This window comes from Bos taurus, chromosome 29 (genome assembly GCF_002263795.3).
Source record: "Bos taurus isolate L1 Dominette 01449 registration number 42190680 breed Hereford chromosome 29, ARS-UCD2.0, whole genome shotgun sequence".
NCBI classification, from domain to species: Eukaryota; Metazoa; Chordata; class Mammalia; order Artiodactyla; family Bovidae; genus Bos; species Bos taurus.
The window spans coordinates 37843637-37897478 of NC_037356.1; the positions used below are offsets into that span (position 1 = coordinate 37843637).

The following is a 53842-nucleotide window of genomic DNA, read 5'->3' on the forward strand; positions in this document are numbered from 1 at the left end:
TGCAAAATATAAAGGAAAGCATGCTTATAATCATAATTTTGAATTTATACAATTTAGGTATAATGGTTGATGAATCAATTTATAAAATAAAAAATTAGAGAAATGTAAAATATAAATATATTCACTAAACCCAACAAAATAATAAGGCTATATCACATTAAACACATAGTAGTATCAAGATTAAGTTTGGATGCACATTGCAAAAAACTAAAACAACCATAACTTTAGCATAATAAACTTGATTTTTCTCTCCCACTGAAACAAAGCTGGAGGTGGGCCAGCCAGAGCTTGGGTGGTATCCATCTCCAAGGTTACATGATTGTCCAATACAACTGCAGGAGGTCCAGCCATCACAACTAAAATCCAGACAACAGTTAGGAAGTAGGTGGGTAAAGGAAGAGTCCCATCTGTCAGCTAAATCAGCTCCTTGAAAGCAGTCTTCCAAGAAATCCCTCTTACAGATCTGCTTGCATCTCAGTCACTAGTCATGCCTAAGAGCACGGGTGGGCAGGAAATGCAGTCCTGTAGCTACTGGACTCATGGCTATATAACAAACTATTTTCAGTTTTGAAAGAGAAGCAGATAATAGATCATTTTGTAGGTAGCCTGCAGTGCCTGCCTTAAAGAACAAACCTATTCTGAATGGATTAGGCTGAACGGCTGGGCACAGTGTGGGAGCTCGGTGGAAGGAACAGCAATGAGAAACAGCTAGATGGATCTGAACTCTGCTCCAGAAAAAAGAGGCAGACTGGTCAGTAGAGATCTTCTAAGGACTGAAGTGAGGATTATACATACCACATGACCCAATTTGGTTTGAAAACTGCTTTTCCAATGCAGGTCCCAAATCTCTCAATTCTTCAGCTTCTAAATACCTTGTCTTTGTTACCTCACATTCTGACCTACCTGTCTCACCTTGCTTATTTCTGTTCACATCACTTCTCCATCTAGTCCACCAACATTGCAAGATCCAGTACTGAGGAGTTAGCAATACTTTCTAGAAGTGGGTAGAAACACAATGACAATTTCTACTTTAGTATTTGTCTTTATCAAGGTCTTCTGAAGGACTGAGATGGCTAGAATTATGGAGATCTCATGTTTAAGGCCTTTTAAAAAACATTTCTTGTTACATTGGTCTGTTGGTGGTGATGCAGTCTTATAGTTGTTGTATGTCTGAGATACTATTTTATCTTGTTTTTGATATGTATTTTTCTTGGGTATAGAATTCTGAGTCAATTATATTTCTCTCAGCATTTTAAGATGTGGTGTCAGTGTCCTCTGGCTAACATTGTTTCATATGCCTAATCTGCTGTCTTTCCCATTTTTTTGTTCTACTGTGTCTGTTTTTCCTTCTGGTTACATTTCTTTGGTTGATTGTTTTAAATAATGAATTATCATGCACCTTTGAATAGTTGTCCTATTTCTTGTCCTTGAATTAATTGAACTTCTGTGTTAATGGATTTAAAGCTTTCATCATATCTGGAAAATTTTCAGCCAGTAATTATGAAGTTCTTTTCTCTATTCTCCTTCTTTCACTTTCTGTAGGGTTCCATTTACATATATTTTAGTATTCTTAAAGTTGTTTCAAATCTCTGTGATGCATAATTATTTTTTTCCCACAGTCTTTCCATTCCTATTTTTCATGTCTCTATTTAACATACTCAGTATTCTTCAGCTTCATGAATATAAGGATTATTGATGTAGTAAACATTTTAATGTCCTTCCCTGCTAATTATGTAATGTATATTTTAACTGTGTTTTTACTAAATGATTTCCCCCCATTATGGATATTTTCTTGCTTCTTTATACATCGGAAATATTTTTCTTTTTAAATTTATGTATTTATCTTAATTAGAGGATAATTACTTTACAATATTGTGATTGACCTAGGACAAATATATTCACAATTCATATGGAAATTTTAAATCAGATATTGGATATGGTAAATTTTCCCTTTGGATGCTGGATATTTTTAAATTTTTATAGATTATTCCTGGTACTGTTTGCAAACACTGTTAATATCTTGGAAACGATTTTATTTTTTGAAAGCTTGCTGTTCAGGTTTTTTTTAGCTGATATGAGACCAGTCTTTAGACCAGGTTACTATTCCCCACTAGTTATGCAATATTGTCTTCAGGGCTATACTAATGTCATGGAAATTATGAGTAATTTCCATGCTGGTGAGTGGGGACACCATTAAACTTGGCTCAATTTGAGACTCAAGGATTGTTCCCTATAATTCTGACCAGTACTATAACTCTCTCCTGAGAACTGAAGGGGTATCACCTGTACACTCCCACAGTTCTCTGTGTGTAGCTCTCTCCTGTGAACCCTAACTATCTAGAGTCTCAAATATCTCTTCTTGAGGAGACCATTTGTCTCTGCCTAGATAGCCCTTCCATGTATGTGTTGGAAATTATTTCTAGAGTTGGGGCAATTGTAGAACTCTCCTTGCTTGCTCCCCACCTCAAGAATCCCTACTCTGCTGCCTGACATTTGATGTAAAAATCTGTTCTTTCATTTATCTCTTCTATTTTCAAGTTGTTTGAGACTGGAGGATAAATGTGGCCTTTGCTCCTCTATGTCTACCAAAATGGACATCCCCCTGCAATCAGAACTCTTTGAATGCCTTGTGGATTCTAGGCACTGTGCATGGGTGCAGACTTGACTAAGGATATGTGTTAATGCCTTGGGGAGCCCTGGTTTGCCGGAGAAACATGACAATTACAACTAGCATTTGCTATGGTGTATGTTCAGTTCAGTTCAGTCACTCAGTCATGTCCGACTCTTTGCAACCCCATGGACTGCAGCACACCAGGCTTCCCTGTCCTTCACCAGCTCCTGGATCTTGCTCAAATGCATGTCCATCGAGTCGGTGATGCCATCCAACCTTCTCATCCTCTATTGTCCTATTCTCCTCCTGTCTTCAACCTTTCCCAGTAATAGGGTCTTTTATAATGAATAAGTTCTTCACATCAGTTGGCCAGAGTATTGGAGGTTCAGCTTCAGCATTGGTCCTTCCAATGAATATTCAAGATTGATTTCCTTTAGCATGGACTTGTTGGATCTCCTTGTAGTCCAAGGGACTCTCAAGAGTCTTGTCCAACACCACAGTTAGTTGAAAACCATCAATTCTTCATCACTCACCATTCTTTATGGTCCAACTCTCATCCATACATGACAACTAGAAAAATCATAGCTTTGATTATACTGAACTATTTCTGTGAAGTTATATGTCTGTTTTTAAAAATGCTGCTAGGTTTGCCATAGCTTTTCTTCAAACAAGCAAGCATCTTTTAATTTCATGGATACAATCATCATCTGCAGTGATTTTGGAGGCCCCCAAATTAAAGTCTATCACTGTTTCCATTGTTTCCCCGTCTATTTGCCATGAAGTGATGGGAAAAAATGCCATGATCTTCATTTTCTGAATGTGGAATTTAACCAGATGTTTCACTCTCCTCTTTCACTTTCACCAAGAGTCTCTTTAGTTTCTCTTCACGTTCTGCCACGTGTTTTCTGCATATCTGAGGTTACTGAGATTTCTCTGAGCAACCGTGATTCCAGCTTGTGCTTCATCCAGTTGGGCATTTCGCATGATTTGCTCAGAATATAATTTAAATAATCAGGATTACAATATACAGCCTTTACGTACTCCTTTCCTGATTTGTAACCAGTCTGCTGTTCCAAGTTCAGTTCTAACTGTTGCTTCTTGACCCGCATACAGATTTCTCAGAAGGCAGGTAAGATGGTCTGGTATTCACATTCTGTAAGTTTTCCACAGTTTGTTGTGATCCACAGAGTCAAAGGCTTTCTCATGGTCAATAAAGCAGAAGTAGGTATATTTCTGGAATTCTCTTGCTTTTTCTATGATCTGGTGGATGATGGCAATTTGACTTCTGCTTCCTCTGCCTTTTCTAAATCCAGCTTGCACATATGGAATTTCACAGTTCATGTACTGTTGCAGACTTGCTTGGAGAAATTACTTTGGTAGCATGTGAGATGAGTGCAACTGTGTGGTAGTTGACATTCTTTAAAATCGCCTTTCTTTGTGATTGCAATGAAAACGACCTTTCCAGTTTTGTGGCCACTGCTGAGTTTTCCAAATTTGCTAGCATATTGAGTGTAGCACTTTAACAGCATCATCTTTTAGGATTTGAAATAGCTCAACTGCAATTCCATCACCCCCACTAGTTTTGCTCGTAGTTATGCTTCTTATGGCCCTCTTGTCTTCACATTTCAGGATGTCTAGTTCTAAATGAGTGATCACACCATCGTGGTTATCTGGGTCAAAAATCTTTTTTGTATATTCTTCTATATATTCTTTCAACCTCTTAATATATTCTGCTTCTTTTAGGTCCATGCCATTTCTGTCTTTTATTTGGCCCATCTTTGCATGAAATGATCCTTCCCTCACTCTAATTTTCTTGAGCAGATCTCTGGTCTTTTCCATTCTATTGTTTTCCTCTATTTCTTTCCACTGATCATGTAGGAATTTAGATTTTAAATTCACGTAGGAAAGAGATTTAAAAAATCTCTTCTTGCTATTCTTTGGAACTCTGCATTCAGATTGGTATGTCTTTCTTTTATGATCTGCCTTTTGCTTCTCTTCTTTTCTAAGTTATTTCTAAGGCATCCTCAGACAACCATTTTGCCTTTTGCCTTTCGTTTTCTTGGGGATGGTCTTGATGAGTTGTGTACAGATCAAAAAATGAAGATCACTGCATCCAGTTCCATTATTTCATGGCAAATACATGGAGAAACAATGAAAGCAGTGACAGACTTTATTTCCCTGGGCTCCAAAATCACTGCAGATAGTGACTGCAGCTGTGAAAAAAAAAAAAAAAAAAAAGACCCTTGCTCCTTGGAAGAAAAGCTATGGAAAACCTTGACAGCATACTAAAAGCAGAGACATTACTTTACCAGCAAAGGTCTATATAGTCAAAGCTATGGCTTTTCCAGAAGTCATGAGTGGATGTGAGAGTTGGCCCATAAAGAAAGCTGAGCATCAAAGAATTGATGCTTTTGAACTGTGGTGTTGGACAAGACTCTTGAGAGTCCCTTGGACTGCAAGGAGATCCAACCAGTCCATCCTAAAGGAAATCAGTCCTGAATATTCATTGGAAGGACCAATGCTGAAGCTGAACCTCCATTACTTTGGCCAATTGATGGGTAGAACTGACTCATTATAAAAGACCTTGATGCTGGGAAAGATTAAAGGCAGGAGGCAAAGGGGAAGACAGAAGACAAAATTCTGGGTGGCATCACCAACATGATGAACATGAGTTTGAGCAAGCTCTGGGAGTTAGTGATGGACAGCAAAGCCTGGCGTGCTGCAGCCCATGATATAGTAAAGAGTTGGACATGACTGAGAGACTGAACTGAACTGATGTACAGAGGACAATCAGGGAGCAGGCAGAAGTCTTTAAGGAAGGAGGAAAGAACAATTCCTAGATAGCTGACAATGATGCATTGGCAAGTGGTTTCAGGTTGGAGAAACCGTTGGGAAACAATTGTATGCCAGGTGGAGAGAATGGTAAGAGAAAGGCAGGGCGGCAGTGCTGGGATTTCCCAGAGGACAAGATCCCTGTTCTACTAAACTTTATCAATGCTCAATATTGTTAGGTGTTTGGAAACATGAGTTTTGTTTTGGAAGTGGTAGAGCAATATTCAGTGGAAGGACTGATGCTGAAGATGAAGCTCCAACACTTAGGCCATCTGATGTGAAGACCCAGCTCATTGGAAGAGACCCTGATGCTGGGAAAGACTGTGGGCAGAAGGAGAGGTAACAAAAGGATGAGATTCTGAGATGGCATCACAGACTCAAAGGACATGAGTTTGAGGAAACTCCATGAAATAGTGAAAGACAGGGAAGCCAGCTTTGTTGCCGAACATGTGATCACGAAGTGTCAGACATGACTTAGCAACTGAACAATACCAATGAGGACACAGGGTCCAATGAAGGCTCTTGTCCTGGTGGGAGTGCTGAAAGATTTAGGTGGAAGGGGAGGCTTCCCATCCTCTGGTGCAGGTCCTTGAATCCAAGGAAAGGAGCACAAGATTTTGAATGTGTTACCAAACATTATTTTCTAAAAAAACACACAAAAAAACTGTTTTCTGCAGGAGAGAGAGCTTTGACTGAGTTTGTTCTCTAAGTTTTGCTGAGGAATGTGAAAGGGATCGGGGGCGGGCTGAGTCTGCAAAAACTAGGTGACCTGCTGCTGGAGGGCAAGGCTTGTGGTAGACATTCTGCACTAGGTGGAAAACGAATCCAGAAAAAGTGTCCTTTCTGGCGTACTCATGCCAATGTATCACATTATTTCAGCAGATCACTTCAATGTTGTTTTGGGGAAAGCAAGAAATGTAGGATGGGTGGTTTGCTTTTGTCAATTCCTGTGGGTAGTTAGGTGACTAAATGTCTGATTACTTCATTGAATGCTTGGAATCATGCTTGGGAAAGAAAACTAGATCAGGTTCACACATATTTCATTCTTAAACAGCAAGCATAGGAAGGTTTCTAAGGCAACTGTAGATAATTTAAACATGAGGGGCCAAATGGGGAAAGATTCATTTAACAGGCTGAGATTGGACTGAACAGGTTGCCATAGTTGTTGCTATGACAAGAAGCCATAGCAGCTACTTCTTGCTACACTGGAGAAGTGGGAATCCGAAAAGAGACAAAAAGCCTTACAACTCTCCTTGCAGTATGATTTCAAGCTAGAAGTAGTTGATAAGGAAAGGCTGACTGGTAAGGCTGGGAAGGGAGTAATCTGAGCCAGTAATCAGTAGCTGTTTTGGGAGCCTGGAAAACAGACGCATCATCTCAGTCAGAGTTCTGTGTCATGGTTCAGAGATAGATGTCATTTGGCTTGAATCAATATTTAGCCTTGGGGATGGCATCCATAACCTCTAAACAGAAGATTTCCTTCTCCCCAAGTGGCAGAATAATTCATATTTGTTCCAGACTCAGGAACCCAGAAAGCCCTCTCAGGGCCACTTGTTCTTAGCAGACACACATGCAATCTATAACGTGGAACTATCATCATGGTGCCCATTTTCCAGATGAGGAAACTGAGGTTCAGGGACTTGATCAAGGTCACAGAGCTAAGCATGTGAAAAGCCAAGCAGAAACCCAGGGTAACAGTCCTCAATTTGTGTGTTTTTGCTCCACACCTATTGGGAGTTATGGATGGAGATCTGGCACCAATGGTTAGGCAGAAGCAAACAGTTTTCAGGCTTAGATTGAAGTAAGTAAGGAAAACCACTAGACCATTAAGCTATGACCTAAATCAAATCCCTTATGAATTTGTAGTGGAGATGAAAAATAGATTCAAGGGATTAGGGCTGGTAGCCTGAAGAACTATGGATGGAGGTTTGCAACATTGTACGGGAGGTGGTCACCAAAACCATCCCCAAGAAAAACAAATGTGAGAAGGAAAAGGGGTTGCCTGAGGAGGCCTTAAAAACAGCTGAGAAAATAGAGAAGTGAAAGACAAAGGAGACAGGGAAAGATTTACACAATGGAATGCAGAATTCCAGAGAATAGCAAGGAGAGATAAGAAAGTGCTTGTAAGTCAACAGTGAAAAATTAGAGGAAAATAGCAGAATTGTAAAGAACATAGATCTCTTCAAGAAAATTGGAGCTACCAGAGGAACACTTCATGCAAGGATGGGCACAATAAAGGACAGAAAATTCAAAGACCTAACAGAAGCAGATGAGATTAAGAAGAGGTAGGAAGAATGCACAGAAGAACTGTAAAAAAAGTCATAATGACTGGGATAGGAATGATGCTGGGGCCACTCATGTAAAGCCAGATATACTGGAGTATGAAGTCAAGTGGGCCTTAGGAAGCATCACTACAAACAGTGTTAGGAGAGGTGATGGAATTCCAGCTGAGTTATTTAAAAATCCTAAAGAATTAGGCTGTGAAAGTGCTTCATTCAATATGTCAGCAAATTCGGAAAACAGCAGTGTCCACAGTGCTGGAAAAGGTCAGTTTTTATTCCAATCCACAAGAAAGGCAATTCCAAAGAAAGTTCAACCTATCATGCAATGCGCTCATCTCACTTGCTAGCAAGGTAATATTCAAAATCCTCAAGCTAAGCTTCAACACCACATGAACTGAAAACTTCCAGATGTACATACTGGTTTGAGGAACCAGAGATCAAATTGCCAACATCCATTGGATCATAGAGAGCAAGGAAATCCCAGAAAACCTTTCTGTCTGCTTCACTGACTATGCTAAAGCCTTTCCTTGTGTGGACCACAACAAACTGTGGAAAATTCTTAAGGAATGGGAGTACCAGATCACCTTACCTGTCTCCTGAAAAGTCTGCATGTAGGTCAAAAAGTGGCAGTTAGAATCAGACACGGAACAACTGAAAGGTTTAAAACTGTGAAAGAAATGTGACAAGGTATACATTCTCACTCTAGTTATTTAACTTCTGTATAGGATACATCATTCGATATGCTGACTGCATAATTCCCAAACTGGAATACAGATTGCTGGGAGAAATATCAACATCCACAGAAATGAAGATGACACTGCCCTAATAGCAGAAAGCAAAAAAGAACTAAAGAGCCTCTTGATGAGGAGAGGAGATGCAAAAACTGGCTTAAAACTCAACATTTAAAAAACTATTTACAAAAATTTACTCAACATTCATGGCCTCATGTCACTCCACTTCATGGCATATAGATGAGGGAAAAGTGGATACAGTGGCAGATTTTATTTTCTTGGGCTCCAAAAGCACTACATACCTTCACTGCAGCCACAAAATTAAAAGACACTTGCTCCTTGGAAGGAAGAAAGGCTATGAAAAACCTGCACAGTGTATTAAAAAGCAGAGATTGACTTTGCTACAGAGGTCTGCAGTGACACAGCTATGATTTTGCCAGTAATCATGTACAGATGTGTGCTCTGGACCATAAGAAAGGGTGAATGGGAAAAAATTGGGCTTTTGAACTGTGGTGCTTGGGAAGATTCTTGAGAGTCCCTTATACAACAAGGAGATCAAACCAGTCAATCGGAAGGGAAATCAACCACTGATCTCTGCTGTCTCAGCTGAGGCATCTACTGAGGGCCTCCTGGTGGAAAGAACGGATGCTTCCACTGCAAAAGTGCCTAACCATGGCAGCTCCAAGCAAATAGTTTGTAGCTCCACCCCTGGAAGAATCTCAGAAAGGCTGAAGGCTCTGTGTACCCTGGGTTCACCGATACATGTGTTGCATTCTCCCCATCAGCATTGGAGGCCAAGGAAGTGGCATTCTGTGCCCTGGAGGCGGGGTATGGCTCAGGGATCCACTGGGGCCACCACTTACGAAGTAGGACTGGAAAGGACAGAGCAGGCATATGTGGCAGAGAGCTGGTGACTGATGTGTGGGAACAAGAGGGAATCAGCTCTGCATGAAGTACCTCACCCAAAATCCCCTGGAAGACAAGCCAAATGACAAGATCATATGAGATGGGACGAAGAGAGTCTATTTCATTTCCCCTTATAATTTTTCTGAATGAGGATGTGGTGGAGTTGTTGGGTCATGACAAACTCTTCCATGGCCTAGACCATCTGCCAGTCGCTATCCTTGGGGCTGCCTCTCCAGCTTCAGTCACGTAGTTCTGGAGGAAATTGACAATCATGTGTGCTGCTGGGTCAGGGCCAAAGACCATGTAAAGCCAGTCAGAAGACCCCTTGTCCCTGCCAGGATGGCTGATCTGGGCTGTACGTGTGAACTGAGGTGGGTCATTCAGAGAACACCCTTGAACTCTGATGTGTGCAATCTTCTTTCCTTACTAGGTGATGCCTTTGGGATTTAACACCCTAGGGCAAGTAGCTTGGACTCCCTCACTAGGTGTAGAAGTCTTAAGGAAGAAAGTTGCCAGGCTAAGACCATGAAAGAAGAGTGAAGGGAAAGTACGAGGGTGAGAGAGAATTGATGACTTCTGATTTCTTGGGTGCAGTCACTGAGATCTTTGTCTTTCCTCTGATTCTTGTGTCCTGGATTCCCAGAATCATTTCAGTGAGTCTACCTTTTTCTTGAAGCCAGTTGGAGTTGGACTCCTTTCAACTTTTATTCAGACTTGGTTCTAGATCCTTCCTGATCATTGTACACCTCCCAGACCCAAACAGAGGCACCCATTTGTTTCAGCACCATTAAGAGTGAAACCCTTTATTCTTTACTGAGAATAGGGTATGCAGACCACCAAATACAGTTCACCAGCATTTTGGGCAGGAGTGGTCAAAGTGTGAGTGAGTGTGTGTTAGGAGCGGCCTTACTGATTCCTGAACCACTCCCAGGATTTACACTGCCCGTGCCAGGCCAATCCTGTCATTTCCTCGATCAAAGACCGAGAAATACCGCCTCAGGAAGACGTCACCCAGGATCCAGGTCTCTGTAGATGGTGGACTCAATCTGTCCTCTTTAAAGGTGGTATAGCAGTGGCCTCTAGAATCCTGGGGGAGTCAGAGACACACACCAGTCAGCATGAGCCCTTACCGGTGACTCCCCTCAATATCCCAACCTAGAACAATTATTTGTTTTATTTCCCACTTTTGATAAGTATCAAGGGGTTTTCTCGGGAGCAGGGGATATGAGAGTTCATCCAAAACCAAAGAAGGCCAAGACATGAGGTTGCCATGCGGAAGTGTGTGGTGAGCAGAGGACTGGAAGTTGGGGAAACAGAGGAATGAAAAACAACAAAGTCCTTCTGTAGAGCGTAAGGAACTATATTCACTATCCAGTGATAAAACACATGAAAAAGAATAAGAAAATATATATTTTTCATGTGTATAACTGAGTCACATTGCTGTGCAGCAGAACTTAACGCCACCCTGAAGATTAGCCACACTTCAATATAATTACTTAGAAAAGAACAAGTGTGTCCATAGTTCCCCTCACTCCCTGTTTCCTTTCTTCTGACTCCTGCTCCTTGTTTTCTCTGCAGAGAATACTTGTTCTCCTCCTGCATCTCCACAATCTGTACTTTATTAAAAACAACTTTATTTTGTATTGGAGCATAGCTGATTAATAATATTCTGAGTTTCATGTGGACAGAAAAGGGACTTAACCATATGTATCCATGTATCCTGGTCCCCAAAATCCCCCTCCCATCCAGGCTGTCATATAACTGAGTGGAATTTCCCGTGCTACACAGCATCCTGTTGTTGGTTATCCATCTTAAATAGAGCAGTGCCCACAACACGTTCTTGAAAACTTAACTAAGGAACTCTGGGAAGTCTCCTTCGGCCCACACTCACCCTCTTTGGCCACTTCTGGCTTGGTTGGGTAACCTACTCTGGTTCCCCAACCCCACTGGTCAGTCCATAGCCCTCATCACCCCTAGTAAGTCCCTAGTGCCCCAGTGCAGACCACCTTGAGATGCCATTTGCATGGAATTCTGTGCAGTTTTGCCTAGAACCAAGCAACCCTCCATATGGCTCAATGTGTTTGTGGTTTCCTGCAATTCCCTCCCTTCTTCAAAGCCTTCTTTGAGCCCATCAGCCTGCTCTGAACTCCCACAGGGAGCTGACATGAAGCCTCCACACTGTGCCAGGGCTGAGCAATCACTGTGCATGCTTTATTCACCTTAGCATCCAGCCTCCCCTCAGAGGGGTCGGGTATCCCAACTCACAAAGGAGGCACCTGGCCAGAGCAAGGGGAAATGGCAGCTGAGAACTAGGGTGACCATGTAATTTATCATCAAAACCAGGAAAACTTTGAGAAAGGAAGGAAAACTGTTAACTTATGCTGGGCTATCAGACTGGGACTGTCCCCAGCCATTCTCTTTGTAACATGGTCTATTTCAGGGACTGCTAGAGCTGACTTCCATGTTCATGCACCTAAGGGTTCAGATTGAATTGACGCTCTTTGAGGACTGAGGACCTTAGTGTTCCCCTCTCCTTGTGACTCCCACCATGCCAGCATGGTGTGGCATCTCCACATTTATTTCAAGAAGATCAGTGTCCCAGACTGTCCTTTAATCTCAAGTGGTTGGTTTTCTGGCAGGCACTGGCCCAGCCACAGGGCTCAGCAGCATCTGCAATGGTGTGACATGGCCTGCAGACTCCACCCTCCTCCCAGCAGCAGCCCAAGTGTTCCTGCAAGCTCCAGTTAGAGAAATACCCCTGAGTATTGTCCCCTCACCTTGAGGATGTAGGCTTGAGCTGGCACTGGGTAGTTGATGCCTTTGATGGTGAAGATAATAGGGGGCAGGGTATTGACCGCAGAACATGAAACGTAGTACTGTTAGAGAGAGAGGGAGAGAGGTTGGCCTTGGTGATCCTTGTTGTATGTGAAACCTGAGAGTGACCCTGGGGCATGACCCTCTACCTCGGAACCCCGTGGCATGGCTCTGATGAGCTTCTGTATGTTATTGACCAGTCTTCTTGGGCCTTCAATCAGTGATGTCCCGGTGTCCACAACGGCCTTGCAGCCACCAGAGCAAGCAATAACCTTTCTTTTCATGGAGATGCTGAGAGACAACGGAAGAAAGCGGGCATCAAGGTCACTCTGAGTCTCCCCAGAGCTGCCCCCTTCCCAACTGTCTCCTAAACAGCCCTTCGTCTCTTGCCCTCTTTTCCTTTGCTCTCAACACAGCACCTTTCTTGACATCCTCGAATACAGTACTTGAATACACCAGGCTCTTTTGCACCTTGACACAGGATGGTCTTCCTTCCAAGAAGACTCCACTCCCCTTTGATTAGCAAATTTCTTCTCATTTTCCAGATTCCAGCTTAATTGTATCGTTTTCAGGGAAGTCTTTCTCCCGGTGTTTATCAGTCTCCTGTCTTGGTCACTCTCTGTAGACCCTCCTCATTTCTGCTGCTGCTGCTAACTCACTTCACTCGTGTCCTACTCTGTGTGACCCCATAGAAGGCAGCCCACCAGGCTCTGCCATCCATGGGATTTTCCAAGCAAGAGTACTGGAGTGGGTTGCCATTGCCTTCTCCTCCTCATGTCTAGCATGTACCAAAGTCACAATGCACTATGTGGGCAGGTCACTTCATGTACATCTGCCTTCTCAGATGTGAGGGCAAGTTTTATTCTCCTTGCCTCCCTAAAGTGCCTGGCACACAGTGGATGCCTAATGCTTGTCTGTTTAGTGAGTGAACGAAGACTGAGAAAACAATGAGAAACATCCAGAGAGCTGTAGCTGATGGTGAACAAATATGGGTCACACACAGAGTGAATATGGAGATTCACTGGGGCAGCAGATTCTCATAGTGGTGGGAGAGAGGGAGGGGCTCCTCTGGGAGAGGGTGTCTGCCAGCACTGCTCCTACAACCAGCTCAGACCCTGAGACCCTGGCCAGGAAATACATGACTAGCACACAGAAACCCCAAAGGAGAGGTCAGCTTTTGCCTGAGGGTATCACACAGAATCCTATCAATTATGCCTCTTGTCCTCAGGTCACTCCTGGATCCCACCTTCCTGATTCTGTTATAGCCCCTGTCCCACTTGTGCCCATGACGTGGGGTGTCCTTTTTATTAGTTGCTTTCACGTCTTAAGACTGCAGCCAACCTCTAACCACTTTAGGGTAGCTGCTTCCTAAGGAGACCTGTTCTCTCCATTTGCTCAGGACTTCCCTGTTTTTAAACAGACATTTATCTGTACTGATAACTTCCTATGTCCTAGGTAGCCCTCGATTGTTGGTCTTCTTATCATAACTCTGTTCAGGCTGGTGAAATTCTCCCTGATCCTCTGTCCACCACACTGTAGAGTCCTCTAACCCTGCTCCCCACCTCAAAGGGCAGTGGGTGCAGCCCTCTACCAGCAGCACAGACCTCTCGGTGCCTTTAGGACCCTGATCTGAGCCTGGCTCAGAAGGCCTGGGGATTATGAACCCATGGGTTGTTTGTGTATCCATGTGCTTGTGTGTTTGTTTGTATGTGTGTTTGTATGTGTCTCTGTGTGTGCTTGTGTGTCTCTGACTAGCTATACATGTTTTTATGTGTCTCTGTGTAGGTTTATATGTGTCTGCTTGTGTGTTTCCATGTGTCTGTGTGTCTGTCTGTGTCATTGTGGGTGGTGTATATGTCTGTGTGACTGTGTGTCTAGAATGCATTTGTGTGTGTCTGGCTGTGTCCATGTACAGTAGCAGGAGCATCACTTGGGCTGATCCTCAGAGGGAGAGGCTTACCTGTCCATGTGTACACTCCAGTCGCCTGCTTGGATCAGTGGTATCCAGTTGAGCTCTCCCTTGTAGTAGCGGTGGTCCACCCCACCAAACATCACCACACTGCCCTCCTGCTCGTCTCTGTATGGAGAAGAGGGGAGGGGTGCGGATCCTTGGAGGACAGTAACAACAGCACTGTGTGAGAGCTGTGCTTGTCCACTCATCAAGGCCCTAATAAGGGCCCCATGTACAGATGCAGAAATAGCATCTAGGAGAGAGTTAGATCCAGACTGAGGTCTGTTACTGGCTAGTGAGTGGCACAGAGGAGGTTAGAAGCTGAATCACTTGGCTGGGCTCCACCCGCTATGTCTTCTGAAGATGCCCTGGACCTCCTGCGACCTTAGTGCTCAGAAACCCTCAGAGTACAGGGTGCTGAAGCATTTTGGCTTTCTCTTTGTCCACCTTGTCATTTTTCAGGAAAATCAAGGCCTGGGAGTTCTTATGGTGTGTGTTCTGGTCACCCAGAGTTGCCTCCCCTGGCCTGTGACCTCTACTGTCCAAAAAGCTCCACCTCAGAGCTCAGAAGGGACCCCACCTCTGCTCTCCCTGTCTTGGAATGTTTAATATTTCTTGAACAAGGGGTCTCACACTTTTGTGTCCCACATTTTCAATTTTCACTTGCTCCTACAAACTGGGTAGCTGATCCTGGGCTCCCAGTGAAATGCTAATGAGGAAGGAAGGATATCCATGATCCTTCACCTTCTTTCCTTATCAAATTCATAAGCAAATCCTAATGCCTTTTCCTTCAATTGATTCCTGTTACCTTCCATTAGTCTTCCATCTCACTCACCCCACCCCAGACCAAGTTACTGGTCTTGAGCTCAGGAGTAGGGTTGTGTTCCAATACAAAGTTATTTATAAAAGCCAGTGGTGAAGCCAGGTAGGGCCCTGGGGCCATAGTAATCCTGGGTTAGATTATCTCACAGGATAATTCTTTATCAAGTGTTCTATAATTTCGTGCAACTGAAAGCATCTTACAGCTAATTTGGAGAAAGGGATTGTCCATCTCAGACTTACTTGCTCAAGTAGAAGGCAAAAACAGGCTCAGAAATGGCACCTTGATTCCTCAGGTTGTCAAAGATGGGAATGGCTCCAGAGAAGGATAGTTTGGGGTAGTTCAAGCCCATGACGCCATCAAAAGGTATACCATCAAACCCAAGTTCCACCACACTTAGACCAAATGGCTGGTCAGTACTTACAAGGTCCCCAATCTGTGGGAGAGAAGAGTGTTCCCACTACAGGTATGTGAAAAGGGGCTAGGACGGGGCTGGGGTGCATTGCCATAAAATCCTCAGAAAAGAATTGAGGATGGGCTCTGTCTTCGGTGGCCCACAGATGGTTAGACCAAGATGGGAGGGGAATTTGGGTTCCATTTGAGAGAAGCTGTGAATTTTAAAACATCTGCCCCTCTGAAAAACACCACCTGAGTGAGTCAAATTGGCCTCGTGGCTTCTGTACAGGTGGGGCAACCAAGAGTCAGGCCAGGTCCCATTGGTGCCACCTTATGGACAAAACAATCGAGAGCAAGATAGCCTTCTCTTTGGCATCACTATGACCTAATAACGAATGGACTGCATTCTCTGTAATGTACTGGGAATTCTGCATCTGTCCAGGAAGACAGAAGCCGAAAGCACAATCTTCCTTGCAGGGTTCTATGAAATTACTGCCTGGGAAATTCCCTTTTGGGGATACGTGTGTATTTGTGTGAGTGTGTATGAGAGAGAAAGAGAGAGAGCAGAACTACTCAAGTACTTTGGGCGAGGCAGGCCATAGGTTTATTAGACTCTCAAGGGTCGTCTAGAGTGAGAACTCATTTATCAGGCCCCTTGACTTCTCAGGCCTCCAGTTTCCCACTCTGGATACCTGAAGCCCTTGTCTGCCCTTAGGGTCCCCAGATCAGTTTTATCCTGTCCCCAAACGCCTTACAGCAACTTCAGTCCTGAAAAGCCAGCCTAACTCCACCATTTACCACATGTGTGCCCTCAGCAAGGCCCTTGCTGTCTGCACCTCAGTTTCTCATATGTCAGAGAAACTAATCAGAGTAACTGCTGTGTGGGGTTGTTGCAGAATTAAACCACTTATCACCTGAAAAAGCCTGGAACAGTCTGTGAAGATAAAAGTGGGTGCTTTTTTTTTTTTTCAAACAAGTCCATAGAAGCGAGACACCGAGCCAACTGTGACACCTCCTGAGTGGTCCGGGTTGTACTGGGCACTTTACTTCCCTGACTCAGGACCAGCTCAGTAGGTCAAAAGTGGGTGCTTTTATCCCCTCTTCCCACACCCAGAAAAATGAGCCTTGAACTGCTCATAGGTAGAGCAGCTGCAAGTCCACACCTCAAGCGACTCTCTGGGTTAGCTAATCTGTTTGCTCATGTGTCACCACAGGCACTGCCTCCCCAGGGACATGATCCTATGGATAAGATGGCCAATACCTATGTGAGATAGGCTAGGAAGTGTCCTGCCAGATAGTCCTGCCTCTGTTTTGCAAGAAGTGGTCACTCCACAGCCAGTCCTGACTCAGCATTTGTTACACTGTTACCCGAACTGTGTCATGAACAACAACTCCTTTCATCCTTCCAGAACCGTAGTTGATGCTGAAGGTCTTTTTGGTAGGCCGGAAGGTGGAAGAATCAAAATGTCTGAACATAACATGTGTAGCTGCAGACACAAGGGATGAGTGTCATCAGGTGTCAAGGGTGGAAACAGGGTGGCAGGGCAAGTGAAAGATGGTCCAAGAACGGGCTGTCTATACTCACAACAGGTTGGGCTGGTGCAAAAGACGGAGGTCACCCACAAGTCAGATGAGCCTGTGTCAAAGATAACCTGGAATTCTTGAGGGGGTGTTCCAATGGTGATGTTACCCACGTAGAGCCTCTATAGGGAAAAGGAGGGAGTGGGTTAGTGCTGAACTGGCTACCGACTGTTTCCACACTAATGCCTCCCTCTGGGTATCACATATCTCTTGAGATCACTTTCTAACCACTGTGCAGCTCACAGACTTTGGTCACAGAGGTATCTGCATTTGATATATTTTTCCTGTGCTACATTGTATGCAGGATATTGACTCTATGACCAGGCATTGAAGTGGTACCTCCTGCATGGGAAGCCCAGAGGCATAACCACTGGACATCCAGGAATGCTGGACACACAGGGTAGTCTGGGTGCCTTCACTTGAGAAGCTGTGTAGTCTCTTCAAACCCAGCCTTAGCAACCCCTTCTCCAGGAGGTCCTTTTTGATCAACCTCTGCCACTACCTCTAAACTCAGCCCACATGCAATCAACACCACACAGGTGACCCTTTCACTTGACATGTATTTACTCTTTGCCTATCTCTCAGGCTGTCATGGACATTCTTGAAGACAAAATAAGCCCTTTGGCTAATCTAAAAACAGTAACCAATGTGTTAGATTCTTATGGCCTTAAACAGACTACTGGTTCAATAAATTTTTACTGCTGTGTTTCTTGCATCTGTGGAAACTGAATTCCTCTACCTGAGGATTCACAATTGCTTTGCAGTTGGTTGTACCTTTTGATCGGTGATGGTTCACTCTTCATCTGTAACTGAGTGGCTTACTTAGTTCAGAAGGAACAATCGCCCTCAAACTAATGACACATCTTTGAAATAGAAATGGATATTTACCTGCCACCTGGTAATTGCCAGGCCCAGTCACAAAGACTGACAATTAAGGATAAGAGTGCCTTCTCCTCTGGGTGGGGTCCCTGTTTTCCAGTGTCTCTGCCTCCTGCAGGAACCCCAACTCCAACATCCCACTTGGCATCTCCAGATGAGCCCCGGTGCTAGGCTAGAGCACCAGGGGGTGCTGTGAAGCACTATTCTCCCAAAATACTCACATCCTTGATGTTTCTCAAGGGGTGAAAAGTTAGATTTGAGCCACAAGAAGAAATCTGGGACAGTCTGTAAGCATGTTCCTTCAGGAAATTGTTCAGGATGTTTTTTCCACTGAGGGTTTTTCTCATGGTCTTCACTCTCCTTAGAGGTATTCTTTCACCAAGCATGTGACAAAGAAAACAAAGAAGATGCTACAACAAGCTGTCAGTGTTAAGGTATAACTGTTATTGTAATGGCCATGTATACTTTCTAATCATTTTATGAGGCACAATATTATCAGAATTTTATGCATATACCATGGCAAGGACATAGATTTGAATACAGGTTCTGTTCTGCATTCTTGGGTAAGCCATTTGACAATGTGGTGTCTCAGTCTCCCCTTCAGTAAAATGGTGAAATGTAACAACAAACCCACAAATAGAATATCTTGGGGATAAGTGAAGTGATGGCTATAAGGTACTTGATAAATAGGAAGTCTCAACAATGACAGCCATTAGCATTGCTGTTGCCATCCTACTCTATCCATCTCATAGAACCTCAAGGAAGGAGGTAGAAGGGGGACTCTTATCCTCTTTTAAAAGGGAGCAATTTGAAATGCAAGAGGTTTCTGAGTTGGCTGTGGTCACAGTGCTTGTCAGATATAAATCAGTGTATATAAAACAGTGTATCTTTCTCCAAGTTGAAAGAGAAGAGAGAGTTGAAAGAAGAATCCAAGTTATAGTGAACAAGTAAGGGAAATTCAGAGGCTTGGGAAGGAAAGATGAGTCAAATGAAAAATTAAAAGAAAACAACTCAGAGAGAAATACACTCCCAGTGACTTCCAAAGAGATGGAGAGATAAATGACAGTGATACAGAGATGCAGACATAGACATATACACACTGAAGTAGACAGGAAAAAAAGAGGACATGTTGAATAAAATGCAGAAAAGTGCTATTCCACAGGACCACATCGACATCTGCATAGACTGTGCACTGAACAGTTGAAAGGAGTTGCATTTTCAATAGGTCACGACATGACTGGACCCCAAGAATTGTGCAGCCATGCATATCGACATAAGACCTTGGCATCTACAGTTCCTAGAGCAAGTTACAAAGAAAGAGTTGGACTTTAAGATTCTTAGGGAGATATTCCATTCCCTTCTAAACCTGATGGGTGGAAGAATAATCAGATGAAAACAAAAATCTGAGAAAGGAATATGATGTGGCTTACTGTCCCCATACTTACTTGACTATGCACTCTGAGAAGGCCACCAGCCCGAGGAGCACAAGCCACTTCATGCTTCCTTCCTGGCTCCAAGTACTTGGGGAAGTTTGGGTTCCTAGCGTGTAGTGGTGACCAAGAGCCCCTAGTTATATATGCTCTGACCTACCCTAGTTTTCCCGTTTAGGCCACTAAAAGATCTGAAATAAACACAAAGGTCTCGATAAAATCTTTACCTTCATCAGTGTCCTTGGCGAGTAGCCTTTGAAGCTTCTCAGAATAGAGAGAATTGAAGTGTAATCTCTTTGTTGAAGCTTGGCTAGAAAATCAAAGTGATCTGCATGGACATCTACAAAGATGGAGAACTTTGCCTACTTGGAGAAAAAAACTAAAAACATCATGAAAATGGATACTAGGGGCCATGCTCGACATCTGTGGCTTCATGTCATATTCCTAGCCACTTCATGAGATTTGCATTGCTGTCTTCATTGGAGAGGAGATTGCTAGGAGGGTAAGTTGTCAAATGGCAAAGTGAAGACCTCAGGGGCAGCCCAGGGACATACAACTGGCTTTAGTTAGTGGGTCTAATGTCAGATATCAGGGGCATCTGTGATGCCAGTCTGCATCAAAAATTTAGGGCAGAGTGGTACATCAATTGCATGGTTTCAGTATTGGAAGTAAGGTCATATGGACCCACAAGATATTTTATATCATTCAACAACTGTACAAGGTAGAACTGTGTGCTAGGTTCTGGGTTAAAGGTTTCAAAGTCAAAGTTGATCAAGACAAAAGTAGTCTTTACCTTAAGAGAGCTAGCAGTCTAGTTCTCACTAGACTCATGTCCCCAGGAGGCAGGAGATATGATACTAGGACTAGGTGACCCTGTTGGACTGTGGGCAGCACAGGCCTTACCACTGGGGGCAGCCTTACCTCCACTTCACCCATGCTGGAAAGCAGGCCAGTTGGCCACGTTTTCAAGAGAATCAGAAGTCTGGATATTTATGTACAATCTACTGCTTTTAATATTAGCAACTAATTTTTTTTTTCCTGAAAAAACAGTGGGAATGAAATCTCCCCAGCTATGTGCTAGAATTAGCTTTCAGTCTACGCAGGTTTTTATTTCTGGCCTAAAGTTGGGAGTGCAGTGGGGACAGAGAGGAATTTGATTCATGTTGGTTGATTTACAAAGAGAATGAATGCATACTAAACATGCTGACTCATTGGAAAAGACCTTGATATTAGGAAAGATTGAAGGCAGGAGGAGAAGCGGAAGACAGAGGATGAGATGGTTGGATGGTATCACCAAGTCGATGGACATGAGCTTGCACAAGCTCCGGGAGCTGGTGATGGATAGAGAAGTCTGGCATGCTGCAGTCTATGGCATTGCAAAGAGACAGACACAACTGAAAGACTGAACTGAATTGAACAAATTGATAACAAAGACTAATAAATCAAATTGCATCAAGTTGTTGACTAGCTACCTATAACAACACATTACTTAAATGGCTTTAAAATTCAGACTTATGACTCTACATTCAGAGTGGAATATCTTCTAAGGAAAAACAAAAATACTGCCCATCAAAAACAAAACCAAAGAAAACCAAAAGAAATAAGGAAAGAAATCTGAAACTATATTCAACAACTTCAGTTCAGTTCAGTTGCTCAGTCATGTCTAACTCTTTGTGAGCTCATGAACGGCAGCACACAAGGCCTCCCTGTCCATCACCAACTCCCGGAGTCCACACATACTCATGTTCATTGAGTTTGTGATGCCATCCCACCATCTCATCCTTTGTCATCCCCTTCTCCTCCTGCCCTCAATCTTTCCCAACATCAGGGTCTTTTCAAATGAGTCAGCTCTTCACATCAGGTGGCCAAAGTATTGGAGTTTCAGCTTCAGCATCAGTCTTTCCAGTGAACATTCAGGACTGATTTCCTTTAGGACGGACTGGTTGGATCTCCTTGCAGTCCAAGGGACGCTCAAGAGTCTTCTCCAACATCACAGTTCAAAAGCATCAATTCTTCGGGGCTCAGCTTTCCTTATAGTCCAACTCTCACATCCATACATGACCACTGGAAAAACCATAGCCTTGAGTACACGGACCTTTGTTGACATAGTAATATTTCTGCTTTTCAATATGCTGTCTAGGTTGGTCACAACTTTCCTTCCAAGGTGTAAGCGTGTTTTAATTTCATGGCTGCACTCAACATCTGCAGTGATTTTGGAGCCCAGAAAAATGAAGTCAACTACTGTCTCTACTGTTTCCCCATCTATTTGCCATGAAGTGATGGGACCAGATGCCATGATCTTAGTTTTCTAAATGTTGAGCTTTAAGCCATCTTTTTCACTCTCCTCTTTCACCTTCATCAAGATGTTCTTTCATTCTTCTTCACTTTCTGCCATAAGAGTGATGCCATCTGCATATCTGAGGTTATTGATATTTCTCCCAGCAATCTTGATTCCAGCCTGTGCTTCTTCCAGCCCAGTGTTTTCATGATGTACTCTGCATATAAGTTAAATAAGCAGGGTGACAATATACAGCCTTGATGTACTCCTTTCCTATTTTGAACCAGTCTGCTGTTCCATATCCAGTGCTAACTGCTGATTCCTGACCTGCATATAGATTTCTCAAGACGCAGGCCAGGTGGTCTGGTATTCCCATCTCTTTAAGAATTTTCCACATTTTATTGTGATCCACACAGTCAAAGGCTTTTGCATAGTCAGTGAAGCAAAAGTAGGTGTTTTTCTGGAATTCTCTTGCTGTTTCGATAATCCACTGGATGTTGGCAATACAATCTCTGGTTCCTCTGCCTTTTCTAAAACCAGCTTGGTCATCTGGAAATTCATGGTTCATGCATTGCTGAAGCCTGGCTTGGAAAATTTTAAGCATTACTTTACTAGCGTGTGAGATGAGTGCAATTTTGCTGTAGTTTGAGCATTCTTTGGCACTGCCTTTCTTTGGGATTGGAATGAAAACTGACCTTTTCCAGTCCTGTGGCCACTGCTGAGTTTTCCAAATTTGCTGGCATATTGAGTACAGCACTTTCACAGCATCATCTTTCAGGATTTGAAAGAGCTCAACTGGCATTCCATCAGCTCCACTAGCTTTGTTCGTAGTGATGCTTCCTAAGGCCCATTAGACTTCCCATTCCAGGATGTCTGGCTGTAGGTGACTGATTACACCATCGTGATTATCTGGGTGGTGAAGATCATTTTTGTACAGTTCTTCTGTGTATTCTTGCCACCTGTCTTAATATCTTCTGTTTCTGTTAGGTCCATATCATTTCTGTCCTTTACTGAGCTTATCTTTGCATGAAATATTCCTTTGGTATTTCTAATTTTCTTGAAGATATCTCTAGTCTTTCCCATTCTATTGTTTTCCTCTGTTTCTTGCGTTGATTGCTGAGGAAGGCTTTCTTTCGTATCTCTCCTTGCTATTCTTTGGAACTCTCCATTCAAATGGCTATATCTTTGTTTTTCTCCTTTGTTTTTTGCTTCCCTTATTTTCACAGCTATCTGTAAGGCCTTCTCAGACAGCCATTTGGCTTTTTTGCATTTATATTTCTTGGGGATTGTCTTGATTCCTGTCTCCTGTACAACGTCATGAACCTCCATCCATAGTTCATCAGGCACTCTGTCTATTAGATCTAGTCCCTTAAATCTACTTCTCACTTCCACTGAATACTCCTAAGGGATTTGATTTAGGTCATACATGAATGGTCTAGTGCTTTTCTCCACTTTCTTCAATTTCAGTCTGAATTTGGCAAAAGGAGTTCATGATCTGAGCCACCATCAACTCCAAGTCTTGTTTTTGCTGACTGTATACAGCTTCTCCATCTTTGGCTGCAAAGAATATAATCAGTCTAATTTTGGTGTCGACCATCTGGTGATGTCCATGTGTAGAGTCTTCTCTTGTGTTATTGGAAGAAGGTGTTTTCTATGACCAGTGCATTCTCTTGGCAGAACTCTATTAGCCTTTGCCCTGCTTCATTCTGTACTCCAAGACCAAATTTACGTGTTACTCCTGGTGTTTCTTGACTTCCTACTTTTGCATTCCAGTCCCCTATAATGAAAAGGACATCTTTTGGGGGGTGTTAGTTCTAGAAGGTCTTGTACGTCTTCATAGAATTGTTCAACTTCAGCGTTACTGATCGGGGCATAGATTTTGATTACTGTGATATTGAATTTTTTGACTTGGAAATGAACAGAGATCATGCTGTCATTATTGAGATTGCATCCAAGTACTGCATTTCAGACTCTTTTGTTGACTATGATGTCTACTCCGTTTCTTCAAAGGGATTCCTGCCCACACTAGTTGACATTTGGTCATCTGATTTGAATTCACCCATTCCAGTCCATCTTGGTTCGTTGATTCCTAGAATATCTATTTTCACTCTTGTCATCTCCTGTTTGACCACTTCCAATTTGCCTTGATTCATGGACCTAACAATCCAAGTTCCTATGCAATACCGCTCTCTACAGCATCGATCTCGCTTCTATCACCAGTCCCATCCACAACTGGATGTTGTCTTTGCTTTGGCTCCATCCTTTCATTCATTCTGGAGTTATTTCTCCACTGATCTCCAGTAGCATATTGGGCACCTACCGACCTGGGGAGTTCATCTTTCAGTGTCCTATCTTTTTGCCTTACCATATTGTTTATGGAGTTCTCAAGGTAAGAATATTGAAGTGGTTTGCCATTCCCTTTTCCAGTGGACCACATTTTGTCAGACGTCTCCACCATGACCCATCCATCTTGGGTGGCCCCACATGGCATGGCTTAGCTCATTGAGTTAGACAAGGCTGTGATCTGTGTGACAGATTGGCTAGTTGTCTGTGATTGTGGTTTCAGTCTGTCTGCCCTCAGATGCCCTCTCCCAGTTCCTACCATCTTACTTGGATTTGTTTTACCTTGGATGTGGGTTATCTCTTCACGGCTGCTCCAGCAAAATGCAGGCGCTACTCCTTACCTTGGGAGTAAGGTAGCTCCTCTTGGTTGCCACGCCTAATTTGGACATGGGGTAGTTCCTCTCCACCGTGCTTCTGCACTGCTGTTGCAGCTGCCACACATCTGCAGCGTCATCGCATCTGTGGGGAGCAATAATTCAACAACTTATTGTTCCTCATATTGTTTCTGTTATTGTGACAGAATCGTATGTATGTTAACAGGTAAAAGCAAGACAATAATTAAAACTAATGTTCTGAATTAAGTCTTTCAGTGGCTAGAAAATGAGGTTCACACATAACATAAAGAAATTTAATTCAAACCCTGCTCTCTTAAATCTTGAACTGAAAGCATAAGTTTGTACCAACTAATTATATTCCTTTTTATTTTAATTTTAAGGAAAATGTGTACTTCCTCCTCTGACCACTGTAAAGCTGAGAGGCAATGACAACTTGATAACAGTGACTATTCTGAGGTCTAACATGTAGCTTCTAAATACATTTCCCATCAGACGATCTTAAAGAGATGACTGATTTCAGAACTAGTTAAAGAAATGCACAAAATAATCTTGGGAATCTTGAAGAACCAGAAACCTGAGGGACTTCAGAGACCAATGGGGACTGGACAGAAAGTTTAGGAATCCAAATGAAAAGGCCAAACATCTACCAGTTTGTTGGGCAGAATGATGTTTCTGCTTCTCAACACACTGTTTACGTTTCTCATAGCTTTCCTGCAAAGAAGCAATCACCTTCTGATTTCATGGCTGCAGGCATCATCAGCAGTGGTTTTAGAGGCTAAGATGAAGAAATTTGTCTCTGCTGCCACCTTTCCTCCTTCTACTTGCCATGAAGGTTGGGGCTGGATCCCATGATCTTAGTTTTTTAATATTTAATTTTATGATGGCCAAAAGTGTCCAAATGTTATTAGACAACATTTAATTTGTCACTATGATAGATTGCTAGGGCACCAACTCACCATACTGAGCACTGAGAAAGGAAAATAATCATTAATATTTATGCTATTTTTGTTTCTATTAAGTATAGGTTATGTAACTACAAACGGTTCCAGGGAAACAAGCTAGACTGTCCCTTCTGGGGGTGATGAGAGAGTGTTGGGGAGCAGCTATAATACAGATGAAGCCTCACTCACTGGCCTGCAGCTCACCTCCTGCTGTGGAGGTCTGGTTCCTAATAGACCAAGGACTGGTACTGGTCCTGACTCACTGTGATGGTATTGTTGATGCCTGCTCTAAACTCAATAGTGGGACATTCTGTAAAACAAACCACCCTGCTTCCTCCCAGTTTCTGAACAAATGAATGCCATTAAAATTGGGAGAGGAACAGTTATTTCATCTTAAAGGAGAACAACCAAGTGCAACATATGACTACATTCTTTCAATAAACTGTGAAAAGACATCTGCTTTTTGAGAATCAGGGGGAAAATTCAACTAAATAACCTAAATAAATACATAAAGTCTAATAAATAAGCTAGCTCTACACCTAAAGCAACTAGAAAAGGAAGAAATGAAGAACCCCAGGGTTAGTAGAAGTAAAGAAATCTTCAAAATTAATGCAGAAATAAATGCAAAAGGAAAAAAAAAAAGAGGCCATAGCAAAAATTAAAAAGCAAAAATCTGGTTCTCTGAGAGGATAAATAAAATTGAAAAACCATTAGACAGACTCATCAAGAAAAAAAGGGAGAAAAATCAAATCAATAAAATTAGAAATGAAAATGGAGAGATCACAACAGACAACATAGATATACAAAGGATCATAAGAGACTACTATCAGCAGTTATATGCCAATAAAATGGACAACCTGGAAGAAATGGACAAATTCTTAGAAAAGTACAACTTTCCAAAACTGAACCTGGAGGAATTAGAAAATCATAACACATACATCACAAGCACGGATATTGAAACTGTAATCAGAAATCGTCCAGCAAACAAAAGCCCAGGACCTGATGGCTTCACAGATGAATTCTACCAAAATTTTAGAGAAGATCTAAACCTATCCTGCTCAAACTGTTCCAGAAAATTGCAGAGGAAGGTAAACTTTCAAACTCATTCTATGAGGCCACCATCACCCTAATAGCAAAACCTGACAAAGATGTTACAAAATGAAAATTACAAGCCAATATCACTGATGAACATAGATCATAGATCAAGTCGACACATATTTGGTCATTAAACAGCAAGCATAGAAAGGTTTCTAAGGCAACTGTAGGTAATTTAAACATGAGGGGCCAAATGGGGATAGTTTCATTTAACAGGCTGAGATTGGACTGTACAGGTTGCCATAGCAGTTGCTATGACAAGAAGGCATAACAGCTACTTGTTGCTACACTGGAGATGTGGGAAACTGAAAAGAGACCAAAAGCCTTACAACTCTCCTTGCAGTGTGATTTCAGGCTAGAAGTAGTTGATAAGGAAAGGCTGACTGATAAGGCTGGGAAGGGAGTAATCTGAGCCAGTAATCAGTAGCTCTTGTTGGAGGCCAAAAAACAGAAGCATCGGCTCAGTCAGAGTTCTGTGCCATGGTTCAGAGATAGATGTCATTTGGCTTGAATCAATATTTAGCCTTGGGGATGGCAGCCATAACCTCTAAACAGATTTCCTTCTTCCCAGGTGGCAGAATAATTCATATTTGTTCCAGAGTCAGGAACCCAGAAAGCAATCTCAGGGGCATTTTTTCTTAGCAGGCACAACATGCAATCTAGAAAGTGGAATTATAATCATGGTGCCCATTTTCCAGTTGAGAAAACTGAGGTTAAGAGACTTGATCAAGGTCACACAGCTAAGCATATGAAAAGCCAATCACAAGCCCAGGTTAACAGTCCTCAAACTCTGTGTTTTTGTTCAACATTCACTGGGAGTGGTGGGTGGTGATCTGGCAACAATATTTAGGCAGAAGCAAGCAGCATTCAGGCTTAAATTGTAGTAAGTAAGGAAAACCACTAGACCATTAAGCTATGACCTAAATCAAATACATTATGAATTCATAGTGGAGATGAATAATAGATGCCAGGGATTAGTTCTGTTTACCTGAAGAACTATGGATGAAGGTTTGTAACATTGTACAGAAGGTGGTCACCAAAACCATCCCCAAGAAAAACAAATGTGAGAAGGAAAAGGGGTTGCCTGAGGAGGCCTTAAAAACAGCTGAGAAAATAAGAGAAGTGAAAGGCAAAGGAGAAAGGGAAAGATATACTCAATGGAATGCAGACTTCCAGAAAATAGCAAGGAGAGATTTGAAAATCTTCATAAGTGAACAGTGCAAGAATTAGAGGAAAACAATAGAATTGTAAGGAGTATAGATTGCTTCAGGAAAATTGGAGCTACCAGAGGAACACTTCATGCAAGGATGGGCACAATAAAGGACAGAAAATTCAAAGATCTAACAGAAGCAGATAAGATTAAGAAGAAGTGGCAAAAATGTACAGAAGAACTGTAAAAAAACAATCATAATGACCGGGATGGAGATGACGTTTGGGTCACTCACGTAATGCCAGATATACTGGAGTATGAAGTCAAGTGGGCCTTAGGAAGCATCACTACAAACAATGATAGGGCAGGTGATGGAATTCCAGCTGAGCTATTTAAAAATCCTAAAGAATGAGGCTGCAAAAGTGCTGCATTCAGTATGTCACCAAATTTGGAAAACTCAGCAGTGTCCACAGTACTGGAAAAGGTCAGTTTTCATTCCAATCCAAATGAAAGGCAATTCCAAAGAATGTTGAAACTATCATGCAACTGCGCTCATCTCACTTGCTAGCAAGGTAATGCTCAAAATCCTTCAAGCTAAGCTTCAACTTTACATGAACTGAGAGCTTTCAGATATACAAGCTGATTTGAGGAACCAGAGATCAAAATGCCAATGTCCATTGGATCATAGAGAAAGCAAGGGAATCCCAAAAAGCATTTCTGTCTGCTTCACTGACTATGCTAAATTCTTTCACTATGTGGACCACAACAAACTGTGGAAAATTCTTAAGGAAATGGGAGTACCAGATCACCTTACCTGTCTCCTGAAAAGTCTGTATGTAGGTCAAAAATTGGCAGTTAGAATCAGACACGGAAAAACTGAAAGATTTAAAACTGGGAAAGAAGCAGGCCAAGGTGTAAATTCTCACTCTGGTTATTTAACTTCTATATAGGATACATCATTTGATATGCTGGACTGCATAATTACCAAGCTGGAATAAAGATTGCTGGGAGAAATATCAACATCCACAGATATGAAGATGACACTTCTCTAATGGCAGAAAGCAAAGAACTAAAGAGCCTCTTGATGAGGAGAGGAGATGCAAAAACTGGCTTAAAACTCAACATTCAAAAAACTATTCACAAGATATATTCAACATTCATGGCATCTGGTTAAACCACTTCATGTCAAATAGATGAGGGAAAAGTGGAAACAGTGGCAGATATTATTTTCTTGGGCTCCAAAACCACTATGGACCTTTACTTAAGCCACAAAATTAAAAGACACTTGCTCCTTGGAAGGAAGAAAGGATATGAAAAACCTGGACAGTGTATTAAAAAGCAGAGACTCACTTTGCTACCGAGGTGTCTATTGTCAAAGCTATCATTTTTCCAGTAATCATGTACAGATGTGTGATTTGGACCATAAGAAAGGGTGAATGGCAAAATTGAGCTTTCAAACTGCGGTGCTTGAGAAGATTCTTGATAGTCCCTTATAAAACAAGGAGATCAAACCAGTCAATTTGAAAGGAAATCAAACTCTGACCCCTGCTGACTCAGCTGAGACATCTTCTGAGGGCCTCCACGTGGAAAGAACGGATGCTTCCACTGCAAAAGTGCCTAACCATAGCAGCTCCAAGCAAATAGTTTGTAGCTCCACCCCTGGAGGAAGCTCAGAAAGGCTGAAGGCTCTGTGTACCCTGGGTTCACCGATACATGTGTTGCATTCTCCCCATCAGCATTGGAGGCCAAGGAAGTGGCATTCTGTGCCCTGGAGGCGGGGTATGGCTCAGGGATCCACTGGGGCCACCACTTACCAAGTAGGACTGGAAAGGACAGAGCAGGCATATGTGGCAGAGACCTGGTGACTGGGGTGTGGGGCAAAAGGGAACCCGCTCTGCATGAAGTACCTCAGCCAAAATCCTCTGGAGGAGAAGCCCAGTGATAAGATCATCTGAGATGGGACGAAGAGAGTCTATTTCATTATCCCTTATAATTCCTCTGAATGAGGAGGTGGTGGAGTTGGTGGGTCATTACAAACTCTTCCATGATCTAGACCATCTGTCAGTCGCTATCCTTGGGGCTGCCTCTTCCCAGCTTCAGTCATGTAGTTCTGGAGGAAACTAACAATCATGTGTGCTTCCTGGTCAGGGCCAAAGACCGTGTAAAGCCAGTCATAAGACCCCATGTCCCTGCCAGGATGGCTGATCTGGAGCTGTACATGTGATCTGAGGTGGGTCATTCAGAGAACACCCTTGAAATCTGATGTGTGCAGTCTTCTTTCCTTACTAGGGTGATGCCTTCGAGATTTGAAACCCTAGGGCAGGTAGCCTGGACTCTCTCACTAGGTGTAGAAGCCTTAAGGAAGAAAGTTGCCAGGCTAAGACCATCAAGGAAGAGGGAAGGGAAAGAGCAAGGGTGAGAGGGCGTTGATGACTTCTGATTTCTTGGGTCCCGTCACTGAGATCTTTGTATTTGCTCTGATTCTTGTGTCCTGGATTCCCAGAATCATTTCAATGAGTCTCCCTGTTCCTTGAAGCCAGTTGGATTAGGGCCTCTCTCAATTTTGATTCAGACATTGTTCTAGATCCTTCACTCCCAGACCCAAACAGAGGCACCCATTTGTTTCAGCACCATTAAGAGTGAAACCCTTTATTCTTTTCTGAGAATAGGGTGTGCAGACCACCAAATACAGTTCACCAGCATCCTGGGAAGTAGTGATCAAAGTGTGAGTGAGTGTGTGTTAGGAGCGGCCTTACTGATTCCTGAACCACTCCAAGCATTTACACTGCCCGTGCCAGTCCAATCCTGTCATTTCCTTGATAAAAGACTGAGAAATACCACCTCAGGAAGATGTCACCCAGGATCTAGTTCTCTGTAGATGGACTCGCTCTGTTCTCTTGAAAGGGGGAATGGCACTCGTCTTTAGAATCCTGAGGGGAGTCAGAGACACACCAGTCAGCATGAACTGTTACCGGTGACTCCCTCCAATATCCAGACCCTGCACACTTCTCATTATTTCCCTCTTTTGGTAAGTATCAAGGGGTTTTCTTACCAGAAGGGGATATGAGAGTTCATCCAAAAGAAAGAGGGTCAAGTCATGAGGTTGCCATGAGGAAGGGTGTGGGGGAGGGGAGGACTGGGAGTTGGGGAAACAGAGGAATGAAAAACAACAAAGTCTTACTGTAGAGCGTAAGGAACTATATTCAATATTCAGTGACAAACCACATGAAAAAGAGTGAAAAAAAGAAAAAATAATTTTTATGTGTATAACTGAGTCACATTGCTGTGCAGCAGAACTTAATGCAGCACTGAAGATTAGCCACACTTCAATATAATTTTTTAGAAAAGAACAAGTGTGTCCATAGTTCTCCTCACTCCCTGTTTCCTCTCTTCTGACTCCTGCTCCTTGATATTTTTTATGTTAGTTCAAACATTTTATTTCTTTTTTATTTTCTTACTCCTTCTCCCCTCCTTTCATTTATTTATTTTTAAATTTATTTATTTTAATTGGAGGCTAATTATTTTACAATATTATTGGTTCTGCCACACATCAACATGAATCCGCCATGGGCATACACGTGTTCCCCATCCTGAACCCCCCTCCCACCTCCCTCCCCAAACCATCCCTCTGGGTCATCCCAGTGCACCAGCCCCAAGCATCCTGTATCAAACATGGACTGGCGATTTGTTTCTTATATGATATTATACATGTTCTCTGCAGAGAATGCCAGTTCTCCTCCTGCATCCCCACAATCTGTACTTTATTAAAAAACTTTATTTTGTTTTGGAGTATAGCTGACTAACAATACTCTGAGTTTCAGGTGGACAGTAAAGGGACTCAACCATATGTTTCCGTGCATCCTGGTCCTAAGATACCCCTCCCATCCAGGCTGTCATATAACTGAGGGGAGTTCCCTGTGCTACACAGTAACTCGTTGTTGGTTATCCATCTTAAATAGAGCAGTGCCCACAACACGTTCCTGAAGACTTAACTCAGGAACTCTGCGAAGCCTCCTTCGGCCCACACTCACCCTCTTTGGCCATTCCAGGCTTGGTTGTTTAATGTACTCTGGGTCCCATCCCCACGGGTCAGTCCGTAGCCCTCATCACACCTAGTAAGTCCCCAGTGCCCCAGTGCAGACCACCTTGAGATGCCATTTGCATGGAATCCAGTGCAGTTTTGCCTAGAACCAAGCAACCCTCCACATGGCTCCATGAGTTTACAGTTTTAGAATTCCTGAAATTCCCTCTCTTCCTCAAAGCCTTCTTTGAGCCCATCAGCCTGCTCTGAACTCTTGCAGGGAGCTGACATGAAGCCTCCACCCTGTGCCAGGCCTGAGCAGTCACTGGGTACCCTTTATTCACCTTAGCATCCAATCTCCCCACAGAGGGGTCGGGTACCCCAACTCACAAAGGAGGCACCTGGACACAGCAGGGGGAAGATGCAGCTGAGAACTAGACTGACCATGTAATTTATCATCCAAACCAGGAAAACTTTGAGAAGGGAAAGGAGACTGTTAACTTACACTGGGACATCAGACCGGGACTGTCCCCAGCCATTCTCCTTGTAACATGGCCTATTTCAGGGACTGCTAAAGCTGACTTTCATGTTCATGCACCTAAAGGTTCAGATTGAATTGCAGCTCTTTGAGGACTGAGGACCTTAGTGTTCCCCTCTCCCTGACTCCCACCATGCCAGCATGGTGTGGCGTCTCCACATTTATTTCAGGAAGATCAGTGTCCCAGAGGACCCTTTACTCTCAAGTGATTGGTTTTCTGGCAGGCACTAGCCCAGCCACAGGGCTCAGCAGCATATGCAATGGTGTGACATGGCCTCCAGAGGGCGCCCTCCTTCCAGCAGCAGCCCAAGGGTTCCTGCAAGCTCCAGTTTGAGAACCAACCCTCAGTATTGTCCCCTCACCTTGAGGATGTAGCCTCGAGCTGGCACTGGGTAATTGATGCCATTGATGGTGAAGATAATAGGGGGCAGGGTATTGACCGCAGAATATGAAACAAAGTACTGTTAGAGAGAGAGGATGAGAGGTTGGCCCTGGAGATCCTTGTTTTGTGTGGAGACAGGGAGTGACCCTGGGGCATGACCCTTCACCTCGGCACACTGGCGTGGTGCCCATGAGCTTCTGTATGTTATCGACCACTGTTCTTGGGCCAAGGATCAGTGATGTCCCGGTGCCCACAAGGGCTTGCAGCCGCCAGAACAAGCAATAACCTTTCTTTTCATGGAGATGCTGAAAGCAATGGAAGAAAGCAGGTGTCAAGGTCACTCTGAGTCTCCCCAGAGCTGCCCCCTTCCCAACTGTCCCTAAACAGCCCTTCGTCTCTTGCCCTCTTTTCCTTTGCTCTCGACACAGCACCTTTCTTGACATCCTCGAATGCAGTACTTGAATACACCAGGATCTTTTGCACCTTGACACAAGCTGGACTTCCTTCCTAGAAGACTCCACTCCCCTTTGACAAGCAAATTTCTTCTCATCTTCCAGATTCCACCTTAATTGTATTGTTTTCGGGAAGTCTTTCCCCCAGTGTTTATCAGTCTCCTGTCTTGGTCACTCTCTGTAGACCCTTTCTCATGTCTACTCTGCTGCTGCTGCTAACTCACTTCAGTCGTGTCCGACTCTGTGCGACCTCATAGAAGGCAGCCCACCAGGCTCTGCGATCCCTGGGATTTTCTGGACAAGAGTACTGGAGTGGGTTGCCATTGCCTTCTCCTCCTCATGTCTAGCATGTACCAAAGTCACAATGCACTATGTGGGCAGGTCACTTCATGTACATCTGCCTTCTTAGATGTGAGGGCAAGTTTTATTCTCCTTGCCTCCCTAAAGAGCCTGGCACACAGTGGATGCCCAATGCTTGTCTTTTCAATGAGTGAATGAAGACTGAGAAAACAATGAGAAACATCCAGAGAGCTGTATCTGCTGAGGAACAAATAACAGGTCTCACACAGAGTGAAGGTGGAGATTCTCAGGCGCAGCAGATTTTCATAGTAAAGGGATAGAGGGGCTCCTCTGGGAGAGGGTGTTTCCCAGCACTGCTCCTACAACCAGCTCAGACCCTGAGACCCTGGCCAGGAAATACATGACTAGCCCACAGAAACTCCAAAGGATAGGTCACCTTTTGTCTGAGGGTATCACACAGAATCCTATCAGTTATGCCTCTTGTCCTCACGTCACTCCTGGATCCCACCTTCCTGATTCTCTGTTATAGCCCCTGTCCCACTGTGTGCCCAAGAATGTGGGGTGTTTTTTTTATTAGTTGCTTTCACATCTTAAGACTGCAGCCAAACTCCCTCCACTGCTGTGTAGCTGCTCCCAAAGAAGACTAGTTTTCCCCATTTTTGCAGGACTGTCCCTGTTTTTAAACTGACATTTATCTGTACTGAGAACTTCCTATGTCCTAGGAAGCTCTCGACACTTGGTCATCTTATCATAACTCTGTTCAGGCTGGTGAAATTCTCCTTGATCCTCTGTTCACCACACTGTAGAGTCCTCTAACCATGCTCCCCACCTCAAAGGGTGGTGTGTGCAGCCCTCTCCTAGCTGCACAGACCTCTTTAGACCCTTTTAGGACCCTGGTCTGAGCCTTGCTCAGAATACCTGGGGATTATGAACCCATGGGTTGTTTGTGTATCTATGTGCTTGTGTGTTTGTTTGTATGTGTTTGTATGTGTCTCTGTGTGTGCTTGTGTGTCTCTGACTAGCTATGCATGTTTTTATGTGTCTCTGTCTATGTTTATGTGTCTGCTTGTGTGTTTCCATGTGTCTATGTGTTTGTCTGTGTTGTTGTGGGTGATGTATATGTCTGTGTGACTGTGTGTCTGAGAATGCATTTGTGTGTTTCTGCCTGTGTTCATGTACAGTAGTGGGACCATCACTTGGGCTGACCCTTTGAGGGAGAGGCTTACTGGTCCAAGTGTACACTCCACTCGCCCAGGTGGATCAGTGGTACCCAGTTGAGCTCTCCCTTGTAGTAGCTGTGGTCCACCCCACAAAACATCACCACACTGCCCTCCCGCTTGTATCTGTAGAGAGAAGAGAGGTGGGGGATCCTTGGAAAACAGTAGCAATAGCACTGTCTGAGAGCTCTTCTTGTCCACCCATCAAGGCCCTAATAAGGTCCCCATGTACAGATGCAGAAATCGAGTCTAGGAGTGATTGAGATCCAGACTGAGGTCGGTTACTGGCTAATGAGTGGCACAGAGGAGGTTAGAAGCTGAATCACTAGGCTGGGCTCCTTCCACTAAGTCTTCTGAAGACCCCCTGGAACTCCAGCGACCGGAGTGCTCAGACACCCTCAGAGGACAGGTGCTGAAGCTTTTGGCTTTCCCCTTGTCCACTTTGTCATTTTTCAGGAAAATCAAGGCTGGGAGTTCTAAGGGTGTGGGTTCAGCTCACCCAGAGTTGGCTCCACTGGCCTGTGACATCTACTGTCCAAACGGCCCCACACTCAGAAGGGACCCCACCTCTGGTTTCTCTGTCTTGAAATGCCTAATATTTCTTGAACAAGGGGTCCCACACTTTTGTGTCCCACACTTTTGGTTTTCATTGGCTCATTCAAATTGGGTAACTGGTCCTGGGCTCCAAGTGAAATAAATGCTAATGAGGAAGGAAAGATATCCACCATCCTTCTCCTTCTTTACTGATAAAATTCATAAGAAAATCCTAATGTCTTTTCCTTCAACTTGTTTCCTGTTGCCTTCCATTAGCCTTCTTCCTCACTCACCTCCCCTAGACCAAGTTACTGGTTTTGAGCCCAGGATCGGGGTTGTCTTCCAATAAAATTTTATTTATAAATGCCAGGGGTGAAGCCAGGTAGGGCCCTGGGGTCATATTTATGGTGGGTTAGATTATCTCTCAGGATACCTCTTTATCAAATGTTCTAATTTTCTTGCAACTAAAAGCATATTACAGGTAATTTGGAGAAAGAGATTGTCCATCTCAGACATACTTGCTCAAGCAGAAGGCAAAAACAGGCTCAGAAATGGCACCTTCATTCTTCAGCTTGTCAAAGATGGGGATGGCTCCAGAGAAGGATATGTTGGGATAGTTCAAGCTCAAGACACCATCAAAAGGCATATCAAACCAGGTTTCCATAATGGTTAGACCAAACAGCTGGTCAGTACTTACAAGGTCCCCAATCTGTAGGAGAGGAGTGTTCCCACTTACAGATATGTGAAGTGGGGCTAGGACTGGGCTGGGGTGCATTGCCATTAGATCCTCAGAGAAGAATTGAGGCTGGGCTCTGTCTTTGGTGGCCCACAGATGGTTAGAGCAAGGTGGAAGGGGAATTTGGGTTCTATTTGAGAGAGGCTGAGAATTTTAAAACATCTGCCTCTCTGAAAAACACCACCGGAGTGAGTCAAAGCCTCATGGCTTTGTACAAGTGGGGCAACCAAGAGTCAGGCCAGGTCCCATTGGTGCCACCTTATGGACAAAACGATCAAGAGCAAGATTGCCTGCTCTTTGCCATCACTGTGACCTAATGACAGGAATGGACTGCATTCTCTGTAATGTACTGTGGATTCTGCATCTGTACAGGAAGACAGAAGCCAAAAACACAATCTTGCTTGCAGGGTTCTATGAAATTACTGCCTGGGGAATTCCCTTTTGGGAATATGTGTGTATTTCTGTGAGTGTGTATGAGAGAGAAAGAGAGAGAGGGGAACTACTCAAGTACTTTGGGGGACGCAGGCCATATGTTTATTAGACTCTCAAGGGTCGTCTAGAGTGAGAACTCATTTATCAGACCCCTTGACTTCTCAGGCTTCCAGTTTCCCACTCTGGATACCTGAAGTCCTTGGCTGCTCCCAGGGTCCCCAGATCAGTTTTATCCTGTCCCCAAACGCTTTACAGCAACCTCAGCCCTGAAAAGCCAGCCTAACTCCACCTTTTATCAATGTGTGACCTCAGCAAGGCCCTTGCTGTCTGTACCTCAGTTTCCTCATATGTCTCATGAGCTAATCAGAGTAACTGCTGTGTGGGATTGTTGCAGGATTAAACCAGTTATTACCTGAAAGTGCCTGGAACAGTCTGTGAATATAAAAGTGAGTGCTTTTATCCCCTCTTCTCACTCACAGCAAAATGAATCTTGAACTGCTCATGGGCAGAGGAACTGCAAGTCCACACCTCAGGCCACTCTCTGGGATAGTTAATCTGTTTGCTCATGTGTCACCATGCGCACTGCCTCCCCAGAGACATGATCCTGTGAATAAGATGGCCAATATCTATGGGAGTTAGGCTAGGAAGGGTCCTGCCAGATAGTCCTGCATCTGCTTTGCAAGCAGGGGCCACTCCATAGCCAGTCCTGACTCAGCATTTGTTACACTGTTACCCGGACTGTGTGATGAGCAACAACTCTTATCCTTCCAGAACCGAAGTAGATGTTGAAGGTGTCATTGGTAAACTGGAAGGTGGAAGACTAATGATGTTTGAACTTAACTTGTTTAGCTGCAGAAACAAGAGATGAATGTCATCAGGTGCCAAGGTTGGAAACAGGGTGGCAGGGCCAGTGAAGAATGGTCTGGGTACAGGGTGTCTGTACTCACAACAGGTTAGGCTGCTGCAATAGATGGAGGGCACCAACAAGTCAGATGAGCCTGTGCCAAAGACAACCTGGAATTCCTGAGGGGGTGTTCCAGTGGTGATGTCACCCACATAGAGCATCTACAGGGAGAAGGAGGGAGTGGGTTAGTGCAGAACTGGCTACCCTCTATTCCCACACTGATGCCTCCCTCTGGGTGTCACATATCTCTGGAGATCACTTTCTAACCACCATGCCGCTCACAAACTTTGGTCACAGAGGTATCTGCATTTGATATATTTTTCCTGTACTACATTGTATGCAGGATATTCACTCTACGACCAGGTGTTGAAGTGGTACCTCCTGCATGGGAAGCCCAAAGGCATAATCACTGCACGTCCAGGACCGCTGGGCACCCCGGGTAGTCCTGGTGCCTTCATTTGAGAAGCTCTGTAGTCTCTTCAAACCCAGCCTTAGCACCCGTTTCTCCAGGAGGTCCTTCTGGATCAACCCCAGCCACTCCTTCTAAACTCGGACCACATCCAATCAACACCACATAGGTGACCCTTTCATTTGACATATATTTATTCTTTGCCTATCTCTCAGGCTGGCATGGACATCCTTGAAGACCTTTTTAAGGCAAAATAAGCCCTTTTTCTAATCTAAAAACAGTACCCACAGTGATTCTTATGGCCATATATGGAAAACAGGTTCAGTAACTTTTTACTGTTTTCGTTCTTGCATCTGTGGAAACTGAATTCCTCTACCTGGGGTTTCACAGTTGCTTTGCAGTTGATTCTACCTTTTGATCAGTGACGGTTCACTCTTCATCTGTAACTGAGTGGCTCACTAAGTTCAGAAGGAACAATCTCCCTTAAACTAATGACACATCTTTGACATAGAAATGGATGTTTACCTGCCACCTGGTAATTTCCGGGCCCAGTCACAAAGACCAACAGTTGAGGATGAGAGTGCCTTATCCTCTGGTTGGGCTCCCGGTTTTCCAGGGTTTCTGCCTCCTGCAGGAACCCCAACTCCAACATTCCTACCTGCCACCTCCAGATGAGCCCTAGTACTAGGCTAGAGCACCAGGGGGCGCTGTGGAGCACCATCCTCCCAAAATACACCCCTGATGTTTCTCAGGGGGTAAATAGTTAGATTTGAGCCACGAGAAGAAATCTGGGACAGACTGTAAGCATGTTCCTTCAGGAAACTGTTCAGCATGTTTTTTCCACTGAGGGTTTTTCTCATGGTCTTCACTTTTGTTAGAGGTATTCTTTCACCGAGCATTTGACAAAGAAAACAAAGAAGATGCTACAATTATCTGTCAGTGTTAAGGTATAACTGTCATTTTAATGGCTCTGTGTATTTTCTAATCATTTTTATGAGACACATTATTATCAGAATTTTATGCATATGCCATGGCAAAGACATAGATTTGAATACAGGTTCTGTTCTGCAATCTTGGGTAAGCCATATGACCAAGTGGTGTCTCAGTCTCCCCATCAGTAAAATGGTGGAATGTAATAATACAAACCCTCCAAATAGCATATATTGGGGATAAGTGATGTGATGGATATAAGGTACCCAATAAATAGGAAGTCTCAACAATAACAGCCATTAGCATTGCTGTCGCCAATCCACGCTAACCTTCTCATAGAACCTCAAGGAAGGAGTTAGAAGGGGGACTCTTATCCTCTTTTACAAGGGAGCAATTTGAAATGCAAGAGGTTTCTGAGTTGGATGTGGTCACACTGCTTGTCAGATATAAAACACTGTTTATAAAACAGTGTGTATTTCTCCATGTTGAAAGAGAAGAGAGAGTTGAAAGAAGAATCCAAAATATAGGGAACAAATAAGGGAAACTCAGAGGCTGAAAAAGGAATGAAGAGTCAAATGAAAAATAAAAGAAAATAACACAGAGAGACATACACTCCCAGTGACTTCCAAAGATATGGAGAGATAAATGACAGTGATACAGAGATGCAGACATAGGCATATACACACTGAAGTAGACAGGGAAAAAAAGGACATGTTGAATAAAATGTAGAAAAGTGCTATTCCACAGGACCACATTTACATCTGTGTAGACTGTACACTGAACAGTTGCAAGGAGTTGCATTTTGAATAGGTCATGACATGACTGGACCCCAAGAATTGTGCAACCGAAATCTACAGCAAGACCTTGGGATGCACAGTTCCTATAGCAAGTTACTTATCAATAAGTAAGTGTTGAACTTTAAGACTCTTAGGGAAATATTCCATTCCCTTCTAAACCTGATGGGTGGAAAAATAATCAGATGAAAACAAAAATCCGAGAAAGGAATATGATGTGACTTACAGTCCCCATACTTACTTGACTATGCACTCTGAGAAGGTCACCAGCCCGAGGAGCACAAGCCACTTCATGTTTCTTTCCTGGCTCCAAGTACTCAGGGAAGTTTGGGTTTTTAGCATGTAGTGGTGACCCTAGTTATATATGCTCTGACCTACCCTAGTTTTCCCGTTTAGGCCACTAAAAGATCTGGAAAAAATCACAAAGTTCTCGATAAAATCTTTACCTTCATCAGTGTCCTTGGCGAGTGGACTTTGAAGCTTCTCAGAATACAGAGAATTGAACTGTAATCTCTTCCTTGAAGCTTGGCTGGAAAATCAAATTGATCTGCGTGGACATCTAGGAAGATGGAGAACCTTGCCTACTTGGAGAAAAAAACTGCTAAGACCATCACGAAAATGGATACTAGGGGCCATGCTCGACATTCGTGGTTTCATGTCATTTTCCTAGCCACTTCATGTGATGTCCATTGCTGTCTGTGTTGGAGAGGAGATTGCTAGGAGGATAAGTTGTCAAATGGCAAAGTGAAGACTTCAGGGGCAGCCCAGAGACAACAACTGGCTTTAGGTAGTAGGTCTAATGGCAGACATCAGGGGCACCTATGATGCCAGTCTGCATCAAAGATTTAGGGCAGAGCAGTACGCCAGTTACATGGTTTTAGTATTGAAGAAATGTCATATGCATCCACAAGATATTTTATAGCATCCAAAAAACCTACAAGGAAGAACTGTGTGCTAGGTTCTGGGTTAAAGGCTTCAAAGTCAAAGTTGATCAAGACAAAAGTAGTCTTTATCTTAAGAGGGCCATCAGTTTAGTTCTCACAAACTAATGTCCCCAGGAGGCAGGAGATATGATTCTAGGACTAGGTGGCTATGTTGAACCCTGGGCAGCACAGGCCTTACCACTGGGAGCAGCCTTTCCTTCACTTCGCCCATTCTGTAAAGCAGGCCAGTTGGCCATGTTTTCAAGAGAATCAGAAGTTTGGATATTTATGTACAATGTACTGCTTTTAATGTTAAAAACTAATTGTTTTTTTTTTTTTCCCCCCAGAAAAACCAGTGGGAATAAAATCTCCACAGCAATGTGCTGGAATCATCCTTCAGTGTTTGCAGGTTTTTGTTTCTGGCCTAGAGTTGGGAATGCAGTGGGGACAGAGAGGAATTTAATTCATATTAGTTGATTTGAAAAGAGACTGAATGCATACCAAACATGCTGACTGATTGGAAAAGACCCTGATATAGGGAAGATTGAAGGCTGGAGGAGAAGCGGAAGACAGAGGATGAGATGGTTGGACGGCATCACCAAGTCAGTGGACATGAGCATGAGCAAGCTTTGGGAGTTGGTAATGGATAGGGAAGCCTGGCATGCTGCAGCCTATGGCATTGCAAAGAGATGGATACAACTGAAGGACTGAGCTGAATTGAACAAATTGAGAACAAAGACTAATAAATCTAATTGTATCAGGTTGTTGACTAGCTACCTATAACAACACATTACTTAAGAGGCTTTAAAATTCAGACTTATGACTCTACATTCAGAGTGGAATATCTTCTAAGGAAAAACAAAAATACTGCCCATCAAAAACAAAACCAAAGAAAACCAAAAGAAATAAGGAAAAAAATCTGAAAGTATATTCAACAACTTCAGTTCAGTTCAGTTGCTCAGTCGTGTCCAACTCTTTGTGAGCCCATGAATGGCAGCATGCATGGCCTCCCTGTCCATCACCAACTCCTGGAGTCCACACATACTCATGTCCATTGAGTTGGTGATGCTATTGAACCATCTCATCCTCTCTCATCCCCTTCTCCTCCTGCCCTCAATCTTTCCCAATGTTAAGATCTTTTCATTTTTTAATTTTTATTTATTTTAATTGGAGGCTAATTACTTTACAATATTGTATTGGTTTTGCCATACATCAACATGAATCCACCATGGGTGTACCTGTGTTCCCCCTCCTGAACCCCCCTTCCACCTCCCTTCCTGTACCATCCCTCTGGATCATCCCAGTGCCAAGCATCCTGTATCATGCATCCACCCTCAACTGGCGATTCGTTTCATATATGATATTATACATGTTTCAATGCCATTCTCCCAAGTCATCCCACCCTCACCCATGGTAATGGTTATAATTACCATCTTTCTAAATTTCGTATATATGCATTAGTATACTGTATTGGTGTTTTTCTTTCTGGCTTACTTCACTCTGTATAATAAGCTCCAGTTTAATCCACCTCATTAGGATTGAGTCAAATGTAGTCTTTTTAGTGGCTGAGTAATACCTCATTGTGTATATGTACCACAGCGTTCTTATCCATTCATCTGTTGATGGACATCTAGGTTGCTTCCATGTCCTGGCCATTATAAACAGTGCTGCGATGAACATTGGGGTACACATGTCTCTTCCAGTTCTGGTTTCCTCAGTATGTATGCCCAGCAGTGGGATTGCTGGATCATAAGGCAGTTCTATTTCCAGTTTTTTAAGGAATCTACACACTATTCCATAATGGCTGTATTAGTTTGCATTCCCACCAACAGTGTAAGAGGGTTCCCTTTTCTCTACACTCTCTCCAGCATTTATTGCTAGTAGACTTTTGGATAGCAGCCATTTTGACTGGTGTGAAATGGTACCTCATTGTGGTTTTGATTTGCATTTCTCTGATAATGAATAATGTTGAGCATCTTTTCATGTGTTTGTTAGCCATCTGTATGTCTTCTTTGGAGAAATGTCTATTTAGTACTTTGGCCCATGTTTTGATTGGGCCGTTTCTTTTTCTGGAATTGAGCTGCAGGAGTTGCTTGTATATTTTTGAGAATAGTTCTTTGTCAGTTTCTTCATTTGCTATTATTTTCTCCCATTCTGAAGGCTGTCTTTTCACCTTGCTTATAGTTTCCCTTGTTGTGTAGAAACTTTGATTTTGATTAGGTCCTGTTTTTATTTTTCCTTTTATTTCCAATATTCTTGGAGGTGCGTCATAGAGGATCCTGCTGTAATTTATGTTGGAGAGTGTTTTGCCTATGTTCTCCTCTAGGAGTTTTATTGTTTCTGGTCTTACATTTAGATCTTTAGTCCATTTTGAGTTTATTTTTGTGTATGGTGTTAGAAAGTGTTCTAGTTTCATTCTTTTACAAGTGGTTGACCAGTTTCCCCAACACCACTTGTTAAAGAGATTGTCTTTTCTCCATTGTATATTCTTGCTTCCTTTGTCAAAGATAAGGTGTCCATAGATGGGCGGATATATCTCTAGGCTTTCTATTTTGTTCCATTGATCTATATTTCTGTCTTTGTGCCAGTACCACACTGTCTTGATGACTGTGGCTTTGTAGTAGAGCCTGAAGTCAGGCAGGTTGATTCCTCCAGTTCCATTCTTCTTTCTCAAGATTGCTTTGGCTATTTGAGTTTTTTTGTATTTCCATACAAACTGTGAAATTATTTGTTCTAGTTCTGTGAAAAATACTGTTGGTAGCTTGATAGGGATTGCATTGAATCTATAGATTGCTTTGGGTAATATAATCATTTTCACTCTATTGATTCTTCTGATCCACGAACATGGTATATATCTCCATCTATTAGTGTCCTCTTTGATTTCTTTCACCAGTGTTTTATTGTTTTCTATATATAAGTATTTTGTTTCTTTAAGTAGATGTAGCCCTAAATATTTTATTCTTTTCGTTGCAATGGTGAATGGAATTGTTTCCTTAATTTCTCTTTCTATTTTCTCATTATTAATGTATAGGAATGCAAGGGATTTCTTTGTGTTGATTTTATATCCTGCAACTTTACTATATTTATTGATTAGTTCCACTAATTTTCTGGTGGAGTCTTTAGGGTTTTCTATATAGAGGATCATGTCATCTGCAAACAGTGAGAGTTTTACTTCTTCTTTTTGAATTTGGATTCCTTTTATTTCTTTTTCTGCTCTGAATTCTGTAGCCAAACCTTGCAAAACTATGTTGAATAGTAGTGGTGAAAGTGGGCACCCTTGTCTTGTTCCTGACTTTAGGGGAAATGTTTTCAATTTTTCATCATTGAGGATAATGTTTGCTGTAGGTTTGTCATATATATTTTTTCTTATGTTGAGGTATATTCCTTCTATTCCTCCATTCTGGATAGTTTTTTATCATAAGTGGATGTTGAATTCTGTCACTGGCTTTCTCTGCATCTATTGAGATAATCATATGGCTTTTATTTTTCAATTTGTTAATGTGGTGTATTACATTGATTGATTTGCGGATATTGAAGCATCCTTGCATCCCTGGGATAAAGCCCACTTGGTCATGTGTATGATCTTTTTAATGTGTTGTTGGATTTTGATTGCTAGAATTTTGTTAAGGATTTTTGCATCTATGTTCATCAGTGTTATTGGCCTGTAGTTTTCTTTTTTTCTGTGGCATCTTTGTTAGGTTTTGGTTTTGGGTGGTGGTAGCCTCATAGAATGAGTTTGGAAGTTTACCTTCCCCTGCAATTTTCTGCAAGAGTTTAAGTAGAATAGGTGTTAGCTCTTCACTAAATTGTTGGTAGAATTCAGCTGTGAAGCTGTCTGGGTTTTGTTTGCTGGTAGATTTCTGATTACACTTTCAATTTCCATGCTTGTGATGGGCCTGTTAAGATTTTCTATTTCTTCCTGGTTCAGTTTTGGAAAGTTGTACTTTTCTAAGAATTTGTCCATTTCTTCCAAATTGTCCATTTTATTGGCATAAAGTTGCTCATAGTAGTCTCTTATGATCCTTTGTATTTCTGTGTTGTCTGTTGTGATCTCTCCTTTTTTATTTCTAATTTTATGATTTGATTTTTCTCCTTTTGTTTCTTGATGAGTCTGGCTAATGGTTTGTCAATTTTATTTATCCTCTCAAAGAACCAGTTTTTGGCTTTGTTGGTTTTTACTATGGTCTCTTTTGTTTCTTTTGCATTTATTTCTGCCCACATTTTGAAGATTTCTTTCCTTCTACTAACCCTGGGGTTCTTCATTTCTTCCTTTTCTAGTTGCTTTAGGTGTAGAGTTAGGTTATTTATTTGACTTTGTTCTTATTTCTTGAGGCATGCCTGTTTTGCTATGAACCTTCCCCTTAGCACTGCTTTTACAGTGTCCCACAGGTTTTGGATTGTTGTGTTTTCATTTTCATTTGTTTCTATGCATATTTTGATTTCTTTTTTGATTTCTTCTGTGATTTGTTGGTTATTCAGCAGCGTGCTGTTCAGCCTCCATATGTTGGACCTTTTAATAGTTTTCCTCCTGTAATTGAGATCTAATCTTACTGTCTTGTGGTCAGAAAAGATGTTTGGAATGATTTCAATTTTTTTTTTTTGAATTTACCAAGGCTAGATTTATGGCCCAGGATGTGATCTATCCTGGAGAAGGTTCCGTGTGCACTTGAGAAAAAGGTGAAATTCATTGTTTTGGAGTGAAATGTCCTATAGATATCAATTAGGTCTAACTGGTCTATTGTATCATTTATAGTCTGTATTTCCTTGTTAATTTTCTGTTTAGTTGATCTATCCATAGGTATGAGTGAGGTATTAACATTTCCCACACAATAATATTGTGTTATTGTTAATTTCCCCTTTCATACTTGTTAGCATTTGTCTTACATTTTGCGGTGGTCCTATGTTGGGTGCCTGTGTATTTATAATTGTTATATCTTCTTCTTGGATTTATATTTTTATCATTATGTAGTGTCCTTCTTTGTTTCTTTTCACAGCCTTTGTTTTAAAGTCTATTTTCTAGTAATTTTCTGGTGGAGTCTTTAGGGTTTTCTATGTAGAGGATCATGTCGTCTGCAAATAGTGAGAGTTTTACTTCTTCTTTTCCAATTTGGATTCCTTTTATTTCTTTTTCTGCTCTGATTGTTGTGGCCAAAACTTCCAAAAAAAAAAAAAAAAAAAAAAAACCCTGGAAATAGAACTGCCTTATGATCCAGCAATCCCACTGCTGGGCATACATACTGAGGAAACCAGAAGGGAAAGAGACACGTGTACCCCAATGTTCATCGCAGCACTGTTTATAATAGCCAGGACATGGAAGCAACCTAGATGTCCATCAGCAGATGAATGGATAAGAAAGCTGTGGTACATATACACAATGGAGTATTACTCAGCCATTAAAAAGAATTCATTTGAATCAGTTCTAATGAGGTGGATGAAACTGGAGCTTATTATACAGAGTGAAGTAAGCCAGAAGGAAAAACACCAATACAGTATACTAACGCATATATATGGAATTTAGAAAGATGATAACAATAACCCTGTGTACGAGACAGCAAAAGAGACACTGATGTATGGAACAGTCTTAGGGACTCTGTGGGAGAGGGAGAGGGTGGGAAGACTTGGGAGAATGGCATTGAAACATGTAAAATATCATGTATGAAACGAGATGCCAGTCCAGGTTCAATGCACGATACTGGATGCTTGGGGCTAGTGCACTGGGACGACCCAGAGGCATGGTATGGGGAGGGAGGAGGGAGGAGGGTTCAGGATGGGGAGCACATGTATACCTGTGGTGGATTCATTTTGATATTTGGCAAAACTAATACAATTATGTAAAGTTTAAAAATAAAATAAAATTAAAAAAAATAAAGTCTATTTTATCTGATATGAGTATTGCTACTCCTGCTTTCTTTTGGTTTCCATTTGCATGGAATATCTTTTTCCAGCCCTTCACTTTCAGTCTGTATGTGTCCCTTGTTTTGAGGTGGGTCTCTTGTAGACAACATATATAGGGGTCTTGTTTTTGTATCCATTCAGCCAGTCTTTGTCTTTTGGTTGGGGCATTCAACCTATTTATGTTTAAGGTAATTATTGATAAGTATGATCCCATTGCCATTCACTTTATTGTTTTGGGTTCGAGTTTATACACCTTTTCTGTGTTTCCTGTCTAGAGAAGATCCTTTAGCATTTGTTGGAAAGCTGGTTTGGTGGTGCTGAATTCTCTCAGCTTTTGCTTGTCTGTAAAGCTTTTGATTTCTCCTTCATATTTGAGTGAGATCCTTGCTGGGTACCATAATCTGGGCTGTAGGTTATTTTCTTTCATCACTTTAAGTCTGTCCTGCCATTCCCTCCTGGCCTGAAGAGTTTCTATTGAAAGATTAGCTGTTATCCTTATGGGAATCCCCTTGTGTGTTACTTGTTGTTTTTCCCTTGCTGTTTTTAATATTTGTTCTTTGTGTTTTATCTTTGTTAATTTGATTAATATGTGTCTTGGGGTATTTCGCCTTGGGTTTGTCCTGTATGGGACTCTCTGGGTTTCTTGGACTTGAGTAATTATTTCCTTCCCCATTTTAGGGAAGTTTTCAACTATTATCTCCTCAAGTATTTTCTCATGGTCTTTCTTTTTGTCTTCTTCTTCTGGGACTCCTATGATTTGAATGTTGGAGCGTTTAACATTGTCCCAGAGGTCTCTGAGATTGTCCTCATTTCTTTTAATTAGTTTTTCTTTTTATCCTCTCTGATTCATTTATTTCTACCATTCTATCTTCTACTTCAGTAATCCTATCTTCGGCCTCCATTATTCTACTATTTGTTCCTTCCAGCATGTTTTTTATTTCATTTATTGCATTATTCATTATATATTGACTCTTTTTTATTTCTTCTAGGTCCTTGTTAAACCGTTCTTGCATCTTCTAAATCCTTGTCTCCAGGCTCTTTATCCGTGATTCCATTTTGATTTCAAGATTTTGGATCATTTTCACTCTCATTATTCAGAATTCTTTATCAGGTAGATTCCCTGTCTCTTCCTCTTTTGTTTAGTTTGTTGGACATTTATCCTATTCCTTTACATGCTGGGTATTCCTCTGTCTCTTTGTCTTGTTTATATTGCTGTCTTTGGTGTGGCCTTTCTGTGTTCTGGCAGTTTGTGGAGTTCTCTTTTTTGTGGAGTTTCTTCACTTGGGTGGGGTTGTATGTGTGGCTTGTCAAGGTTTCCTGGTTAGGGAAGCCTGTTTTGGTGTTCTGGTGTGTGGATCTGGACTTCTTCTCTGTGGAGTGCAATGAGATGTCCAGTAATGAGTTATGAGATGTCAGTGGGTTTGGAGTGACTTTGGGCAGCCTGTATATTGAATCTAAGGGCTGTGCCCCTGTGTTGCTGGAGAATTTGCATGGTATGTCTTGCTCTGAAGATTGTTGGACCTTGGGTGGTGCCTGGTTTCAGTGTATGTATCAAGGCATTTGGTGAGCTCCTGTCAATTAATATTCCCTGTAGTCAGGAGTTCTCTGGTGTTCTCAGGATTTGGACTTAAGACTCCTGCTTCTGGTTTTCAGTCTTATTTTTACAGTAGCCTCAAGACTTCTCCCTCTGTACAGCCTAACCTAGATGTTAGGTTAAAGATGGAAATGTTAAAGGTTAAAGATGAAAAAGTTAAAGATGAAAAGTTTCTCTACAGTGAGGGACATCCAGAGAGGTTCACAGAATTACATGGAGAAGAGAAGAGGGAGGAGGGAATTAGAGGTGACTCGAATGAGATGAGATGGAATCAAAAGAGGAGAGAGCAAGCTAGCCAGTAATCACTTCCTTATATGTGCTTCACAGTCTGGACGTTCAGAGATGTTCACGGAGTTATACAAAGAGAAGAGGGAGGAAGGAGACAGAGGTGGGCAGGAGAATAAAAGGGGGGAATCAAAAGGAGAGAGACAAATCCAGCCAGTAATCAGTTCCCTAAGTGTTCTCCACCATCTGGAACACACAAAGAGATTCACAGAGTTGGGTAGAGAAGAGAAGCAGGAGGGAGGAGATAGAGGCGACCTGGTGGATAAAAAGGAGAGTCCAAAGGGGAAGAGAGCAGTCAAGCCAGTAATCTTGCTCCCAAGTAAAAATGGGCACTGAAAATTGGGTTCTTAAAGGTACCAAATTGATAACAAATACCAAAAAGCAAAGATTAAAAATCTAGAGTAGAGGTTCGATTTTAAAAAATACAACATTAAAGAAAAGAAAATAAAGTCACAAAAATTACTATATATATATATATATATATAAAGTTTGCTTTAAAAGATAGGATCAGGATGGGGAACACATGTATACCTGTGGCGGATTCATTGTGATATTTGGCAAAACTAATACAATTATGTAATTATGTAAAGTTTAAAAATAAAATAAAATTAAAAAAATAAAAAAAATAAAAGATAGGATCTCTCTCTCTCTATCTCTCTTTTTTTTTTTGGCAAAGTAATCAGATCAGATCAGTTGCTCAGTCGTGTCCGACTCTTTGCGACCCCATGAATCGCAGCACGCCAGGCCTCCCTGTCCATCACCAACTCCCGGAGTTCACTCAGACTCACGTCCATCGAGTCAGTGATGCCATCCAGCCATCTCATTCTCTGTTGTCCCCTTCTCCTCCTGCCCCCAATCCCTCTCACAATCAGAGTCTTTTCTAATGAGTCAACTCTTCGCATGAGGTGGCCAAAGTACTGGAGTTTCAGCTTTAGCATCATTCCTTCCAAAGAAATCCCAGGGCTGATCTCCTTAGGTGTTACAAGAGGGCATCAGAGGGCAGACACACTGAAACCATACTCACAGAAAACTAGTCAATCTAATCACACTAGGACCACAGCCTTATCTAACTCAATGAAACTAAGCCATGCCCGTGGGGCAACCCAAGATGGGCGGGTCATGGTGGAGAGATCTGACAGAATGTGGTCCACTGGAGAAGGGAATGGCAAACCACTTCAGTATTCTTGCCTTGAGAACCCCATGAACAGTATGAAAAGGCAACATGATAGGATACTGAAAGAGAAACTCCCCAGGTCAGTAGGTGCCCAATATGCTACTGGAGATCAGTGGAGAAATAACTCCAGAAAGAATTAAGCGATGGAGCCAAAGCAAAAAAAATACCCAGCTGTGGATGTGACTGGTGATAGAAGCAAGGTCCAATGCTGTAAAGGGTAAAGTAATAGTAGGTTATAAAAATGAAAATTAAAGAAGCAATAGAGGACTTAAATATTAAAAAAATTAAAAAATAAAGAATGATAGTAAAAATAGTAAAAATGTATCTAGGACTTTCTCTGGTGTTCTTGTGGGCAGTTTGTGGTCAGTTCATTTTCGGATAGTTCCTTGGTCCGGCTTATATTTCTCAAGATCTATAGGCCCATTCCTATGTAGTTGGTAGTAACTACAGGGTTTAAATCCATTGCACCTGTTACTTCCAAGGAAGTTTTCTCTGTTTTAGCTTCTTCTGTTTGCTGGTCTCTTCAGTGTCTAATTTCCACCCTGATTCAAGTGGGCGGTGGTGGACACGTTTTTAGGCTCACTTGTTCAGTCGCACTGTGGGGAGGGAGGGATGCTGCTAACAAATAACACTGGCATGTGCTCACAGTATCCTAGCCACACTGGGCCTGCCCCCACTCACGGCATATGTGCCTTCCCTGCCCACACTGTTCATGCTCTATGTTGCTCCTAGGGGAACCATCCGAGGCTGGCCCTGGGCTGCATGCACCTCCCAGGTCTAAGCTGCTCAGGTTCAGGCACTGCAGTTGTCCTCAGAGGCACAGACTCCGTTGAGCCTGTATTTTGTGCCCTTCCCAGGTCCTAGCAGCTCAGGTGATGAGGGAGTGGGGTGGCTGCGACTTATCACCTCCCCCCATCCCTGCTGCTCAGTTTTCTGGATGTACAACCAGCACACCTTTCTCAGGCAGATGTTGACCATCCAGAATCCCAAGAAGTTTTAGCAAAGAAGCCTGCTCGCAGTTTGGTAGATAATGCCTCTCTGGGGCCGTGATTGCCCTCTTCTGGCTTTGGCTGCCTGTCGCCAGAGGGGAATAGTCTGCAGCCTGCTAGCTCTGTTCAATCCTTTGTTCTGTGAGGCGGGCCTGCTTGAGTCTTAGATTAGGGCTTTTTGCGTGGTAGCTATCCCACAGTCGGGTTTGCTAGCCCAAGTTAGTTCCATCAGATTGCCCTCGGGGTATTCAGGCCCTGTCCTTACTCTAAGCAATGCAGCCCGTGCCTCCCTGCCCAGCCCCCATTTGCTAGTGGCTGGTGCAGGCGTCTGTGCCGCTTCTCCACTGGGGGAGTTAATGGTGGGCACATAGTGGGTTTTAATTATTTATTTGTTTTTCCTCCCAGTTATGTGGCCCTCTGTGGTTCCAAGGCTTGCCACAGGCTCAGCAGTAAGAGTGCTTCCTGGTGTTTGGAATCTTCTCTCTTTTTAAGAATCCCTTCCCGGGAAGGAGCTCCATCTCTACCTCTTTTGTCTCTCTTTTTGTCTTTTATATTTTTTCCTACCTCCTTTTGAAGACAATAAGCTGCTTTTCTGGGTGCCTGATGTCCTCTGCTGGCATTCAGAAGTTGTTTTGTGGAACTTACTCTGCATTTAAATGTTCTTTTGATGAATTTGTGAGGAAAAAAGTAGTCTCCCCATCCTATTCCTCCACAATTTTAGGACCGCCTCCTCAGGGTCTTTTCAAATGAGTCAGCTCTTCACATCAGGTGGCCAAAGTATTGGAGTTTCAACTTCAGCATCAATCCTTCCAGTGAACATTCAGGACTGATTTCCTTTAGGACGGACTGGTTGGATCTCCTTGCAGTCCAAGGGATGCTCAAGAATCTTCTCCAACACCACAGTTCAAAAGCATCAATTCTTCGGGGCTCAGCTTTCCTTATAGTCCAAATCTCACATCAATACATGACCACTGGAAGAACCATAGCCTTGACTAGATGGACCTTTGTTGACATAGTAATGTCTCTGCTTTTCAATATGCTGTCTAGATTGGTCTCAACTTGCCTTCCAAGGTGTAAGCGACTTTTAATTTCATGGCTGCAGTCACCATCTGCAGTGATTTTGGAGCCCAGAAAAATGAAGTCAACCACTGTCTCCACTGTTTCCCCATCTATTGGCCATGAAGTGATGGGATCGGATGCCATGATCTTAGTTTTCTAAGTGTTGAGCTTTAAGCCAACCTTTAAATCTCCTCTTTCACATTTATCAAGAGGTTCTTTATTCTTCTTCACTTTCTGCAATAGGGTGGTGTCATCTGCATATCTGAGGCTATTGATATTTCTCTCAGCAATCTTGATTCCAGCCTGTGCTTCCTCCAGCCCAGGCTTTTCATGATGTACTCTGCATATAAGTTAAATAAGCAGGGTGACAATATACAGCCTTGATGTACTCCTTTCCTATTTGGAACCAGTCTGTTGTTCCATGTCCAGTTCTAACTTGCTTCCTGATCTGCATACAGGTTTTTCAAGAGGCAGATCAGGTGGTCTGGTATTCCCATCTCTTTAAGAATTTTCCACAGTTTATTGTGATCCACAGAGTCAAAGACTTTGGCATAGTCAGTAAAGCAGAAGTAGGTGTTTTTCTGGAATTTCTTGCTTTTCTGATAATCCATCAGATATGGGCAATACGATCTCTGGTTCCTCTGCCTTTTCTAAAAACAGCTTGAACATCTGGAAGTTCACGGTTCATGTATTGTTGAAGCCTGGCTTGGAGAATTTTGAGCATTACTTTACTAGCGTGTGAGATGAGTGCAATTGTGCGGTAGTTTGAGCATTCTTTGACATTGCCTTTCTTTGTGATTGCAATGGAAACTGACCTTTTCCAGTCCTGTGGCCACTGCTGAGTTTTCCAAATTTGCTGGCATATTGAGTGCAACACTTTCACAGCATCATCTTTCAGGATTTGAAATAGCTTAACTGGAATTCCATCACATCCCCTAGCTTTGTTCATAGTGATGCTTCCTAGGACCCACTTGACTTCACATTCCAGGATGTCTGGCTCTAGGTGAGTGATCACACCATCGTGATTATCTGGGTCATGAAGATCTTTTTTGTACAGTTCTTCTGTGTATTCTTGCCACCTCTTCTTAATATCTTTTGCTTCTGTTAGGTCCATATCATTTCTGTCATTTATTGAGCTCATCTTTGCATGGAATATTCCCTTGGTATCTCTAATTTTCTTGAAGAGATCTGTAGTTTTTCCCATTCTATTTTTTCCCTCTATTTCTTTTCATTGATCTCTGAGGAAGGCTTTCTTATCTCTCCTTGCTATTCTTTGGAAATCTGCATTCAAATGGGTATATCTTTGCTTTTCTCCTTTGCTTTTTGCTTCCCTTCTTTTCACAGCTGTCTGTGAGGCCTCCTCAGACAGCCATTTGGCTTTTTTGCATTTCTTTTTCTTGGGGGTAGTCTTGATTCCTGTCTACTGTACAATGTCATGAACCTCCGTCCATAGTTCATCAGGCACTCTGTCTATTACATCTAGTCCCTTAAATCTATGTCTCACTTCCACTGTATAGTCCTAAGGGATTTGATTTAGGTCATACCTGAATGGTCTAGTGCTTTTCTCCACTTTCTTCAATTTCAATCTGAATTTGGCAACAAGGAGTTCATGATCTGACCCACCGTCAGCTCCCAGTCTTGTTTTTGCTGACTGTATAGAGCTTTTCCATCTTTGGCTGCAAAGAATATAATCAATCTGATTTTGTTGTCGACCATCTGATGATGTCCATGTGTAGAGTCTTCTTTTGTGTTGTTGGAAGAGGGTGTTTACTAGTGCATTTTCTTTACAGAACTCTATTAGCCTTTGCCCTGCTTCATTCTGTACTCCAAGGCCAAATTTATGTGTTATTCCTTGTGTTTCTTGACTCCTACTTTGGCATTCCAGTCCCCTATAATGAAAATGACATCTTTTGGGGGGTGTTTTTTGGAATGTCTTGTAGGTCTTCATAGAACTGTTCAACTTCAGCTTCTTCAGCATTACTGACTGGGGCATAGATTTGAATTACCATGATACTGAATGGTTTGCCTTGGAAATGAACAGAGATCATACTGTCATTTTTGAGATTGCATCCAAGTACTGCATTTCAGATTCTTTTGTTGACTGTGATGTCTACTCCATTTCTTCTAATAGATTCCTGCCCACAGTAGTAGATATAATGGCCATCTATTTTAAATTCACCCATTCCAGTCCATCTTAGTTCGTTGATTCCTAGAATGTCTATGTTCACTCTTACCATCTCCTATTTGACCACTTTCAAGGTCCATCTATTCAAGGCTAAGATTTTTCCAGTGGTCATGTATGGATGTGAGAGTTGAACTGTGAAGAAAGCTGAGCACCAAAGAATTGATGCTTTTGAACTGTGGTGTTGGAGAAGACTCTTGAGAGTCCTTTGGACTGCAAGGAGATCCAACCAGTCCATTCTGAAGGATATCCGCCCTGGGATTTCTTTGGAAGGAATGATGCCAAAGCTGAAACTCCAGTGCTTTGGCCACCTCAAGCGAAGAGTTGACTCATTGGAAAAGACTCTGATGCTGGGAGGGATTGAGGGCAGGAGGAGAAGGGGACGACAGAGGATGAGATGGCTGGATGTCATCACCGACTCAATGGATGTGAATTTGAGTGAACTCTGTGAGTTGGTGATGGACAGGGAGGCCTGCCGTGCTGCAATTCATGGGCTTGTAGAGTCAGACAGACCAGACTGAGAGACTGAAGTGAACTGAATTGAATTTGCCTTGATGCATGGACCTAACAATCCAGGTTCCTATGCAATATTGGTCTCTATAACATCGAATCTTGCTTCTATCACCAGTCCAATCCAGAACTGGGTGTTGTCTTTGCTTTGGCTCCATCCCTTCATTCTTTCTGGAGTTATTTCTCCACTGATCTCCAGTAGCATAT

General features: G+C 42.6%; 1 protein-coding gene and 1 pseudogene across 1 annotated transcript; both read right to left on the reverse strand.

Moving 5' to 3' along the window:
* Positions 1–10296: 10296 nt before the first annotated feature.
* PAG18 (pregnancy-associated glycoprotein 18) lies at positions 10297–19301 on the reverse strand. Its single transcript, NM_176626.1, has 9 exons — positions 19249–19301; positions 18025–18175; positions 16929–17046; positions 16712–16830; positions 15190–15383; positions 14137–14253; positions 12326–12467; positions 12140–12238; positions 10297–10449 (listed from the first exon to the last, which is right to left on the reverse strand). The coding sequence occupies exons 1-9, from the start codon at positions 19299–19301 to the stop codon at positions 10297–10299; spliced, it is 1146 nt and encodes a 381-aa protein (NP_788799.1).
* Positions 19302–29975: 10674 nt separating this feature from the next.
* LOC783673 (pregnancy-associated glycoprotein 1-like) lies at positions 29976–39376 on the reverse strand (annotated as a pseudogene).
* Between the last annotated feature and the right edge of the window lie 14466 nt (positions 39377–53842).

Bases quoted from the DNA above. Each gene is read 5' to 3' on its own strand.
- PAG18 (NM_176626.1), bottom strand. From the start codon at position 19,301: ATGAAGTGGCTTGTGCTCCTCGGGCTGGTGGCCTTCTCAGAGTGCATA. The intron at 16,831-16,928 runs GTGAGTATAGAC...TTGTGTCTGCAG, and splicing joins TTGCACCAGCCCAACCTGTT to CTACACATGTTATGTTCAGA. The intron at 15,384-16,711 runs GTAACAGTGTAA...TCTCTCCCACAG, and splicing joins TTGTTCATGACACAGTTCGG to ATTGGGGACCTTGTAAGTAC.